General features: G+C 34.0%; 1 non-coding gene across 1 annotated transcript; it reads right to left on the reverse strand.

The window, feature by feature from the left end:
* Window positions 1-20,876: 20,876 nt before the first annotated feature.
* Window positions 20,877-20,950, reverse strand: TRNAS-GGA (transfer RNA serine (anticodon GGA)). Its single transcript has one exon. It is a non-coding gene; the product is annotated as a tRNA-Ser (tRNA).
* Between the last annotated feature and the right edge of the window lie 51,139 nt (window positions 20,951-72,089).

The following is a 72,089-nucleotide window of genomic DNA, read 5'->3' on the forward strand; positions in this document are numbered from 1 at the left end:
GAACTGCAGCTGTGTATGTGAAGATCATCAATACATCTATAATTCATACTTGGAGATTACGCTTGAACGACAACAATTCAATATTTCAAGCTGAGCTGGTGACAATACTTCGTTCTCAATGTTCGCACCGTAACGGTGTGAAACGACAATTGAATTGTTCCCCGCATAGCAGAAGATTATGTGCTGGAACCATTGATGTCCGTTTAAGCGGGGCCGACTATCATTGTAGAATCTCTCTTGGTAATGTAGAATTTTTGCCTTCAGCATTACTTTAATTGCTTTGAAACTTTGTTTATATCCCCATTATTAAATTTTATTGAATTCAAATCCAGTTGCACTTTCAAATCTCATATGCTGCGTATATTCTTCGTTGCTCGTTATTAAGGAAAACTGTCAGTTTTAAGAGGGCACGAGTATTAGTTTACAAACTGAGAGATTGTTCGCCGCCTACGGCTACGTAATTTGGAAGGAATGCGATTCCAACGACGGATACGTGACCAGTGAATCAACAGATTTAAATGAGGACCTGCAACGATCATCATGATCCTGGACGTCACGGAATTTCAAACGTAATGATATAGACACGGAATAACAATTATAATGTCTCGCTGGCGTTGAATCTGCGTTCCACAAATCAAATGGCTATCGCTGTTATTTAAATAAGGATCGAGAAGAGGAATGCCCATAGGGGTTATTTTTTATTTAAGGGGTCTCTCTCTCTCCTAGTTTTTTAACATGGTAAAAAATCTAGTGTGTTATACTCTAGAAATATCTCTATCTCTCTCTCATTAGAAATATTATTTACCCATTGATTTATTTAAAATTCGGTACACATATTTTTTATTGTACATGCTATCTTAATGTTTTTGTGAATTTTCAAAAAAAATGTAGTATTGACACCAATTTGCACGCATGGGGAAAAAATGCTATTACTACTACTACCAGGGGTCTTCAATCTTTCAGACACCGCGGAACAAACTGCAACTTCCACGAAGCCAGCGGGTTACCAACTCATGTAATTTAGTGACATTTGCATAGAAGATACAATGGGGGCCCGTCCAGTTGAACAGGGACAAAAATAATTGAAGACTTTTAGGTAGTATGAAATTATTTCTTATATTAATTATCAATTTCCATTAGTTTTGATATGATTTTTTTCACTAATCATAAAACATTTTTGATTAAATTAATTCAAAGAAAGAGAGAGAGAGACAATCAATTATTCTGATTAAATAAGTGAATTCTACGATAAATTTTAATCCGAAACCACTTTCAATGATTCTTTAATTATTTATTTCGGTAATTCTGAAATTATTTTCCCCTTCTCGATATATCTTGAAATAATTTCTTTCAATAATTACGCAATTATTCTTTCACTGATTGCGAAACAGTTTTTAACAGAAATTTCGAAATGATTTATGTTATTGGTAATGTAAGTTGTTTTTTTCAAAAATTAAAAAATTATTTCAAAAATTTAAAAATTATTTTTAAAAAATTATTTCTTCTAGTAATTCTGAGTTTTCATCAGTTCTGGAAATATTTCTTCCATTTATTATAGAATTATTTCTTTCATCAAAAAAATAAAAATCCGTAATTATTTCTTCGTATATTTCTGGAATTAATCGGTTTTCATGCAAGAAATACAGAAAACTAGATATTGTGTGAAGATGCTTATTTTTTGAGATGAGTTTTTCCCTTCCTTAAAAAAGGAAGGGAAAACCTCATCTCTGCCTCTCTACCAGGAGTCGAACCCGGACGAGTGCTCGCGATCCACTGAGCTACACAGGAGATAGAGATTTTCCTTGTTTGGAGCACATACATGCTTCCTCAGTAGTTTAGTGGTGCGAGCACCAGTCAGGTAAACGAGGGGTCCGACTCCCGGAGAAGACAGAGATGAGTTTTCTCCTTCCTTAAAAAAAATAAACATCTCAAAGACTAAACATCTTCACACAACATCCAGTTTTCTGTACATCTTTGAATAAACAAGTGGAGAGCGACATCATGTCATATAATTTGTATTCAACCATTTTCTCAAAATGAGAGATGGGCCACGAGAAAAAGCCCCAATGGCTTAAAGTGTCCCACAGGCCATGCGTTGAAGCCCTGTCGTACGCATTCCTCTCTGGAATTTCTAACGAATCAGTACATGCAAAAACTTATTGTGTGTGTGTATGTGTGGCTCTAACTTATTTATGTTGTCTGAAACCCCGTTAACATGGGAAATGGAAAAGGCAGGTTTAAAACCCGCTTCAAGAATTTCTACCAGTTCCTGCCCCCCCCCTCTCCCATTTCTTTCCTTTAAAAAGTTGCCAAAAGTGACTAGGTGCCAGAACTCCCAATGCTACCGCTATATTCCACGTGTAAACGGGGCTTTTGTTGTGCTTCCAACTCTTAATCCACTCTAAATGATCAGCGAAACGAAAAATAATTACTAGATATAATGTAGCAATTCAACGCACATCTAAGGAAGGAGGAGACAAGAACGGGCGACCACTACATCGGGAGATGATCGAAGATGCGATGACTTGAAGGACTACGAGGGGACTCCTCCGACCTCCCAGGAAGCGAAGGACTGGCGAAATGTGCTACCGGAGCCTGAGACGATCTGGTGCTCTTCCATTCCGGACTCGAGACCATCATTCAATGGCTCGTGATTCAGGACTATCATATCCAAAAGCATAAGATTACTTCTGTCAAGATCCAATGTATAATTAGAAGAACCCCCGTATCTCACACCTGAACTAATAAGTTGTTTTTACTTCGTCAGGACTGTAAAGGTAATATTTAAAATTAATTGAGATCTCAGGATGATGTCACTCTCCGCTATCCATACAAAGGATTTTAACAGCTGGCTGATGCGAAGATATATTTTTTTATAAAGAGAGAAAATTCAACTGCCCTGTGTGGGGAATCGAACCCACGCCCTAGACCACTAGACTACAGAGGCAACGAATATCTCGATCTTTCCTTGGAGCTCGTGTGCACTGAACGGGACCTACTTGGACGGTCGGACTTCTGACTTGATTTAATTGTGTTTTGAATGAGGTTTTTTTCTTTTTACTCAAATACGATCACGAGCGACCTAAGTGGAAGGCTTAACCTTCCATAACACTTGTTTTGTGTTACTGCTGGTGCTGCCATCTCTCTTCCACATTTTAAGTGAACATAGTCAAAAGCTAGAATTTGTATGTTATGTAAGTATCATGTTGAAGGACCGCCTGCTGTTTGCGAAGAAACAGGGTACCGGCACTCATTCGTGACTCAAAGTTGGAAAACCGCAGAAAACAGATTTTATCCTACCACCGCTGTGTCGTCAGCAGGGTTCGAACTTGACAATAAAATAGCATGACGTCAATATAGTTCAATATAAATTAGTTCACAAAAAGTGGAACTGTTCAGTAGATAAAACGACCAAAAAGTTCAGATCCATTCATATATCCTAAATCCTAAATATGACATAGTGGCCTGTGGGTTCCGACTGAAATTGGCAATCAGTGCATACCCCTGAGTCATTTCTTAGCCATCCTGGACTAGTAGTGCTATTTTCGCCATGGTTGTATATGTTTTATTTTTAAACTACTTAGAGTTTAATATTACCCATATTGGGTTATTAATCTAGGGGGAAAAGAAAGCTTAAGTAGGCTGGAGGAGAAATAGAAAGCAGAAAGCACTCAACAGGGCAGTGACAGAATGTCACTTCATCAGCCTGTTAGGACGTCATTAAGTTATAATTAATGCTATTCTTTTAACATTAATCATTCATCATAATGCATATATTACCTACTCTCATTTTTATGTTCAGCGTCAACTATAGATCATATTAATAAATGCGATTATATGTTATTAAATGCAGTTAATTATGATTATTTGATTAAATATATATTATCTACAAATTTGATATTTTGCAGTTGGTCTAATTATTTACACTATATATAGTTGCTTATATACATTTTTCACAATCCCGGTACCTCCGGTCTTTTCATAACCAGAAAGTTTTTGGGTCTGGAAAAAGCTGATATCTGATCTTTTGGGTAAGTGGATATTTCCCTAAGATGTTGGTATTCTGACTCTTCAAGAGTTTGGAAGAGATTATTAGCCAGCTTTTGAGCAAAGGCGTGTATGGTGGGCATTCCTATATCGTTTCTTATACTTCTATTCCTGATGAACCAATTGGCTCCCAGCATAGCTCTTATTGTTTTGTTTTGATATTGTTCTAATTTAACCATGTGTTGATTGCTCGAGTAGAGCCACACTGGTGCAGCATATAAAAGTATGGATCTGATAGCCATTTTGTATACATTTAATTTGTTCTTGATTGTCAATGTTGATCTGCTTGCAAGTATGCGTTTTAAAGTGTGTTTTGCTACGTCTGCTCTTCGTATTACATAATTGCGTTGTTGCACAAATGTCAATCGTTTGTCAATTATTATTCCCAGGTATTTAGTTCTTATAACAGGTTCAATGAATTTCCCCCCAACCACTATTCCGGCATCTGGGGGTAGATCTAGTTTTCCTGTGATCCACATAAATACTGTCTTGTCTGCATTAAGTTTAACTCTGCTGTTTTCGCACCATGATTCGACTTGATCAATTAATTCTTGTAAATTACTTAATGCCTTCTGTGGTTTTCTATCTGTACAAATTATCATTGAATCGTCTGCGTACAGCGCAGTAATACCCTTAATTGCCACTGGAAAATCATTCATGTGATAATTGTGGAGGCAAGGTCCTATAACACTGCCTTGCACTATAGATGATCTAATTCGTCTAGTTGTAGATATTGTGTCATTGATTTTTACATAAAAAGTTCTTGCTGCAAGATAATGACGTACAATTTTAATTATGCTAAAGGATAGGGCCATTCTAATCATTTTATAGAGCAACCCCTCGTGCCACACTTTGTCAAATGACTTACTTAAATCCAACAGTGCAACCGCAGCTGTATCATGATAAATTCTAGCTTCTTGGAGTGTTTCTATAACTCTTAATAATTGTGTGGTTGTAGAATGACCGTCTCTAAATCCATGTTGTTCGGGCCCAATTGTTGGATGAGACTTTTCGTAAGTGTTGATACGTGTTACCACAACTCTCTCGAATAACTTTCCAAAATTACTAAGCAATGAGATGGGTCCCCAATTGCTTGGAAAGTGCAAATCTTGGCCAGCTTTTGGTATAATTTTAACAATTGCTGTTTTCCAGTTAGATGGGAAATATTTGAGCTCCAGCAATCTATTAAAAATTTTGACAATATATTCTAAAATATTATTGGGCAAATTCTTCAGTGCCATATTTGAAATTAGGTCATGCCCAGATGCTTTCCGAATTTTCAAATGTTTTATTATTGTTTTTAATTCATTGATATCTGTTGGAGTGAGAGCTGTTTGTGTTTCAGGTGGAGGATTATCAAAATATTCATTAATAGTTCTAAGCACTCTCTCGACCTGAACATTTGAAGTATTAGTGTTTGGTGAGAATTGCAGTTCAAAGGTATCTGCAAATACTTCTACCTTATCTTCATCTGTATATACCAGTCCATGCGGGCCATGTATAGATGTAAGTCTTTGGCTACGGGGTTTTTGTGCTCTATAAATTTTATAGAACGACCCATCCTCACAATTAGCATCTTCTAGGAACCTTAGAAATCGTTCACTTGTAAATTCCCTGATTTCTCGACGTGTATTGTTTCGTAATGTTGTATATCTGAGCCTATGTGTAGCATCTCTGGTTCTTTGCCACCTTCTTCTAGCTCTATTCTTTTCTCTTATCATTTCCCTCAGATATCTGGGGAGTGCTAATGGGTTGTTTTCGTTTGACCTTTCCCGATTGGAATTATTAACAGTGTCCTGCAATTTTTGTGTTAATGAGTTTATTTCATTTTCTATATGTATGGTACACTCACTAGCATTATCTGGTGTTTCAATTCCTGTAAGCACTTGCCTATATAGTGGCCAGTTTGTAATTTTTTTGATTTTTTGTTGTATGGGAATTTCGAAATCAACATCAATAATTGTTGGAATGTGATCTGATGTAAGTGCAGATATTACCTCTACTGCTAAAGGAACACTGAGGTTTTTGACCAGTGTAATATCTAGGACGACTGGTGTTCGGTTGCTGTCATCCGGATAGTGTGTCGCAGCACTTGGCCCGTATGTAATAATATTTTTATTTCTGCAATACTGCTCTAATATACGTCCTGCTGCATTGTAATTATTTGAATTCCAAATTGGTGATTTAGAATTTAAATCACCGCTAAGAATTGTTGCATAATTGCAGTCAAATATATGATTTAACAGAGAGATATCAAATTGATTATTTGGTGGTTTGTATAAAACACAAATTCGGATTTTTCTAGTGCTAGTGAGGTGCAAATCCACTGCCAACGCTTCGCAATCTCGGGAATGTGGGAGGTGAACAATGTCATAATTTAAATGCCTTTTGATATATAAGGCTACTCCCCCTCCTCTTTCGTGCGTTCTATCTTTCCTTATACAATCATAATTTGCTATCTTAGCTGTATAACATGGTTTTAAAAATGTTTCGCAAATTAACATCAGATCAAAATCTTCATCTGCAACAATTTCTCTTAATTCTTGAAGATCACGAATAATACCTCTGGCGTTCCACGCCATGATCTTGAGATATTTTATTTGTTGTGAACTATTATTGAACATTGGTGAAGTTTACCGATAATAGTTTCATAGATATTTCAGTAAAGCTATCAATAAATACTGAGTATTTTTCTTGATATGTCTTAGCTTGTAATATGTTATTAAAACATTTTCTCATTAGACCCATTAACTCCTGTAAGGGGAATGATATCTCATTATTGCCGGTATTCACAATCTGGGACACCTCCCCATCTATCCTGTTGGGAGGGATCTTTGCGGTTACCTCATTATTTACACTTTCCCTACGTTCAACTGCAATAGTTGATGTGGGTATAATTTCTGGTACAGAGTATACATTATTGTTTGTTTCAGTCATGTTAACATCTTTTGATGTCATTGTGTTTTTGTTAGTTTCTATTTTGTTATTTTCCACCTCTTCGTGGACATTTGCAACTTTTGCATGTCTTATGCCTTCTTGTAGGTCTATTATTTACTTCTGTTGGTTTTTGCTGTTGAGGTAATTCCTCAGCTTCAATGTCTATTTTCTCAATTTCATCGTCACTTGAACTTGTGACGGAAAAAAGCCTGGGCTTTGGTGGTCTAAGTTTTTGTGACCCAGTAATTGCTTTAGGACCAGATTTTTTAAGGTTCCCCGGGTACCTTTTACATCCTCGGAAACTCGCCGGATGATTTAAGGAACAGTTTATACACACTGGTAAGTCCTTACCCTTTACCTTATCACACTGTGATGTGTGATGTTTTTCTGGACATTTGACACAGCGGGCTTCGTTATAACAATTTCGGGCTGTGTGCCCATTCCAGGCTTGACAGTTGTAGCACTGCGTGTACCCCTTCCTTCTTTTGTATGTTTCAACCCTTATCTTTAAGTAATTTAATGAAGATATTTGATATATTTCCTTGCTTTTATCTGTTCTTGGCAAATCAATGAGCCATAATGGTATTGGGACCATAATCTTTTCACCATCTTTATGACGGGGGCTCTTTAGCTGTACCACACTAATAATTGTGTAACCCAACTCCTCGAGAGATTCTTTGATCTCATCGCAAGATGTTGTTGTATCCAAATCCCTAATAACCACTCTTATGTTTTTGTCTGACTTTAGTGTGAATGTGCTAAAATTTACTCCCTCTTTTTCAAGCATTTTAGTCACAGCTCTATGATCATTTTCTGTTGTTACGTGTAATTGCAATGTTGTGCCAGTTTTTTTGGCATCAAAATTTGATTCGCAAACACCCCTAATTTTAACTGAGAGTTCTTTCCAGTTCTTGTATTTTGTCAGATTTAATGGGGGTATTCTGACTTTTTTCTTCTTTTTTTCAACCAACTGCCACTCATTTGTGTTAGAGGGATCTGGATCATTTGTATCCATTCATATATACTAGGTTATAAAAATATATGTATATATTTAGTTTAAAATTTAGTTTTAAATTTCAAGTTTTAAAACTTAAACTAAATTTTAAATTTGGTTTTTGTTTCAAGATTTATTTTAATTGTATTGAGTTAATTAAATCTCCGTTTTTTCACCGTTTTAAGAGCTAAATATTTTTCTTTATTTTTAATTAGCTTTTATTCAATTACGTTGATGTCATGATATTTTATCATAAGCCCTAAGTGCTAATAATGCATTTTTTCCGAAAATTTAAAAAAAAAAACAAGTATTGAAGATATGTAAAATTTCGTACCGGCGTAGGACAGCATATGCAATCAAATATACGTCCACTACATTTGAAATAAATCGTATATGTTATATAATATTTTTAATGATACTTCTACTAAAACTATACTATGCTATATCTCTCTCTACTATACTTCTACTTATAGACGAACATAGTTTTTCAACATGTTGAAAAGTAGGAGATCCCTTAACGACTTCACTGTCTATTGACATTGGCGTTGCAATTTTTATTTTACTATTAATTTTGAATGAACTTTTTTTTTCGAACTATTTAAATATACACAAAATTTTTCGAATCTTCAGAAAAAATTGAAACTCTTTTTGAATAATTTTTGTTTCTACTTTTAGAAGACTAATGACGCGTGAAATACAAAGTTCCGCTTGGAAATGAATTCTGAATTTTGCTATTTTTCTTGTATGTGACCAAGAGTAATAGAAGTCGGCATTTTTTTGTGGTATGTATATAAAGCCCGAGGAATTAAAACCATAATCGATTATATTAATATCAACTTGGGATCATGCAAAAAAAATTGTCTTTTGCTTTTTCTACGGTTTTTAGCAGTTTTTTTGGATGAAAAACCTCAATTTGAAAAAAAAATTGATGTTTCTTCAAAAATAATGCTAAATTACTAATTTACTACTAATTAAATAAAATGATGCTAAATTACTTGTCCTACCTAAACACCAATATATTATACAAATAGGAGGCCGCAACAGGCACAATGCCCAACGAGGTGGCTGAGGAAAAAGATATATCTAGATATACCCATAGCAAATATGGATGTCGTATTTCTAAAATACAGCAAACCAATTAAAATGCAATCATAAAAACTGTAAGCTATATATGCATGATATAATATATATTATACTAAAAATTCCCATAAAAAATACTTACACGTGTCTTATTGATACGTGCAATAAAAGTTTATTTATTTCACCTCTCTTAGTTATCATATTAAAAGATATACAAGAATATACTGTATTTCTCAAAGCTAAATCTCTCTATTTATATATGTTTCTGCCAAAACCACTTCGCGAATTGGCCGAGGTTTTTAGCCAAAGTTCGATTTTCAGAAATGATTTGGGCTTTGTCCGATCAATTAGAGAAGTGGCCGAAGATCCTTGGCCAAAGTTCGATGCGCTGTGAAAGACCGGTACAAATACAACCCACAACAGGCAAATTGCCCAACGAGGTGGCTGACTTAAGAACATCATGGATCCCCGTGGATTCTGTGCCCCACATTACTCTGGAATAGGTTCGTCACTGTGAAATCCATGGACAGGACGTCATAAATGATAGATTCGCTTATAAAAGTGACAGCAAAGTATTTAATTTTTAATAAATATATACTAAAATAGTTTATATTTATTTCAATACTGTATTATATATTCAATAATATTATTTACATACGTAGTTTGTCACAGAAATCATGGACGAGCATACCAAAATTACAAGCTTATTTGAAAAATCTAATTTTAAAAAAAATGAGAAGCAATTGAAATGCATCGTTTGCTGCATTGTGCTTGAGAAAAGAGCATATTTTCAGACAGACGAAATTTTGAAATTAGTTAAAATGTTCATCAAACTACGGCGCTGAAGTCTGAAAAATTCAATTTATGTAGATTATGTAGCCGTAGCTCAAAATTCATGGAACTCCGTGTAAATTTCTCAGGGCGGTATTCACCGACATGGTTTAAACTATAGTCACAATTTTTTTGATAAGAGATCGACACGGATTGGTTAAATTAAGGTTTTTAACCAATCTATGTTGATCTCTTATCCAAAAATTGTGACTACAGTTTAAACCATGTCGGTAAATACGGCCCTCAGCCGTAAATGCCCAGAATTGAATTCAGAATGAATTTGAAGATTAATTACAAAGTCCCTTAATAGATGACGCTGCAGAGGGAAAAACTGCGGAATGGTTACCGTGTATACCGGTGTATAAGCCGACCCTTCACTTCAGGACCACAAAAACCACTATAAATTGAAAACCCGTGTATAAGCCGACCCCCCTCCCCCCCCCAAAAAAAAAAAATCAGCGCATTTTAGAGGGAGGGAAAAAAATTGAATAGTTCCCATGCAATAAAAGTTGCAATGAAAAATGATCGAAACTTTCGAATCCATTCCTTCTTTTGATTCTCCGAGTTGTACATCGAAAAAAGCCAATTCATCATAAGGTGTGGAATCTTCGTTTTCACCTTTAACTGTGTTTGTTCTCACCATCGTCACTTTCAAAGAGGATGTCGTTCTCAGTTCCGTCCATTCCGTCATGAGCGGAGATACGGGGGCGTCAAAGGTGGAGTCGACTGATCTAATGTATATATGTATAAGTGAATTGACATCATCATCGTGTCGTCTTCGTCCCCTCAGACTTCCAAGTCTATTTCCGCCTATGCATTCCGTTACTCATACAACACTTTTTAAAGGATTTGATGATGATTTTGGTGGAAACAGAATTCCAGGGTTAGTGAAAACGCACTAGCGCACTCAAACGCCGGGTTTCTTAAAGGTACAGATTTTTGTTGTTTCTTTTATCTCTTCGGAACTTCAGAAATTCCTTAAATAATCTTTAGAAGGCTTGTTGATGCTAAAGGCTGTGAAATCGACGTTAGTCAATCGTGTATCAAAGCCAACGACGTTTTTTTTTCGTTTTTTTGTTTCATTTGGTTTTAACAGCATTGGTTCTTAGGGGATGTGTGGGTCTGAAAGCATTTCTGCTAAAAAAACATAGCTACAAAAATTACTATTAATTAGAGACGCCATCTAAAGTAGTTCAACGACGTCGCGGGTCTTCAAGCAATCCTTCCGTCCGTGCGGAGTTCATAAATTGTTCATAGAGGGACGATCGATATTTTCTCTTCAAAAACTGACCGTGTATAAGTCGCCCCCCCCCCCCCACAAAAAGAAATAATCAAGGAGCAAAATTTTCAACACAAAAATTCGGCTTATTCACGAGTATATACGGCGTTTTCCAAATACACTGTTTGCACTGGTCTTTACGAGTTTTACACGTGCTCCTCACACTGGCCGAATCACATACATACTGCTGACATGATTCGAAATATGTGTAAGATGTTTCACCTACTCTAGAAAAAACTAGTGAAGTTGGCCATTTTTGAAGCATATTGGCCAAACTGTGCTTACTTGAAAAATTCTTCTTGTTATTCCACTTTATATCCGCTTCAAAATACAGGGTATCCCGTAAATTCGTAAATATTTCAGAAATTCATATAAATTGTTTTATATCAACGGTTTGCATAAAAGTTATTCTCATGGGAGGTATTATTATTATTATTTTTTTTTTTTTTGAGAAAAAAGTAGTTCAAATTTTGGTCAATAGAAAGCGCTACAAAAAATCAAATCACTGGAAATATGCAAAATCAGATTCCTACAAAATGCAGGGTGTGTTTTTCCCTTGCACTTCTCCTGTTACTGGCACTTACTTAAGGTTACCATTGTGATATTGATATATTGATAGATAAAGCAATATTGGTGAATGTTTTTTTGGCCTCAGCCATGGAACGTGGCTGAACTATTTTCGAATTTATGGGACACCCCTTAAAAAGTTTTCTTTGAAATTTTAGATATTAGAAACAATTTGTACAACCATTTACGTTCGCATGGCCATTATTATTCATTTCTGATCAGCAATTATAATCAAACTTTCTTTTAATATTGCACTTATTGTGATTCAACGTCAAAAGAAGAGTTGAATCACTAAGAAAAATATGGGGATCTATAGATTTAAAATGAAAATGTTCATTCCTTTTTGTATATGAATATAGGTAAAAATCTGAAACAAAACGTTGATAAACGTGTTTGTATATAAGAAAAAAATATGGAAGTAAGGAGTTGACAATCCGTCTAATAAACAAAGAATCGATCGATCGGTGGAACGTTGATTTAATCTTGATATTGATCTTGTTAACTTATGCCAAAAAAAAACTTACTGATTCTAAGAAACTTTTATGGAAAAGAGTGATAAAAACCGAAAAACACAAAAGCTCTCCACTAATTAGTTCATCGGGTTTTATGCCAACATTTTAATTAAATTCCTTTTTTTTTCCTTATAATATTATCACCTTTTCCACCTTATATTAGGAGAGACAAAAACCAATAGACGTGAATATGTTAGAAACCTAATTAGAAACTTTTTTTGCTTTTATTGTATTCAAAGTTTTCTTTTAAAACATGACATAGTTTATTGTTTTTCATTATCTTTTTCATTGGAACGCGTTCAGTGAAGTGATACGTGTTATTTTGATATTTAATTTTTCATTATTTTTTTTTAAACTTCATTCTTTTATAGGTTTTGTTTGTTGCTTACATAATAAAAATGCATTTGCCGAGAATAGGGTTTGTTTCTTCAGTGTGTGTGTGTGGTAATATGGTAATACCATTGGTTATTTTAATTGTAAGTTTTAACATATTTTTCGGAAAAGGAATTAAATAATTGAGTTATTGGGGGAAAAAATTCTTCAATTCAAAAACTTGTTTGTTTTTCTGCTTCTTTATATTTTTTGGAAGAGAATTTTGTATTTTTCAAAAAAATTTCCACTTTTTAATTATTTTTTTTAATAAAATGGATTTTTAGATTTTATTTCCTGTTATTGAAGTTTTTCGAATTTCACAGTTTTTCTATTAAATTTCGCAAATTTAAAAATATTGTAACGCCTATATATTTCAATAAACTTCAATAAAAAAAGTAATATTTTAATTGCGAGTATCTTGATTTAAGAGAGGTTAAAACAAGATTGCAAGATTATAGATCAGTGTTCTTCAACCGCTTGTCTGTGATAATTTCCTGCCAGTCCGTGGGAACTTCCGATCTGTTCATACAGCCGCTACATAATTTTAGACTTATAATTAAATACTACATCTCTATTATTTGTTTTTATTTCTGTCCTTTCCGTCAGAATGTCTACTAGTCATTTTGCCATTTACGTTACATGTCGGCCTGTCAAGAATACTTCACCCATCCCCATCTTATTTCTTACCTCTACACAAATTGTTTTTCCTATTTATTTATTTTTTAACTTTTTTTGCCTTCCCTCAAATTATTTCTCATACTAATTTGCACAAATTAATGGCATGACTTTAAAACTTTATATCTTCAAACTATCTCACATAATAGAGAGAGAAATAGATGGCTTCTTCTCAGCCCAAGATATCAAGGAAACATTTATTTTCTGGATATTATGCTGAGGTGAACTCGGAAAGAAAAGTCATCTTGTCACCACCGGGACCCAGGTCCTCTCGAATACCGGGCAAACATTCTACCATCTACAACACTGGCGACACGACCCTGCCTTCCTTATTTCACGTGATGTGGTGTCAGGCGCTAAAGTAGAGGCATTAGTAGCCTCTCTTAAATTCAGGAAATGATATAGACGGCTTTTTCTTAGCCCAAGATATCAAGGAAACATTTATTTTCTGGATATTATCCTGTAGTGAACTCGGAAAGAAAAGTCATCTTGTCTCCGCCGGGACTCGAACCCAGGCCCTCTTGCATACCGGGTTATGGTATATATACCGTGCATATCGGAGCCAAGATGATTTTGCTTTCCCAGTTCATCTCAGCATAATATCCAGAAAATAAATGTTTCCTCTATATCTTGGGCTATGTGAGAAAAAGCCATCTATATCTCTATCTAAACCGTCCCACCTGGGGGTCATTTCCTGAAGTTGAGTACTAGTCTACTTCAGCGCTTCATGCCATAGTGCGTGAAATAAGGTAGGAAGGGTCGTGTCTCAGTGGTGTAGATGGTAGTGTGCTTGCACGGTATGCAAGAGGTATGCAAGAGGGCCTGGGTTTGAATCCTGGCGGAGACAAGATGGATTTTCTTTCCGAGTTCACCTCAGCATAATATCCAGAAAATAAATGTTTCCTTGATATTTGACATAATATTATCTGTGATACATAAAAATAAAGAAAAACTTCACTTAACACATAACTTCAACATCGCTTAATAGATGGCAGCACGTCCGTAGAACGCAGAGTCTGAAATTAAAAATGGTGACTGAAATGAAATTTTTTTTGTGTGTATTAAAATAGGTAAGGATAGTTTCTGTTACTTTTGTGCAGCGTGGATTTAGAAATTTGTAACTGAAAAAAAAATTAGTCACTTTCTGCGTTCTACGGAAGAGCTGCCTTCTATTAAGCGATGTTGAAAAAAAAATTTTTGAATGTTTTTCTTTATTTTTATGTACATAAGATTTATATTATGTGTAATAGTTTTGAAAATATAAATTTTGAAAATCTTGTCATTCATTTAAATACAAATAAATACAAAGGCCACAACAGACAAAATGCCCAACGAGGTGGCTGAAAAAAGTATGCGCGTAAAAAATATGGATGTCGAATAAATACCTAAACTATATCAAAAATACACCAATCCAATTTGTGCAAACCTTGCACCATTTCTCTTTATAAGTTTTGGTAGCGTATGTCGTTTAGCTCTTGGAGATGGCAGCATGTGAGTGAGATACTCGGGCATTCATTTCACCTAGGTCTTAGTATCAATCAAATTCCGAAATCTCGGTTTTTCAAACGCAACTGCGATTTCGTACGAAAATATGAGAAGCCATTTACGTAAAACGGAAAAAGGGGTAAAAAAAGTTACATTGAAGAGAGTTATGCAGAGTGAATCATGATCGCTGCCGAAACGACGAACTTTCGATATTACTTTTAAGAGTTTTTTCCACAGCATGTTTCGGTGATCAGTAGAGAAATAAAGTCAGAACGACGAGAGGAATAAAATAAGTCAATGGAGATCGAACCTCGTTAAACACTTGAAGTTTTCTAACATTACCTTCAAACGACGTCATTTGTTAAAAAAGAAAAAATAGGTGTGACTTGTGTACTCGAAATCCATCTGCTGAAGATTATGTCATGATCTTCAAGTTGGATTCCAATGCTCTCAAAAAAAATGACAGTTCTCTCCTTATGTGCTTGAAAATAAAGAACCAAGTATATATATTTTAAAAAAAATGTAGAGATGGCTATACAGTATTTATGAGGAAAAAGATATAGGAAATACACTCACGTTACAGTCTCGACAGTTTCGTTTCTTTTTTCTTATCAAATGGCAGTGTTTCTAATGCTTCGATGTTGGAATATGATGTCGTATAATCTAAATTTCATGAGGATACGTGTCTATCTTTTATTTTGATGTGACGTTTCAGGTCAATGTGTGAATGGAGTACATAGTGTTAGTGTATGTTTGGTATTATTTTTCCGAAAACATTTCTTATTCGCTGTTATCACAGAAATAACAAAATAAAATAAGAAAGTTTTTAGCTCATATATAAGAAATAATGCATGTGTGTGAATCTGTAAAATATTTATTTTTCTATAAAATTCCGAAAGTGTCCATTATGTCCATCTTATGTATGAACTGAAATAGGGCATGGAGAAACTCGAATACAAGACTTCTGGATCATCATACAGTGCGGGCCAGAAGCGTATGAAACATTTAGAAAATTCTATATAAAGTCAACCGATTGGCGTTCAATAGAGATGCTTGCTACAGTCTTGCTTGGCATAGTCAAGTAGACACATGCCCTATAGAATTAAAAAATTAATATTTTAGAATTTTCAACCATAGACAGAACATTTACACAAGATGCATGAACAACAGCAGCGAAAATCTTGATCCAAATAAAATAGAGATGAATCTAGTGTATATATCGGTAACTTTGCATAATCGCCGGTAATTATGCATAATCATTATCCGTCTGGCAAGCTTAATAAATTTTATTAAATTTAACCCTTGTTAACGGTGATTAAGCGTAATTCCCAAATGAAGTTGGTAAGTTTGATAAATATACAAAAATCATGAGGAAATATCAGTTTCACATTTAAAATATTACTCATTTCATTTCAGTCGTTTTTCATTTTGCTAATAGGTCATTGATTTTTGGCCCAACCTATATAGCCATCTATGTTAATTAGGACTAACTAAAAATGACGTAAAAAACTCGAAAACATCAAGAGAGAAAAATGCCATCAATATAACAAAATGAAGCTTTTAAAAAAACCGTTTATACGAAGGTTTTTAAGAGATGGCTGATGCGAAGATACTGCCCTTGCGGCCCCACAAGGGCGCCAAATTTCTCTGAAATGGAGAATTAACTTCCGTGGTTAAAAACCGCTTCTTTTGACTATGTAAAGGCATTTTGGTTTCTTCAACGTGAATAGCACAATTTTTTTCGAATAACAAGAATTACAAGAAATAAAGGAAAGAGACAACTGGGGATGGGGCAAAGCACCCGGGTTGCAAATTTTAAGGATGCAAAGTAAGGAAATTTTTACATAAAGGAAAAAAAAACTTTGTTGTGGAACTATTAATTTTTTCAAGGGGGAGTGCGCTGCCTGAACAAAAAGTTCTAGTTACGGCCCTGACAGCAAGACATCAAGATTTCAGAGAGGTATCGGGGGATCGTCTCAAAACGGTTGGGAACCCCTTGGGGTCATTGAGTGAATGTTCCTAATTCATGTAATTTTTGTGTTCCTTTTTCTGTATTTTTGTGCAAGTTAGTACCACTTGTCATGTTTTTGTTGTTATTGAATAAAATATCAAAAAACGTCATTCATCCGCATCCCGGCCGTGGTTATTAAAGATCCACGAACACATTCTGGAATTATAACCGAAAGTTCATATTCACCTATTAGACTAAAACTCAAGCATGCACTGCATTTACCGATCACATAGAGAGAATAAATACCCTTTCTCCATTCCTATTAGTTTCCCTCATTATCATGTCGGGACTAGCATTCTCTTTTATTTTGCCGATGACCAAAGGCGATCTGTTAGAATCCATCCCAATCTTGCTCGGTCTCCATTGCACTGATGCAAGATAATCTTTCAAGGGAAGAAAGACAAAAAAACGGGAGAAAAACTTTCCTTTCATGTTTTTTTTCCCCTAACCCTGGAAATCATCCTGATTACCCGTATCACAAGGGAACTACCCCGAACAAATGATCATCAGCTGTTTTTTGGTAAGCGGCTAATTTTCCGCTGAATTCCTCTTTTATCTTCTTTTCTTCGCTTCCATACAGGTGTACATTGGGATGTACAGTATCTTTCTCTTTGTTTCAATGTATATGTATCATCGTTTTTTCCCCCGATAACCTGAAGCGAATCCGTGGGTAGTTGAAATTAAAGGACAAGGGAAAGAGGGAAAAGAATAAATTTAGTTTTTTCTGGGATAAAATTCTGTTGATGGAATTTCATGGGAAGGCAGAGAGAGAGAGAGAGTTTATGGGCTTCAATGCTGATCTTTTCTTCAATGTCGAGCGATGCTGAAATTCCAAATTCCATCGCAGTGTTTTTTAACAAAAATATATATTTTTTTAAATAATATTCACCAGCAAGCAATGGTCGTTGTCCAACTATTTTTTAATGAAAAATAGCTATTTAAGGTATCCGACTACGTTCGAGAGCACTTTTCTATAAAATGGTACCGGAGTGAACTTTAATAGCATTTTTTTGTTATAGAAAGTGTCTCGAAATGGTGAAAGCAGTAACAGAATTTAGTCTAATTTTGTGATTTTCTATGAAAGTCATTTTTATGTCAAATTTCAGGCAAAATTCACGTATTATTCCAAACACGATTGCAAAACAATATGGCAATGAAATGTTTTGTGATTTTTACAGTACATTTAGCTAGTGATGTTGCAGGTTAAGAATCAAAATTAAAAAAAAAAACGCATGATATGGTCAAAAGTTACAAAACAAAAACGTTAATGTGTGTGTGAATTTTTTTGAAATTTCATCCTACATTTCGTCTATAAAGCACTGTTATTCAGAAAATATATGTGATAGAGCTTAGATTTTGGTTTATAACCTCACAAATATATAGCAAAATATTATATTAGAACTTCGTAAAGATACTATGAATATAGTTTTAGAAACCATGTCACAAACTCAAGCAAAATGTCAAAAATATCATTCTCCATAAAACACGTTTAAAAAATTTTATTCATGAATTACTTGTACGTACAAACGCAACACTAAAGTGGACGTAACTTTGGTTCTAAGCATCATATAAACAAAAAAGGTCTGTTTTGGAATAACAAAAATAAGGCATTCATAAGAAAATAAAAATCGATATTTTCTTCCGTTTTAAACGTATTCGGACACCTTAAGGTAGAAGCGAGGCTTCACGGGTATGGTTAGAATACAAAAACAAGGTATAAGACAACTTGGGTTGAGAATCAATTAAAAATTTTGAATCCAACGAATTCGAAAACTGACTCATTAATCAAAAATTTTGAATCCACTGACTATTCAAAAGTTTTGCATCTACTGATAGATCAAGAATTCTGAAATTTTTTTTATCCACTGATAGATAAAAAATTTCCCATCCACTCTGATAAATCAAAACTTTGAATCTACTGATTAATCAGAAATGTTGACTCGAGCATTTATAAACTTTATATCGGGTAACTATGTAGAAAAATATCAATATGAGCAATTGTCAGTCAAATGTAAACATATACAGGATGTCCCACAAATTCGTAAATAGTTTAAAATTTCTTGAAAATTGATCGAATTAATAGATTTGACGCCGGTTCGCAAAAAAGTTATTCTCCCGAAGGGATTTTTTTTTTTTTTTGTGATACAGAATAAAAAGTTGCTCAAATTTTCGTCGATAGAGAGCACTATGAAGAAAGAAAATCAATGGAAATATAGGAGAGAGAATCGGAGTCCAATAAAATGCAGTTTGTACGATTACCATATCATTTCTGAAATTTCCCGGCGCTTAAATACAATTTTTTTGTGTCACAATTGTCACATTGGGGGATTGGCACTATTGGTGAAGTTTACCTTAGCCACAAATCGACGGCTTAAGATTTACGAACGTTTCGGACACAGAAGGTATTGGAAAAAATTCTAGCTCCTATATTGTATTATTTGCTTTTATGCAGTGCCTTCTATCCACAAAAATCTAAACTAATATTTTTCTTTTTCCAAAAAAATTCCTTTCTGTGAGAATAATTTTCTCACAAACAGCATTCGTACAAACCAATTTCTTCAATTATATGAATTTTTAAACTACTTACGGATTCATATGGCATTTTGTACATTTATGTCAAAGTTATATAATTTCAAAGTTTCTCAATGTTTTTTAATGAAAAAATCAATAGCGTATCTAAAACAAATCGCTGGAGCTCTAACTTCCAGTATGAGTTTTGCAACCATATGACTCATATTTTACAGTGAAATTACGTATCATTTCCTAATCAACGTAACGTATTTGAATTTGTAACATTTACTAAAATCGGGAATGAAGAAAATTATCAAAACTTTTCTAAATTGAGTTTTGATAATTATTACCATAAATGAAAATATTCATCTCATATTCAATGCTTTGTTCCGTGAACCGCATTTCAATTCATTGAAGTTCATGGTAGATCTTCATTTCCCTCACATAAGTGACTTTTCAGCAATTTTTTTGAACTTGACGATTTATGGCTAACGTTTCTTGTGACAATTTGCGATTTCCAGTATTTTGAGGTATTCAAGATAATAATTCCCTGTACATGAAGAACAGGATCGGAACAGAGGAAAGGGAGCAGGAAGAAAAGAAAATGGTGCAGAATTTGTACGAGTAGCACCTGTGCTGAAAGAAGAAGTCCACAAGGCTATAAGATGTATGAAAAAAAGAAAATGCCCAGGTGAAAATGGGATTTGAATAGACATTACTAAAGAAGCAGGAGAAGAATTTGCCAGTATGCTAGCCGCCTTGTTCACAAAATCGGATGTGCCTGAAGATTGGAATAACGCAATGATGGTTCTTCTTTACAAAAAAGGTGAAAAATAGGATATCAAGAACTATCGGCCAATCAGTCTCCTATCAGTAATTTATAAAACCTTCACCAAAGTGCTGACATATAGGCTTGAATCCAAATTGGAAGAAGCTCAACCAAAAGAACAAGCAGGATTTCGAAGTGGATGGGTCACATCCAAACAGTCAGGGAACTCATAGACAGATACAAGGAATTGCCATTGTGTATGGGCTTCATTGATTTTGAGAAAGTGTTTGACTCTGCCTTTACATCTGCTGTTGTTAAAGCTCTGGATATAATTTGGGTAGACAAGAATTTCATCAATATCATCAAGAAAATATATGACAAAGCAACTGCAACGATTCGTTTGGATAAAGGACAAGCAAAGATTAAACGTGTCAGGGAGTTTAGACAGGGAGTCAGTTTGGAAAAAGGAGTCAGACAGGGTGATACTATCTCACAAAACTCTTTACCGCTGTTTTAGAAGAAGTATTCAGAAAACTGGATTGGGATAAGAGAAAGGATCAAAATAAATGGAGACTTTCTCAACCATTTGAGTTTTGCCGACGGCATTGTTGTTATCAGCTGTAATCCAGATGAACTAGAAGAAATGATACAAGAATTGGCGAAGGCAAGTATTCAGGTGGGCTTGAAAATAAATATGCAAAAGACTGAAGTTATGTTCAACCCATTTGCGTTGAAGAGGACAATCTTACGAACGTTTTTTAACTGGCTGTTGCGAAGATATATTTTGGAAAGAGAGAAAATTCAACTGCCCCTGCGGGGAATCGAACCCACGTCCTTTCACTTTCCGGGTGAACGCCCTAGACCACTAGACTACAGAGGCACCGAATCTCTCAATCTTTCCTTGGAACTCGTGTACACTGAAAGGAACCGTACATGGACGGCCGGACCAGACTTGTGCTAAGCTCACAACTGCTGACGCTGCCACCAGATGGCGACTTATACCAGGAGGACGTCACTCTCCGCTACCATGCGAAGGTTTTTTAAACAACTGGCTGTTGCGAAGATATATTTTGGAAAGAGGGAAAATTTAACTGCCACTGAACCCACAGCAGTTGTGCGCTTGGCCTGAGTCTGGTCCGGCCGTCCATGTACGGTCCCTTTCAGCGTATACGCACTCCAAGGAAAGATTGCGAGATTCGGTGCCTCTGTAGTCTAGTGGTCTAGGGCGTTTACCCGGAAAGTGAAATGACGTGGGTTCGATTCCCCGCAGGAACACAGTTGAATTTTCTCTCTTTCCAAAATGTATCTTTGTAACAGCCAGTTGTTAAAACCTTCGTATGGTAGCGGAGAGTGACGTCATCCTTGTAGAGGACAATCTTGCTCAAAGAGACAGAAGAAGTAGAAAGCTATGTATATACATGGGACAAGAAATTATTATGGGTATTGGAATCGATATCATAATCATTATCCGTTAACGGAATCATTAATGAAATAAACAGAGAAGGATCAGGATTGGATAGAGCACTTTTAGCAAAAACTGTGTATTTCTGGAGTCACATGCCACTATGCCTGAAAAGAAAAGTGTTAACCAGTGTGTGCTACCAGCACTGACTTATGGAACTAAAACATGGACACTCACAAGCAAGACGATACAAAGGCTACAGATAACACAAAGGACCGTGGAAAGATGCATGCTTGCACCACAAGGAGAGACAAAAAACGAATCACTTGGATAAGGAACCACACAAAGGTATATGATATCATGCACACACACACAAAGGATTAAACGTTCGAAATCGAAATGGGCTGGACATATTGCAAGAATACAGGACAACAGATGAACCACAAGTATTCTAGATTGGTACACCCCGTGGTGTTAAACGCCCAAGAAGAATCGTTGTTTAATTCGAATTCAATATGAATCCCCACGCAAGATAGATTGACGAGATCAGAAAAGTAGCTGTAGTCAACTGGAAGGCTAAAGCATGAGACAGAGCAAAATTAGAAAAATTTAGAGACCTTCATCTAGCAGCGGATTGAAAATGGTTGTTGTTGATGATGATTATTATGATAATTTCTCATGTTCGTGACAATACCGTGAATACCGTAGAAACAATAAAGAAGATTCAACAACCCATTTTCAGTCTTGTTTAGAAATAAATTTGATTTTAGTTTTTTTTTTCCCCTTCAAAACTTTCGTTATTGATTTGAACGATTCGAATTAACCAGGATTCTTTCTACGCCATGCATGCTCAACCGGTGCCTCGTTGACCAAATATTACTTTCGGAGTCATCTGATGTCACCCAATCACCAAATCACTCACAAATGGTGCGAGGCAGCATTTCCAAATAATTTAAGCTGCCAAGGGGGACATTCACGTATTACGTCCAGCATCACTGGGGGGGGGGGGGGAGAAGAGTCCGGATTTGCTGACTTTAGATGACAAGGTGGGGAAGGGTTTGAAGGATGCTTACGTCATCAATCACCCGTTATAAAAATATGAGAAGATGGCCACTTTAGTGATCTCTAAATGTTCCACGGTGAGTTCAAATAATGTTCGGGCCGCTCAAGTGCTCTAGAAATATGTCGCGGGCCGCTTAAAAGCTCTGGAACTGTGCCACGCGTCACTCAATTGATCCATAATTTTGCCGCGGAGATCACTCAAGTTATCTAGGAATTTGCCGCGGGTAACTTGAGTGATGTAGAACTGCACTGGGTCCGCTTAAGTGCTCTAAAACTGTTCCACATGTCAATCAAGGGTTCTCTAAATGTGCCACAGACGGCTTAAGTGTTCTGGAACTGTGTCGCGATTCACTTAAGTGATCTGTGAATGTTCCACGGGACTACTTGAATGATCTGAAAATATGCCCCGGACCACCTCAGTGTCCCGGAACTGTGTCTTAAGTGATCTGTGAATGTGCCACGGGCCTACTTGAGTGATCTAAAAATTTGCCACGGGCTGCCTTGATGCTCTGAAATTGTGCCACGCGTCACTTAAACAATCCATAAATGTGCCGCTTAATTCCTTTTTACAAAATTAGTTTTCTGGTGGTGGGCTCCATCTGATAACCCCGAGTGCCACATTTAGTTCGCGGGCCGTTAGTTTAACAAATATGGCTTTGAGGGTGGGTCGGAATGAATTTCTGAAAAAAAAAATTTCAGAATTCTTAACCTTCAAATATCATTGAAATTAACAGAAATTGATTATAATAACATACAGTCGAATCCCGTTTTAACGTATACCGTAATAGCGAAAATCCCGTTTTAAAGAACACTTTTCTAATCCTCCAGATAAGTTTACATAGGAACAATGCAAAAACCTGGATTTCCTTTATAACGAAAATTTCGTTATAACGAAGTGATCTCTTCGGTCTCTTGGAGTTTATTATAACGGGATTTTGATTTCTTTTAAATATTTTTCATAAAAAACGTTTTTTTTTATCATCTGGCGTCAGAGCTGACGAAATTTTGCTGAGAAGTGGGGACTTAAAAATAGCAAAAAATCTGCTGACGTAATACCTGAACGCCCCCCCCCCCAACAGCACAGTTTTAAATCACTTTATGGGTACTCGGCCAGATCACTCAAATATATATATATATAACCGGCGATACAATTTCAGATCACTAAAGTGACCCGTAGCACATTTTAAAATTACTTCATCGAGACAAGCCAACTTTTGTATTACTTTGATAAGTGCGAGTGATCATAAAAAATTATTTTTCTGATTAAATACATTCCTGCGCAGTAGCCCTGTATTTATTTCTCCGACCTCCAGAAGTTCCAGAAATATTTGGAAATTTTCCGCAAAAATTTCCAAGACGTTTTCCATATGAATGGATACTCATGTATATTTATAGAAAAGCGACGATACTTATCGAAACTAATGAGTTTGAGATCCTGAAGAAAATTTGGTCTTTAGTAAATTTTCAAGAAAAAATTCCATCGAGCCTTTAATCATTTCAACGCTCAGTTACGGGATTTCAAGAAAATCTAGAATTTTATTTATATAGTTTTAAAAGATAGAAAGTAATTCAAGTTGGGAATCCAATGGTTAAAAAGCAAAGATGAATTTTATTTTCTATTTTTAAGGCTTAATCTAATTAAATGACGGAATTTTATGTACGTAAAGTTGTTTTTTTCCTCAAAGACTTCATCGAAACTAATGGATTCAGAGCATATACAATTCCCTAATTGGTTATTTCTTCTATTAGAAATATTATGGAATAAAATATTCATTTGAATTAATGAATGGGACACATTTAATTAATGTTTAATTTTTTATATAATTTCGACTGTAGACTTAATGATCTTATGTATTTCACATACACGTACGTGACTTCCGTGAATAACGTAGAGACTGTAAAGAAGATTTGACAACTATCTTGTCCGTAAAGAAATGCAATTCCAGCTATTTTTCTATAAAATTTTCATTATTGATTTGAAAGATTCGGGTTAAATAATGTCTACGCCATACAGCTCAATCGATACATCGGAATAATCTGATATCACTCGATTGCTCAATCACTCAAGTAGGCCACAGATTACCCAACAGGGTGGCTGAAAAGAGATGCCCATAAAAAATATGGTTGTCAAATATAATCAAAATACAGCAACCCGGTATAAAATCATATACAGTTCAATCCCGTAATAATTAACCCCAAGTGACCGGAAAAATCACTTTATAAATTACGAAATTTCGTTATAAAGGAATTCCAAGTTTTTCCCATTGTAAACTTACCTGATGGGTTAGAAAATTGTTCGTTAAAACGGGATTTTCGCTATAGTGTTAGCAGTACATACACCTCGTCCATATTCCTCTACGGAACTTCCAACGAATTGGTGCATGTTGTCCGTGTTGTGAGCCTAACGTGAAGCTTGTTTATGTGTAATGCTTTTTATATTGTTATAGTGCTGCCATCTGCTGCGTATTTTTCGAACAATGAGTGAAGTGCCATGATTGAAGATTCACCGTTGTAGACCTGTTATATAAACCGGTGGGGGAAATCAGTGTGTAAAATCAATACCAAATGATTTCGAATGGTTTGACATACATTCATATGCCAATTTATACCTTTTTTCTCGTCAACAAGGCATAAAGACTCTAAATTGGTGAAACTTTAATAACTTAATACTAAACTTTAATAACACTAAATTGGTGGTGAAACTTTGTGGTCACAATCCACGAGCGATTTTCTCCGGTTTGAAAGAGGGAAAGAATATTTCTAATTTCTTCAATTATTTCTTAATTTCGTTTACACGTATACCAGGCATGGTATTCATTATCGTATTTCTGCATTTCTTAATTAATCAATATTTTAATCAAAAAGAAATTCAGTGTAAAAAGTAAATCAAAATTTTGTCGGGAAAAAAATACAAAAATTCTTATAAGAAAATTTTTGAATTCTCGAACGAAACTAGAAAGTAAAAGAAAAAAAAATAATTTAATTAATTTAATTAACTCACGCTCTGGTTGTAATGATGTTGCCAAAAAAGATAAATTAAATACAATTTTTTTTTCTCTCTGTTTTTCCCTTTAAACCTCAAAATGTTCAATCAGCGAACTATGCTAAATAGCTATTTCAGAAGGGAAAAAACTATAAAATAATGAAAGAGGGTTTGACCATGTGATTTTACACAGGGTATTCTATTATTAAAAAAATCATCTCATGGGAGAAAAAAATGAAAACTTGTTTTTCCTAATTAACAGATGAACGCTCTTCCTTATGTTTCCATATTCTGCAAATTAAGAGAAAAAAAAACGGAAAAAGACGCCATATTAAGAGATGTTTCCCTAATTATTTTGTTTCACCTCATTAACAGAGCAATAATTACGGTGAAAACATAATGAATTTCTTCATTTTTGGAAGTTATCTTTTTCATCTTAAAAAATTCAGAGGAGAAACTTCTGATTTTCTTAATATGGTGTGACCCACGTAACCCATATGTTTCGAAACAGCTTAGAAATGATGGGCTCATTTTTTATTATTATTTTTTTTATCGAAGAAGAACAAAAAAGTAAAAATGAATGTTCATATCTTTTAATTGTACATGTGGATAATATGAGTTCTACTACTACTACTCAACAGTACATGCAAACCACGGTGGCATTCCACTCTGAATCAGTGACGTCTGAGTTTGATACTCAGACGTCACTTTGATTCAATAGAACTCAGAAACAGAAGCGAATATCTGTGTAAGCAAACCGGTCAGATAACTGGGAAATAATGAAAGAAAGAAAAAACTAGAACATACGAATTACTTACCTCGGCCCGAAGAATATGATTCGCCATACGGGTGTTCCCCGGCGGAAACGTGTATTTCCTCAATGTCAACTAGAACACATATATACAGTAAACGTCACTTATATTGGAGAGTCATGGATAATGTTATCATTTGGGTAATGTTATCACTTTTTCGACGTACGAACGGACCGATACCACAATATGGGAAAAAATTTGTTTTTAAATGCCAGCAATTTTTTTTATGCAAAAAGCTTTTTTTGCGTATTGTGAAGCTCTCAGATTGAACCAGACGTATTTTTTCACTATAAGTTTATTTTTATCGACCTGAAAGTCCATAGGTTGTCAGAGAATGTGTAGACCCCTCCCTTCCCTTTATTTAGAAATATTTCTGTACTCAGTTCACAATGTCATAATTCGGTCGTAGTAGCCGCTATGATCCACGCACATATGCACTGCAGCTACCTTTGCAATGGGCTTTCTACAGTTTAAGCGACTGCAAGGTTTAAAAAAATCCCTCTTCCTCCAGTTCTTATTCAGTTCCTTTCATTTGACAAGATTCACAGTTACTCGACCTAAAGACTTTTTCAAGATGTCTATGGAACCAACTGCTCACTAAAAAACCATCGCTATTACACATTAGGTGGAGTTCACACTGCCGCGATACGGCAAACCATGTGGCATGCAACTACACGAGGATTGGTTAACAACCTGATTTTAAGTTTTTTAACCAGTTCGCGTCGAGTTGCATGATGCGATGCTTGCCGTATCGCACCAGTGTGCCGGGGTTCAAGCGCATTCCATACTGGAGCGATACCTTAAGCGATGCAGCATGTAACTCAACACGGATTGGTTAAAAACCTGAATTTGCATGAGTTGCATGTGGCATCATTTGCAGTATCGCGGTAAGGCGACTAGATAAGGACCCTTATTCTAGTGACTATATATCGCGGCAGTGTTCACTCCGCCTTTGTCAGATTCCGCACAATCTAACTCCTCACAATTCATGAATAATAACAAAATAATATACACTGAAGAACCAAAAAAACTGGTTCACCTGCCTAATATCGTATAGGGCCCCGCGAGCCCGCAGAAGTTCCGCAACACGACGTAGCATGGACTCGACTAATGTCTGAAGTAGTTCTGGAGGTAATTGACAGTATGAATCCTGCAGGGCTGTCCATAAATCCGTACTCTGATTGGTTCCATATCTCTTTATTTGCATACGCATGCCTGTACCAGTTTTTTTGGCTCTTCAGTTTATATAATAATAACAAAAAACCCCAGAATTCCAGCTTAAAAGGGAAAATACCTCGTTTTAGAACAATGGAAAAAAACTTGACGACTGCAACTAGTTATGGCGGAAAGGAAAAACATTGTCCTGTTTTCATATGACCTGTTCTAACAAACGGGACGTATAGTCATTACACTTGTTTCTGGGTCTCTTATGGGTATACTTATCAATCGATTGTTGTTATCAGAGACCCCAAGTCCCGGTGTGATCACATTTAGTGGCCTGCACTGCATTTAGTGCGCAACTTATACGTCAATTTAAAACCTTCATCTAAAAAACAATTTAAATCATCAGAGGATGATATTGAACAGGTTATTATGCTCATCATCTTTGGACGATGGACGCAGTCTAAAAGTCAAAGAAAACAGATATCGGGCAATCTTCTAAATAGTTTGATGTATATTTCCAAAACGGTAAACTAAAAAACAATTATTTTATTCAAACATTAAAGCACCAACGAACTTTAAATTTAGTTAATTTACAACACTTCATGCATCTAACTTTCAAGTTTGCTTCAATATATTAGGCAAATAAATCTTAAAGGTGCTGATGAGTCTGATCCCCGGATACCCAAATTTATTTGTTGCTCCTCAAAAATTTAGGGTATCGTGAGATCGCAAGGAATGCCGCTGAATACGAATTTAGTCATAAAATTACACTAAATCTAGTTATCAACTATTGTCAGTAATATGCTTCAGGATAGAGTAAAAGTCACGTTCTGTTCAAAATTCTAATCGCCTTCCCAGGGCACCAGTGTAACATCAGTGTGAAAAGGTTTAGGAATTCCTGTTTTAACCAATAGTAATGGATGTTCAAATTTTTGAACTTTCGAGTGTGCTGCATAGTTTGTGAAAGAGGTCAAAAATACTAATTTTGTTCATTAAAGCTCTTCCACTGAGTTACTGAAATCGCTCCTCAATGGCAATTATTATGTCGAAAGTATGGTGATATTATATCTGATGTTCTTCATCTAAGCTAATATTTTTGGAATCCTTCAGGGTATTGATAATCCAATTAAAACTTCCGATGGCTCTCGAGAGTGTTTCGTTCATTATGAGCAAAGACTAAACAAGATTATCGCAAATGACTTCCGACGCGGTTTCAGGCAGTTCAAAGCTGCGACGGATCGAGTGAATTTTGCAGCTCTTCTTCCGACTGGATTGAAAGCATTTGATCACATAATATACCCCAAGTACTTAACGCATACATCAATCTACCCTTCGGTATTTCAAATAGCTCTCTGGCAACTGATTACGTATGATTTCACGATGCATTTTACGGCGCAGTAATTTTAAAATACTTCGAAAAAGAGTTAAGAGCTCAGTTCATCATGTCGTCTTCATTACTTTCATTTTGGCAGTAATTACAGTTTAATTAGCATTCAAATTCACAACATCATGCTCTAGATATAATGGAAATGCCTTTTGAGCAGAGTGTAGAAGGATAATAATCCAACAATATTATATAGATCGCTGGAAATGAAAAATAATTAAACACCAGCAAGCTGTTTGAAGGCTAACGTAGCCCCTTCGTCAGTGGAAATAGACTGTTATAGCGCAAGTAACTCGCTGAAATAAAATCGCGTGCTGGTATCAAAAGCTGAGCGTAATAATAGTGATGATGATGGTCAGGAAAGAAATAGTGATAAAGATGAAATGATTACGATTAATAGACGAAGTGCATCGATGAAGGAGTGGCAAAAAGGGACAAGTATTGATAATATTGAAGAAATATGGAGTACAAACTCCATATACTCCCACTTGCGCTCCATATTCCTTCAATATATTCAGGCTCAATAAAAATATATCTCTTCCTCTGCCTTTATTACCGCAACGTGCTTTTTAATTTAGCGAGCGTCCTGCGCTATAACAGGTTTTTCCACTGACGAAGGGGCTATATCAGCTTTCAAACGAATGTCTGGTGTTTATTTTTTTATATTTTGAGTAAATGTCGTTCTATTTCATCTTTTTATCATGCTCTAGTTTTATTCGTTTGATTGTATTGAAGTATACAGGTTGATTCTCTCGTTTCATGAAGAGTGTGCGAAAAGAGTGGGAAATCTGTAGTTGATTCTAAAATTTAAAATATTTTTAAAAAAAATATCATTAAAACGAGCGAAAATGAGCTGCGATAATTTATATATATAATTTTTTAAATAACGTGATCTTCACGTATTCCCAAGGGATCAGCACATGATCCGTCCAGGGAATTTATTAGTGTTAGTAAATATCCATGCCCGAACCCAGACCTGCATAGTGAGAAGCTAGTTCCCTAACCACTCGACTGCCAGGCGGCAATAATTCAATCCGAAAATATAAGAGTTTAAGTTAGGAGGGTTTAATTAAATTTAGATATAGGGCCACCAATAAAAACGTATGGATAAATAAAATTAACTCCTCTCTTTACAATATGTATAAAAGTGAGAAAAAAAATTGAACTTTCTCATAACTGGAAATTCACCGATATATCGATAATAGAAATTTCCGGTTTTCGCCGTTTTCTTCGTGCTAAAAACTAAGAAATGAAATACGGAGATGGTCGTAGACTCTTCACACTTGAGCAAAAATTGACTGTTGAAAAAATCTTTAATTTGTGTGTATTGTATGTCAAAATGTATTTAAAAAAAATAAAAAAAAACTAATTATTTAATTTGGGTCAGTATCTTTCCTAGGACTATTTGAGGGGGTTGGGGTGCACGCAAAATTCTCAAATTTCCCAATTTTTTTCAAATACTAAGAAATTTTCTGCGTCTAACCGTATTCAAGTTTTTGTTCTTCCTGTATTAGAGAAATATTCTTAAAATATTTTAATATAAACTGCTGGCAGGCATTACATATGCTAATGTTTTCCCCTAAGTATTTTGTTAGATAAGGAGCTTTTCTTCGAACACTACTCATTCAAATGTCTTGAAACTTCGTGTGTGTCTCAAAACTATGGTGTGTTGCATACTTTAACACGAGTATTTTTTACTAAAGTTATTTTAAAAACTATGGCACAAAATATGGGTACATTTTGGTGATTTTTGAAACAGTTGCATGTTGTCAAAGTTAACATTTGAGAAAATAATAGCCAACGATTAAAATCCTAAATTCTCCTGCTGAATTGCATAAAAATATCCATAATATTTGAGGGAAAAAAATTGTCTAAAGTGAATAGAAAATTCTTAAAGGAAGGAGATTTTTCCCATAGAAAAGCATGGGAAACCAAAATCGTGCACCAACCCAGCACCTCCTGGAGATAGATCTATTTCTAGGAGGTGTTGACCAACCCCGTTGAGTTAGGTAAACGTATGTGTGTATCTAAGTTCTTAACTTGAAAAAAAAATCATTAAAAACCGTTAAAAATGAGTAGACCAAAGAGGATATAAAATTACAAACATACATGAAATTTATCATTGATAATGGAACACCGTTCTTCCACCGCTGGTCCTCAGACCAGTTCTATTCTATGGAAATTTCCCGCTGTCCGAGAAACATTTCGCCCATACAATTCATATAGCCGCTACATAATTTCAGATTTAATATATATTATACCGTCTCTATATATATATATTGGTTTTTTCTATTTCTCTCTTAGCCGTCAGAAGATCTGTCAATTATTTTCCCCTACTATTAATTTTTTGCAGGTCACAACATTTTTTATCCCATTTATTCTTTCTTTTTTTGCAGATCCTCAAACAGTTTCTCCTATATTTTGCCGGTCCGCAAATTATTTCCCCGTACTTAGTTTTGTCCGGTCCACAAATTATATTTCCTATTTACTTATTTTTTGGATGGCAGCAAATTACTCAAATGCAAATATAAACACAATAGGCAAATTTCCCAGCTAAGTGACTGAAAGAAGATGCTCATAAAAAAATATGAATGCCAGTTATAACTAAACTACAGCAACCCGGTATAAAAACATAATATCACCAAAGAAAAAAAAACTAATAACTGATACTAAATGGCACTATGCATAAAAAATTATTGTACTTCTTTTTAAACGTGTCAATTGTGTTAGAATTCCCCCCCCCCGGAAGTAAGCTATTCCATTTATTGACAACCCTAGTAGAGAAAAACTTCCTGCGACACTACAACCTGGAATTTTCCCTTACTAAACGCTACTGGTGTCTCCTTGTCGGAGCAATTGATTGACGGTGTGAATTCATAATTCATGGTCCATAATTCTACTCATGTCTGAAAATTTTAAGCACCTCGATCATATCCCCCGACACCGGCGTTCTTCCAATGTAAACGTATTCAAGACATCAAGTATCTCTTTATAGCTCAAGCCTTGCTCAAGCGCGCGTTGCTCTTCTCTGCACCCACTCAACAAAATCTATGCCTCTGTACGCATGGTTTCCGAAACAAAATTCCTTCTTCTTATTTATTTTTTTCAGACCCGCAAATTATTTAGCCACTTATTTTTTGCCGGTAAACAAATTATTCCACCATTAATTAATTTATTTATTGTAAATTCAAAAACTATACGAAACGAACACTTTCCTTCAGATTATGGAGCAACGTTTTCTTTATAATAGAGAGACACACATATTTTACTAATTTACGTATTTTTTTGGAGGATCGTATTTTATATTAACCCACAATTTTCATTTCACTGGAATGGAATGAGAACACTTTAATTATTTTCTTTCTAATTTTAAAAAGGAAAAACAGTTTGCCGAGAAAAATAAATAATTTGCGGAAAAATAATGTGTGTTGATTATTTTTTCATACTTCACTTTAATTTCAGATTTTATTTATAAATCATAAGGGAATAGTTTCTTCTCCGTTTTGATAACTTTCCGTGAAACACATTAACAGTATAATCAAAAGATAACATATATTTGGACTGATACAACTTCTTAAGTACTAATAGAAAATTAAGTTTCTATCTAATTTCGATAACTCAAATAATCATACTATGAAGAAAATTAACAATAAAAATAACTATAAATGTTTCTTAATATTTTTTTAACTAAGACAATAAATTTGCAATCGCTATTTATTATTATCCAAAGTTTTACTTTGAATAAAGCAAATTCCCATACAGAATTCATTTGTAAATTAATTGAGATAAATAAGATGGGTTCGTAAGCAGAAAAATACACATTCAAATGCATTAGCAGCTTTTACTTATTTATTTTTTAACTAGTATATTGAACAAGAAGAAATTCAATTTCTGAAATTGTTTTCAATGTAAATTTACATTTATGATCTAGATTTTCCGAAATGGAGTCTGATTATAATTCAGCAAACAAATCGTTGAATGTTTTCGATATGTAATGATAGCAAATAAACTTTCTTTGAATAGAAGTTAATAAATATTTGAGTTTATGTATGAATACTAATTCTAATTTCCTAATGAAATGAGTGCATTTTTGATGTTGCATAATGTGATTCCAATTGGAATTTCGAATTGAAATGTTTTCAGAAACTTATATATACGTATTATTCTATTGTATCTTTAGTTTTACAATTTCAAAATTCAAACACATTGAGGAAAATTTGTATTACAAAGTATGGAAATTATTTGTTCTTTGTTCCGGAGGTAATTTATTCCTCAAGAGATAATTTTTTCTTGTACATTTGGGAGAAGTAATTGAATAGAATCAATCGAAATACGAGGTGTCCAATAACTTCGTAAATAATTTAAAAATTTATCAAAATTGAAGGAATTGGAATATTTGAATGCGGATCTCAAAAAAGATTATTCTCACGAAATGGTTGTTGTTGGTTATTTTTTGTTTTTCTTCTGTACTTGAAAACTAATTTCAGTTTTAATTGATAGAGGGCGCTGCACAAAAGAAAATCATAGTTGATTGGACCTGAACCTTTCTTCGATCTCTTCTGTGTCTGGAACGGCTGTAAAGCTTCAGCCGGTAATTTGTGGCTGAGGTAAAGCAACTTTACTAATAGTGTTTTATCCATCTGTCAAAATCACAATGAAAACCTTATGTTTGCTTCGGAAACAGAAAAATTCAGAGAAATCAGCTGTTAATCGTACACCCTCCATTTCATAGAATTCTGATTTATATATTTCCAGTGATTTGATTTCGCACAGTCTATCGACAAAAATTAGAACTAAACTTTTTTCTGTATCACGGAAAATTTGATTAATTATTATATTATTTGATAATTTTTGTCGCGCCATGGTCATTTTCTGCACATGAGGACTAATTATTCCGGGAACTACAATTTATTGCCGATTCTGAACGGCAGACGTATATTTTATACTCATCGAGAGGTTGGTGCGCTATCCCCTCGATGAGGGAGACCTTGCAGTAGCAATTTCTTCTGCGGTCATGTCGCCGTTTTTGTTGTACCTCTGCGTCAGGAAAGTTTTCTGACAAGGACGAACCGGGTATCGAACGCCCGAAACCTCTAAACATCCTTTGGTACTTTAGGAGAGTATCTTATCGACCTCGGCAACCGCGCCCCACCCTTCGTGAGAATATCTTTCGCAAACCGCATTCAAATATATCAATTCCTTGAATTTTTATGATTTTTTTCAAACTATTTAAATATTTATGGGCCAACTGTACTGGTGCATTTTGTGTCTCAGCGACTCTGGACTGCGTGATATGAGAGTTCACACAACTAAATACACTTCCGCCAATCACAATGTGGTTCCTAAGAACTCGTAACAGTTCTGCGTGGTCAAAGTGGTTTCGTCGTAGCACCCGTGTAAGCTGTTTCTCTCTTCCTGAAAAATATCAGCGGACTTGTCATCATCTTTGGGCTGGTAACAGGGTAGCTGCTCCTAGTAATGGCTCAGAAATAAATGGATAGGGTACATCGATAATGCTGAGGTCAAACTTTGGTTCTAATATGGCACATAGGTCTTCCCAACGGGAAATAGTATCTTCACTTCTAGGAAAAAATGTTAACTATATCTTTTCTGGAAGTTTTCGGTTAAAAACCTGAGGACCCTAGCGGTCCTCTCACTTTGAAATAGACAAGGTGGTGTTATAAGGTTTCTTCAGGATCGGTATCTTCCTACATTTAAAACCATGAATTTTTTTTAAAGAATTCATACAAATTTGAATAAGTGCAGAAGTGTACCCCCAAGCTTATTTTTTGCCATGTTGGCTGTTCATTGCAAGTTTCTTCAGAATTTCAGAAGTTGAAGCAAATTCTTCATCTGGGAAAAAAAGTCACGTGATGATCATGGAAATAAACTGCTTGTGAAGAACGCGGGATGTGACGTTTTGCCATGTAAAATTTCTCAAGATCTAAATATGCAATCATCATTGCAAATTCTAATACTAAAAAATCAATAATATGACATCACTAGTACTAAGCAACACATGCACGCCCCTCGTGAGCATTCCTCTGAGGAACTTTAAGGAGTTGATTTTGCATGTTGGAGTGTGCCGTGCATGCGTTGTGTACCTCACGTGAGATTTGTTTCTGAGGAATGTTTCGAATGTGTCGAGGAGTACTGTCATCTGTCTCCGGAATTCGAAAGCGAAGAAATCGTGGTTTATTTTTGTCTGTTCGTATTATACGTGAATTAGACGGTAGCACTGGAAGGTTTCGGTTATATTTATATATGAATGTACAAACCCTGTGATATCCATAAACGATTAATTGCTATAAAACGGAATAGTATGTCAGCACCATGAATATGAAGTATGTCAGCGTGAAAAATGCTCTTGTCACAATTACCGATTGGTGAATGTGCTTTTTCGAGGAGCATCTCGTGGACTCCTCTTTAATGAATTCACCATAGAAGTCCATACTTAAATTTTACAGAGCATTGGAGGAATTGTGGAGAAATACGTGATACACGCACATAATCCAACACCGAAGACCCTTTCTGAATTATGGATAGCTGCAGCTGATGTTTGGCAATCAATACCACCGGCACATTTCCACACGCTAAGCTGGTTGGATCCATGCCTCGTCGTATCACAGCAATAACATCTTATGTTATCTATAACCAAAAAATAATCATTTGTAAATACTTTACACAATACAAACTGCATTTCACCCCAATAAAAAAAAGACAACGAATAACACACATGACAATATTCAAATGTATTAATTTGTTTTCAATTATTTTTTTACTTGATTCAGACATAATGTGATTTGCCCGCAAAAAAAACAAATACAATTTCATTGTGTGCATCAGTCTTAAATAATAATACACAAAATAAAATATTCTCATTAACGTTTTTCATTGACCTGTATTAGAGCATATCTAGGGAGATATAAGAACAAAAAAAAAGATGAATTTGTGTAAAACATTCCCGGAATGTGGTTCAGTTTTTCTTTACTGAACTCGTTTAACGGGAAAACAACGATTTTAATAAAACACAAATGGTTAAAAAAAAATGTTTTCTGTTTGTATTTCCGTGAAATTAGAAAAAAAATTTTAACACTTTGTCGTAGGATGTTTTCTTATTTTTAATTCAGTAAAATTTTTGATGTTTTTTCCTCTTTGTTTAAAATTGCACCAATCTATTATCTATTTATTCCATGTTTTTATTCGATTTATATATTAATTCTATTACATTGAATTTATTCAAAACGAAATATACGGACATTGAACATCAAAGGTACTTGAAACGATTTTCTTTCAATAGTTTATCCAAAATTATAATAATTTGAGACAAAACATTATACTTGAAATTCAAGGGGCATTGTTCAATATCTGATGATATTGCATGAGGGATTCGTATTTTGTTTCGAAATTAATAATTATGTTTGCTTAATAATTATAATTGTTACTTTGAAGTATTTCTCAATTTTTACATTTATCGATGAAAAATGTGTCTATAACCTCATTGGCTTGCTTAATGCCCTTTCGTTATGTGTCTAATCTCTAGAAAAGATAATTTTTGGTTTCGAGAGTAGGGGAAAGGGTGTTCTTAACTCAATCCAATGTTTTATATTATTATTTATTAATTTTTATTTGTATTATCCATTGTTTTCAAATAAATAATTGACGATTCAACAAAAGTGTTTTAGCAGAAATTTTATGTTGTAACTAAAATGAAAAATAACAATAGTACAAAAATAACAATGTTATTAAATTATCTAAAAAGTGTTTGTTCCCTGGTAAGCCTGTACAAAAATCTTCTGAGATGTTTAAGTCTAAATCAAAAACGTCTGCGATGTGATAAACCAAATACCCTTCTGTGATTGTTGATAAATCTACGACGTGATAAAACCTGAACATAAACTTCTGTAATTTTGTGTACACGTAAGAAGCTTTCTTTGATGCAAGTTAAACAAAAGGTTCTGTGATTTCGCAAGCCTAAAAAAAACTGTGACGTTGTAAGCTTACCAAACAACAAAAACATCCATGGATATGATAATCCTAAATACTAAAAACATCTGTGATATGATGACTTTCAATATTTGGGGATCTTGCAACACTTGAAAATTATATGATGTGGTAAGCCTGAACAACAACATATGGGTTTTGATATTCCCTAATTCTCAATTATTCCCCAAATGACGGATAGATTATTAATTAATCATCAATTATTATAAATTCTTAATTATTTAAATTTTTAACACTTCATTATCATCAATTATTACTTCCCTTAATTATGCTATGAAAAAAAATTATATTACGATTATTTCTTTTTAACCGTACATGCACCTCGCACAAATTTCTCTGCTGGATTTCTAACGAATGGGTACATGCCGGAATGTGTGTTCTAGAGTGTATATGTGTTGTTCTTTACATATTAATGTTGTAAAAGTTGTGCTTCTTTCGTGTTCTTGCTGGTGCTGCCATCTGCTTCCATGTTTCGAAGTGACGATAAATGCTTAAATTTTATGTTATGTAAGTATTGTGTTGAAGTTCTCACTGCTCTTTGCTGAGAGACGTGTTCAAATGGGAGTCCGGATCTCATTCACGCCTCGAAGTTCGAAAAATACAGAAAACTAGCTTCAGCCCACCACCACCGTGCCACCAACGTGGTTCGCACCTGCATCCTTGGGACGAGAGCCCAGCACGATGCCCACACGACCACACAGCAACCTATTACCGATACTGATAAATATTATCTTTACATGAGTTGATCAAAAAACAAAAGAAACTTATTCATCGTATGTTGCGTCGCGACATTCTTCCAGATAGCTGTTGTGACGCGCGCACCCTCTCCGGCTCTAGAGTCGTCTCACGCGCTCAGGTTTCTGTCCGATATTCTCATGTATTGTACACCCACGCTGAGATGGCCTCTGGCTACGTAATGGCCTCTGGCTACGTCACGCGATGGGCGATTCCATTTATCTTCTTTCGATAAATGGAATCGCCCATCGGTTCAGGGAAAAGGAGCATGTTGGTATTTCTCGTTGGCATCTTTTGCGCTATTTTAGTAAGTTTTTTCCCTTTTACCCCCCCCCCCCCTTCGTTTTCCTTCCTTGGAAAATGAACCCTCCCTTCGCGCGTCAAGGTCAGAGGCCAACTCAGTAGTGGCATACCATACCTGTATAATATTCCAGAATCTGTTTGCTGTTTTTGTAACAGTCGGACACTTACAATTTCGCTCTCAAGTTAATTCAAGTTAACTTAATAAAATGTTAATTATTTTTCAACTTTGCGCACATTATTTTATGTCACTGATTAATCAAAGACGCCGACGAACCAAAAGTAATTATAATTAATCGCGTTTACATAAAAACCATTAAAACTGATTCAATACGTTTTTTTCTACTATTCGATGGGACTTACATGCCATAGCACAAAGTGTATATTGAAAGTCTTACCCGGAAAAAGCCAAAAAGTCGAAAACGATTAACAGTTTCAGAACTTTTGATAGAAATTCCAAAAATACCGTATTTTATCTATATTTTACTGTACTTATTACTTGTAGGAATGCCATGTGTCTTTTTTTCCCACTATTGTTAGTGATGGATACACTATCGGATTCCTTTACATTTCTTGCCTTTTCTTTTCTGTTTCTTCCTAATCAGTGAAAGAAGCCAGTGTTAAAGTAAAAAGAAATATCCAAAAAACAACATGGTGGATACGATTGATGTTATCTTATTGGTGTTTTTTCACTCTTTTCTTTCCGTTGATTTAATAGGGTTTGTAGTCTGGAGGGAAAAGATAAAGTTTCTATTCGTGGGGATAGTTCTTCCAATTAATCTCTGGAAACAGTAGACGAAAAAAAGTATAGGATTGCTTTCCATGTCTGGGTATTTTTACTGAAAACAAAAACCAATATTAAGTTGATCTCTCGTTTGAAGAATCTATACCTCACGAGAAAAATGTTTATATCGATATCGACTTGAAGTTATTATTTTTCCATTCAATGCTATTGAAAAATATTGTTTATTTTCCAGAAACATCCTACATAGATTTATAGTGAGCAGAAACGATTGAATGGAAAAGACTGGGAGAGACCAGCATCACCTTGGCATTGGTAAATCCTAATAAATCCTATACAAGATCTGCATAATCCTAATAAATCTTATACACGATCTACATAATCCTAATAAATCTTATACATGATCTACGCAATCCTAATAAATCTTATACACGATCTACGCAATCCTAATAAATCTTATACAAGATCTACGCAATCCTAATAATCCTATACAAGGGTGAATAGAATTTCAAATAAATAGCACAATTCAAATCTCAATTGAAACTTTTATCTCTGGCGAGCAAAGCTTGAGAAAACATATCTGGCATGTCGTAAGCCTCCGAAAATTTCTGTGATGTTGTAAGTTTATTGAATATATAAAAAGTACTGTCAAACCAGAGAGAGAGAGAGAGAGAGAGAGATTATGGATGTACGTTACGGTAAATGTGATAAATGAAGTTGTTATTATCCATAATCGCCGAGAATTTGGGTAAGTTTGATAAATTTTCCTAAATTTATCATTTTTTCCGGCGATTATGCATAGTACTACAAGCGTCGTTGTTAGATTTGATAAATTTCTCCAAAACTAATCACTTTTACCGGCGATTATGCATAGTACCCAAGTGTCGTTGGTGAATTTAATAAGTACTAAAGAATTATCACTTTCACCGGCAATTGTGCACAATACCCAAGCGTCACGTCGTTGGTAGACATGATAAATCGTACTAAATGATATGCTAAGCATGATAATTCATACATGTATTGTATCATTATATCGGGGTACGACCGCGAAATTTGTTATCATTATATCGGGGTCCGATTATATTCCTCGCACATGGCCTATTACACTCATTTGGAATTTTTTTCATATTTATCAAATTCACCAATCACACTAGTGTATTATGCATAATCACAGACAATGGCGATAAAAATTTCAAGTAATTACCAAATTCAGCAATGACATTTTGTTATTATGCCTGATATCCGGTAAAAGTGACAATTTTTTTAGTATTCATCAAATTTACCAACGATGCTTGGGTATTTTGCATATTCGCCGGCAAAAGTGATAAATTTATCAAACTTACCAAGACGATCCGGTTATTATGTATAATTACCGAGCGCGCGCGATTTATTTACCACACTTACCCTAACATGTATATTATGCCGAAGTGAACTTGCAAAATGGAAAGTTTGTTGTCTCCACCGGGAATGGAACCCTGGACCTCTTGGGGTTTGTGCAAGCGCACTGACTAGTATATTAGAGACACGTGACTTTCTTCCCTGTCCGGATCGCAAGAGTTCTTGGGTTCGTTAACGGTGTAGACGAAAAATCTTTCCTTCCTCAAGTTCACTTCGGCAATAATATTCAAAGAATTTCTTGATTTGATGTATTATGGCCGGAAAATAATCCATCAAAAACGATTATGATTTTGTAATTTTTACTAAACAAATATTTTTGTGATTTTAAGCTTACTAAACAACAAAAACATCCAAGGACATGACAATCCTAAATTAAAAACATCTAGGATATGATGACCTCAAAAATGCTTTTGCGATTTTGTAAGTCTTAAGAAATTATTTGATGTGGTAAGCGAGAACAAATAAGTGAAGTTTCGAAAGCCTAAAAAACAAAAATGACTGAAATCATTTTCTTGACTTAAATTGCCATGATAAATATGCCGATAATTCCTGAATATAATCATCTGTAATTGTATAAGGTAGTGATACCGTAAGCTAAAACAATAGGTTCTGAGATGTGCTAATTCTAAATAAAAAAAGTGTCGAATGTAACAAATTTACAAATCCGTCGGTGGTTTTGCAAACCTACTTCTACATATTGATACGACTTCTACGTATGATTTGGTAAGCCTGCACAAAAGCATATATGATGTCGTAAGCCTGAAAAACATCTTTGATATTTTGAGTTTAATAAACAAAAACTTCTGTGATGTTTTGTGTCTAATAAACAAAAACTTCTGTGATATGTTTTGAGTTTAATAAACAAAAACTTCTGTGATGTTTTGTGTCTAATAAACAAAAACTTCTGTGATATGTTTTGAGTTTAATAAACAAAAACTTCTGTGACGTTTTCAAAATTTATGAATCAGTGGCATGGTAAATCAAAAACAAAATCATCTATAATTTTGTAAGCTCAAGAAGCCTTCTGTGTGTGATATCATAAACTTACAAAAAGACTTCTACGATGTCGGAAGATTAAATAAAAATATTTGTGATGTCATTTGTTTCAAAAAAACATCTGTGATGTCATAAGTTTCAAATAAAATATATTTGGATATCGAAAGCATAAAATGAAAAACTTCTGTATGAGAGTCTTAACAAAAACGTCTCGGATATGGCAAACCTAAACCTCATCAGTGATGTTTTGTAAACATAATCAGCATCTATGATGTGGTAAGCTTGAACAAGAAGATGCAGTTTTGGAAAGCTCGAACAGAAAGTAATTTTGGTATCCTAAATACATATATGAGATATGACTTTGCAAGGCTAACGAAAGTATTTGGAATGAAAGAGTTTTAAGAAAATTTTTAAAGTCACATTACAATTAGAAAGTAAATTCAAGAAAAAGTATATTATAGAACGAGTAAAAATTGAAAGAAAATATTAGACTTACTTATAAGAAAAGTAATCGAAATAAGTAAATTAATAATAATCCGAACTATGTATATAAATGATCCATTATGGATTTTCGATATGTTCCTACTTTGAGGTGTGAATTTGAACTCCAAAGAAAGCTGAAACCTCCATATTCACAATAGCAATATACCGTGATCGTTGACAATCAGGAAATAAAATTATTTGAATTTTTTTAAATCAGAAACATACCATTTAAAAGCTTTATATTTATTATAAATTTCGTATTTAAGGTTAAATAAGAAGCGAGTGAAAAAAGAATCCTAATAATAGAATTCTGAGTAAATTTAAAGAATATTTCTTCCATTTTCTGAAACAATAAAACTTTTTTTTTTCAAAAATACAATTCAAAGATGTCCGAAAAGCATTATATCTTTGGAAACATTCGAACAATAGAGATTTAACGAGATGAATTTTCCCCTGAATAGTAAACTGAAATAGCTCGCTTTTCTTGGAATAATACGCATAATGCGTGCGCCATTACGGTATAATGAGCTTATGTGGAAACCTCCCCTTCATTACTCGGTTATTCATCAAGATACGATGCAGTGAAACCTCATTTTCTTATATTGAAATGGAATTTCTCCGAGAAATTTTTAATGAAGGATCGAGATGAAGGAGAAGTAGAGTATTAAGTATATTCAGATTTTGGTAAATATTTCTCTAATCCGATGTTTCTAGGAAAATAATAAATTTGAATCCATTGTAATGAATTGAAAATGATGAAAAGAGTTTTTTTTATTTGAAATAGATTTTTTTGATTATTTATCTTTTAAATTTTTTATTTGAAAGTATTTTATTTAAATACACTGAGTGCATAGGAAGTCATTTCATCTTGGAATAACTCACGAACGGTTGATCCTAGAAGCATACTTCCAACTAGAAAAAGCATCCAAATAGCATGTAGACCTCAGATACGTGATTCATATTTGCAAAAACCCCAATTGGAGAAAGTTCAGTTTCGCTTGAGCTCAACCACAAAATTCTATGTTTTCAAATGCAATATTTAAAGAGATATTTAACTTCAAAATTGCTGAAAATGAAAGAAAGAACAGCATATGAAGCGTAAAATGCGCTTGTTCGTTAGTTTATGCTGTTCAGTTCTTCATTTCCAGCGATTTTTTAATTAAAATATCTAGTACAATTACGAATCCTTACATCAGGCAAAAACGTGGTGGCTACAAAAAGATGTCCATAAAAAATATGGATGTCGAATATACAGAGTGTCCCAGCACCACGTTGCTACTCAACCGTATATGCACCTCGTACACAACCCTCTACCGAATTTCTGAGGAACTGGTTTCATGCCGAGATGTATGTGTACGTGTTGTAAACCTAACGTGAAGTTTGTTTCTGTGTAATTATTTTTATGTATAGCGTGCTGCCACCTGCCGTAAATTTTTATAACCATGAGTGAAGTGTAATAATTGTTTAATTGCACCGTTGTTGGCCTTTTTAAACGAGGAGATCGGCTCGCAGTTGGGAACCACACTTTCGTTAGAAATTTCGCAGAGGAATATGGACGAGGTGCATGTCTGGTTTAGTAGTTTGGAACACAGAACAACCGACCACCACTGTGGCGACGATGGGGTTTGAACCCGGGTCACGTCTTTCACTATGAACACTCGACCAATACAGCGACAACCTAGTATGACTGTAAATACCGTCATACATCAAGTCGACCTCTTCGAGTACAAGCTGTTGGCTATAAATTTGAGTGATCTGCAGTAGACTTATGTCACAAAAAATATGTTAGCATGAAAAATAAATTTCAAATCGGCAAAAAATCATAAATACGATGCATAATTTATAGATCTGCAAAAAACAATAAACAAATAGAAAAAATTATTTACGGAATGCCAACAAAATTCATAAACAAGAATTACTTTGCAAACCGGCAAAAAAATTAAATAGGGGAAATAATTAACAGACCGGTAAAAAATCAAGAAACTATTTTCAGCCAACTCATTGAGCATTTTGTCTGTTGTGGTATTTGTATTTGTATTTGCAGACCGAGAGAAATCAAATAAATAGAAAGTATTTGCAAGCCGTCAAAAAAATGAATTAAATAAAATAGGACAAAAATAACTAATGGATCGACGAAAAATACATAAATAGGAGAAATAATTTGAGACCTAGAAAACAATGAAGAAAATAAATTATTTGCAGACCGGCAAAAAAAACACAAATAATTTCCACAACGACAGAGAGACGTATATGAATAAGAAAATCTAATTTGCAGACTGAGAGACAAATACGTAAAAAAATAGAAATTATTTACGGAAATAATTGCGGACCATCAAAAAGATAAATGAAGGAGAAATAACTAATGGTACCGACGAAAACTGATAACTAATGGATCAAAGAAAAATACATAAATAAAAGAGAAATAATTTGTAGACGGAGAAAAAAAAATAAACAAAGGAAACAATTTGCAGACTGGCATAAAACACACAAATAGGAGAAATAATATCCGGATCGACAGAGAGAAATAAGATGCAGAGACCTTCTGACAGAAATAAAAACTAATATATGGATTATTATTATTATTATTATTTTATTAAATCTGAAATTATGTATCGGTTACATGAATCGGACGAAATATTCTGCTGACCGATACCAATCCTATTGACTTTTGTTCTTTATAATTTCTGTTATTCGTTTTTAAAATAATGTTTGTTCAAATTGTGTCAAACTTTTATGTTTGTTTTTCTTTACATTATCTAAATCAAAATGTTTCTTTCGTATTTTTTCTATGATAATTTGTTTCTTTTCCGAACACAAATCCCGAGAGAGTAAGTAGTGGAAGAAAAAAATAAAACTTCCTATTTTAAATTTCGTGCAGTTTCCCCAATTCCCAGAAGCCGACTTCTGAATATGTTTTATTTTTAAGTAAAAAAAAAAGTCATTTTGCTCTTCCACTGAAAAGAAAAAAGCAAAAAATAATTTTTGTCTTAAATAGGGAAAAATAAGTTTCAAGCCAAATAATGTTAATGTGTCGTACGCAAACATTATTTTTTCTGTCCTTTAATTCTAAATTGAGGGTTTTTTTGTTATTTTTATTCGAAAAGAAATTTAAAAATATTTTTAATCACGGGAACATCTTTTTCTCAGGTTATTTTTGTATTTTTTTTATGATTACAGTACATTTTGTTTCGATGTTAAGATTACATTGTATGTTTCAACGGAAATCATGTAATCTAAATTATTTTCATCGAATATATTTCTCATTATTTTATAGAAGTACTCGCAATAACGATGTTGTTTCAAGTTTTCTTGTTTCATTCAGATATCAAAGAAACCAATTCTATGTTATAGCAAGTTATGCGATAATATATCTTGTGAAAAGTATCGTATGTGATTATATTATAGTTCATTGATTATTCATAAGAAATAAATGGTGATCATAGTATTTTATGCAATATATCATGTCAAACATAACTTCTAATTATGATGTTTTCGTTCATCTTTAGAGATTCTAGAAATGTTTCAAAACAAAATATTGCAAACAAATACTTTTGCCGGTTCTTATTCTGCCTGGTTTATAATTTCTCTTTGTTCCCCTCGCATTGCCGGGTTGTGATACTTAACTCCTCAACGTCGAGCGACGTACTCTCTATGTCGGGCCTGCACTTCACTGCCGTCGGCCAACTCTATGTCTTATAATCCAGCCATATTTTGGCCTTTTCCAGCATTAATGCATATAAATGCATAAAATCAAAAAATTTCAGAATAATTGCATATTTGTGAAGGTATACTAAGCTCAATAACTTTTCCAGTCTTTCAAATGAAAATTACACATAATATTTTCATAACATCGGGATTTCTTCCCGCAGGGGTAGGATTGTTTTTGTTTTTTTTTTCCAAATACATCAACTGTTTCAGCGTTAGCGTCAAAAATTTCAATTCTTCTAGAAATAGCCTCGAAATTCTTTTTTACTGGTATTTCGTTACTGAACAGCCACGACTAACTAGAAATTGAAAATGCTTAAATAAATATATTTAGAAATTATTTGTGCATATGCAGTATATGTATATGTGAGGATATTTTTTCCTAAATGAATATGCACTAACAAATAGAAAATATGCCTTTTAAAAACGTATCTGTTTTTTTTTTTTGGATTTTTTTTGCATAGTGATTTTTAACGCATTTTTGGTCCATATTTTAGAATTTTTAACTTTTTTCAGGATTTTTCACATACAAACACAAAGGTCACAACAGGCAAATTGCCTAACGAAGTGGTTGAAAAAGATGCCCATAAAAAGATATGGATGTGTATAAAAACAGTAAATATTTTAGTCTTTTAAGTGCATATTTTAGCCTTTTTAAGTGCATATTTTAGCCTTTTTAAGTGCATATTTTAGCCTTTTTAAGTGCATATTTTAGCCTTTTTAAGTGCATATTTTCATATTTTTGGAGCATATTTTGCCACTTTTTAAGTGCATATGATCCGGGCTTTACTTATAATTCTTTAATCCATTATATAATTTTACTATCCCTGCATGTTTGATATCATTCGAAAGAGGAATAATGTGGCTTTTCATATAATCATAATTCTTGTTATTTTCATTCATTATATTTTATTGTGAGTGATGAACGTTTGCTGCTTAACACAAGTGGGGATCCAAATTATCATTATTGATAACGAGCATGTTATAGCCCGTTGAGTTAAAACACCCTGTGTAATTATTACTGAGAAGAGCTTGTTTAAGTCCCTTTGAGCTAAAATGCTCAGTATAATTGAGTCAATAGTTCTTTGTCATAACAACGAGGCTGAGTTATAAATCCAATTTTTGGGCCGTGGTAGAAGACAAGGAAAAAAAACATTTTTACCGGAAATAAAATAGAAAAACTATTTAGGTAATACACGTGATGCTACATAATGTTATAGACAAGATGTTATTTCGTAAATATGATAAATTTGAAATTAATTGAATGGTTAGTTTAAAAGTTATAATTTTTTAACTAAACATCTGCAAAAACCAGTGATTCCATTTTAATCATCTTTGACCTACGAGATGAGATTCATTTAAACCTCCTCCGGGTTTGAGAGGTTAAGCAATATTACGAACGGCAATATTAGAAGAGTGTTTTTTTTTACTTATACTTCACATGAAAAACTACGAGATGTTGTTTCAGCGAAAAAACGGTTTTTTGACCCAGTTAGGATGCAAAAACCTTGATATCAATAGTGCCAGAGTGCTGCTACTTTGGTTGATTTTTAAGAGAAACACTATATAAAAATATTAAACATAGGACACTTCCTTGAAGAACACATCTTATGACGTCCGTTCATGCGGAGGATCATAAGATTGTTTATTTACTTTCTAATAATTTTCGAATAATAAGAAGAAAATAATTATTTCTCTATAATTGACTATGGAAATGAACAGAAGTTGAGGTTGGTCGGAATAAAAAAGTCGGAAAATTCCCCGTTTTCCCCCGTATAATCGCAAGCTAGTAGATTAAATATATCATCATATCACGAGCTAGTAGATTATATATTTCAGTATAAAAATCAGTATGCGACGTAAATGCAAATTAAAAGGTAAAAAAATGTACTACATGTTATTATTAAATTGGCAGTGCAACTCAGAAACTCAAAATGCGTATTCATTTAGAAATAGAATGAGTTTTTCCTAACTTCAACATGTATTGCCTTCGAGAAATCTGTGAGAAAACTTAACACTGTCTTCTCCCAAGCTATCTTCAATATTTGATTGCGGACAAGAAGATTTTTGGGATTCGTTTCATGGGTCAAGAGGAAAACCATACTCTCTGATATCATCTTACAAAGAAGATTGTTTCTTTAGTCTTCATGAAACAGAATTTCTAAATCAAAGAACATCATTTAACATCCTCTAGGAGACACGCGGAAATAATATATCTCGATTTTTCTGTGGCAGTATATCCACATTATATCCCGGGTACTAGGTGGAAAAAAAAAGGAGAGGAACAGAGAAAAGATACGATACCCTGGAGGTAATGTATATTTGATCAATAACATCTCCGCGAACAGTGACGCCGTGGCCCGTTCATGAAAACTTGGGGAAGAAGCAGTAGCTGGGCCAAATGTAATTTATTTATTTGCCACCGAAATACGTACTATAAAAGCCGGCGTGAAGGCAAGAATCGCCATTTTTATTTTCCGTGACTTTCTCCCATGTTGCAATCGCATTCAATCTATTTGAAACGCTGTGAATTACAGCAGTGAGGAATTCAATATCTGCGAATATACGCGTTTGTTTCAAAATAAAGAAACGTCCCAAAAATTTACAATTCTAGTTTTTGAATGCTAGAAAGTCCAAATTTACAGTGTGACTGTAATTTGCATTTCAATTTTCTAAAAGGTTCTTCTTGAGCATATCGTTGGCAAAGAATTTGTATCAAGTACCGTGTTGCCCCCCCCCCCTAAAATGAGACTAAACCAAAAAAATAAGGCATAGTATGATTTCTCAGGATGTTCCTATATAACCCCTAATTAAAATCGTCAGCCAGATATACGCATTTTGTAACCACATTTCTGCACATCAAAAATGTATTTGAACTATAAATGGCAACGCTACTATATATTCTATTATTTGGTCACTATCTGGTTTTTTTCGGTGTTATTATCCTTAAGTGTCCAAACGGCACTAGTCCAAGTGTCAGGGGTACAAATGTCCTACTCCGACCGAGGGCATTATATATTATTATGTCAATAATACGATTGATGATGTTACATGGAATTAAAGGCAATACAAGTTAAGCAATTACTGTATTTGTGAATTCAAAAAAGGAGTGAGTGTGCCTTAGACGAGAGGTAAACGCCTCCAGAGAGACAGTATTCAGGCAAGAATGACTGCCTATCTCAAGACTCTTGATATTATAGGACTAATAAACAAGATATGCAACGCAGGGTTGTCTTAAAGCATGGGACCTAGTGCAGGGGTTTCCAACGTAAAGTTCAGCGTGGCACGCTTGAGAGTAATAAGGCTGTACCGCGGAACTCTTGATTCTGAGAATGTTCTACGTAACACAAACAAATATTTAAATATTTATCTAAAAAAAAAAAATAATAATAATAATAACAATGTCCCTACTGCTGTCTCAAAAAGGCAAAATGAAAGAAGGCTTATCACCACCTGCAATAAAACATATTTATTGCCCCTATATAATAAGGTCCTCGCATGGCCCTCATAAGGGGCGAGTTTCTGACAGGGCTCCAGCCTGTAAGCACGAGCTTAGTGTTAAACATAATCTTAGTTGAATATGTGAAATAGTTTATGACCAAAACTTAATAAATTAGAGTTTGGAAAAAAATTAACGTTTTCCTGATTTTACTGTCCGCTAACGGGGCGTGAAATACATTAAAGTTTGCATTCCACGAGACCGGTGATCAGAAAAAAAAGCCGGTAACGATAAGTGCCCGTAAGGGGAGGTTCTACTGCATTAGCTGAAGTTCAACCTAGCAAGAAGTCAACGAAACTTTTCGAAAATATGGCAGCAGGTTCTTTGAGACATTCCGTTTTTTGGGCTAGATCTTTAACCACATTCTCTTCAGTGTCCCCTTTTCAAGATTAATTTTACTTTTCAGTGGAGCGTTGGTTCCACTTGTCTCTTCGAGGGGACAAGTGGAACCTGATGTTGACTGTAAAATCTGACTTTAAAATCATTCATGAAATGATTATTCATGAATTAGAAAAGTTTAAAAAAAGGAACAAATTCATTTAAAAAATATAAAAATACTATTTTATTTTGTTATAGAAAGCTGATTTACAACTTTAGTATTCCGAAAGCTCACAATGTTAATTGATAATTTTGTAATGCGCAGAAAACTCATAATGTACAAATAATCTCCCTCCCGTAAATATTATCCGACATTATGCGAGGCAAATGAGAAGAGAAATGCGAAATTCGCGGAAAAGGTTGAAGATACCTCTTGTAAATGTATTGGGATGGGTTCCATTTGTCTCAACACAGTGGAAACGTGAGGAAAGTAGGTAAAGTAGTAATTAAAAGAGGTTTACAGAGATTTATCATAACTATATGTCTATAACAACTAACACTGTCAGAAATAGTTGAAATGTAAAGTACACAATAAATAGTGACTTGACAACAAAACTAACTTCTCTACATGAAAGTTTCCTGTAACCTTGTAATGCGCAGGTATCGTACCAATTGCATTTTTACTGAAAAATACAGTAAGTATATGAAAGAGAAATTTCGGAGAGACCGTTCCAGAAGCTAATTGAATTTTACAAATCATATGGGGTTTCACCCCTGCCTCAGTTTGCCTTATTTAATTTAATTATAAAAGCCATCGGTATCACACAACATATCAAAGACCACGAGCGAATGAAACGAACCCGTTTTCAAAATATTCCCAAGAGTGGACATCCTATAGAATCCAATTCGAAACAGCCGGGCACGAACAAGTTCCGTCGTCGTCGACCTTATGAAATCAACTGAATATATGAAAAGAGATGCATATAATAGAGAAAGCAAATCGCTATGAGAGCATATCCAAAACTCTCTCGAAAGCTCAAATATTTACCCTCGCACGTATCGGAATACGTATTTACCCGGTCTTTGCCGTGAGGGGAAACTCCTGTTACATACTCATCATTTCAACACGCATGCATGTTTCATGCTTGCTCAGAGATCCATGCTACTATAGTATTCGCTATAACACAATGACGTTCAATTGGAAGCCATACGGTCATGTATCCGCGAAGAATTATTTATGCCATTTCGGATATCAGCTTTAAATGTATGGCTTCCGTATTAGTTTAATATAGGGAAATCTCTATATATATTCAGCTCATTAAAAATATTTCTACACCAATGTTCTTCAAACTTTTCACAACTGTGGAATTGTGAAAATAATTGAAAAATTTCGCTGACTCTTTAAAAATGGGAGAAAAAGTTTGCGGACCGGGGGAGGGTGAAATAAATATGAGAAGAAACTTCTGGAACGGTATAAGTAAATAAATTCGAGGAATAACTTGCGGACCAGCAGAAAAATAGATAAATGAATAAAATACAACAGGTGAAATAACTTATGGACCGACAGAAAATACATAAATAAAAGAAACAATTTGCAGAGCGGCAAAAAAAATGCCTAAACAGGAGAAATAATTTGCAGATCCAGAAAACAACAAGAAAGAAAGAAATAATTTGTGGACCAGTGAAAAATACATGAATTGGATAAATTATCTGCGGACCGTCGAAAAAATCAAACTAGGATGAACAGGTTGCAGACCACGAAAAAAATGAACAGGAGTGGATTAAATTATTACCTAGAAAAATATCATAAAAACAGGAGAAATAACCTCGATCGTCACAAAAATAGATGAATAAGGAGAGTTATTTGCGGAACGGAAAAAATGCATTAGAGAGATAATTTGACGACCTGAAAAAAAGGTATTGGAGAAATAATTTAAAGACCAGCAAAAAAAGATACATATGAGCATGAAAAATTAATTTTCAAATCTGCAAAAAATCATAAATACCATGCATAATTTACCGATCTGCAAAAAAAAATAAACAAATATGAGAAATAATTTACGGAATGCCAGAAAAATTCATAAATAAGGGAATTACTTTGCAAACCGGCAAAAAAATAAAATAGGGGAAATAATTAACAGACCGGTAACAAATGCATAATAGAAATTATTTTCAGCCACCTCGTTGGGCATTTTGTATTGTATGTTGTGGTATTTGTATTTGTATTTGCAGACCGCGAGAAATCAAATAAATAGAAAGTATTTGCAGGCCGCCAAAAAAATGAATTAAATAAAATTGGACAAAAATAACTAATGGATGGACGAAAAATACATAAATAGGAGAAATAATTTGAGACCTAGAAAACAACGAAGAAAAGAAATTATTTGCATACCGGCAAAAAACACACAAATAATTTCCAGAACGACAGAGATGTACATGAATAGGAGAAATAATTTGCAGACTGAGTGACACACAAATACGTAAATAGAAATCATTTTTACAACAAAGGATAATAATGAATGAAAGAGAAATAACTAATGGCACCAACGAAAAATAGGAGGAATAACTAATGAATCAAAGAAAAATATATAAATGGAGAAATAATTTGTAGACGGAGATAAAAAGGAACAATGAAAATTTGCAGACTGGCAAAAAACACACAAATAGGAGGAATATGCAGAGACCTTCTGACAGAAATAACAACCATAATATAGGGAATTTTTTTTTGTTAAATCTGAAATTATGTAGCGGTTATATGAATTGTACGAAATATTTTTCTGACCGATACCGGTCCGCTAACCAACAATTGAAGTAACACTGTTCTACACCACATAATTTCAAGTTTCTTATTTACAAGATACTATATAAAATTGAAATTTCCTCTAACGGACCTCGATAATGACCATAAATCGATTATTTGTTTCCATATAAATTGGTATTTAAATCACCAAAGATTTTATTTTTCATGGAAATCTTTTTAATATATAATAATAAATCGTTAAGAAGTCATTAGCATTTTTTTTTCACAGGAAAAAAAAAAACTTTTAAAGATGTGTGAATAGATTTTTTTGGAATTTAAAATGAGTTCCTAGAAAGATATTCGGTGATACTTTCTAATGAGAATAGCCGTTGAAAGTTATCAGTGAAGCCATTGATATGGATATTAAGGGACGGGAAAGAAAAGGGTGATACTCTAATATCCTAACTATCGATTTTTATCTGAATGATTGCCAGGTTTTACCTAATGTGCTTCTCTTTTTTATTCTCTATTTATTTAGAATTATCCTTTCAAATTTTTATTCAAAGAGTCTATTAATGAAATTACATTCCACCGAAATACAGTCAAACTCGAAAATAACGAAATTGAAGATTCTGCAAGTTTTTGTCATTGTAACGCATTGAAAAATACATAAATGGGAGAAATAATTTGCAGACCAGCAAAATAAAAAATGAAATAAAATAAGAGAAATAGATAAATAAGAGTAATAATTTGCAAACCGAATTTAAAAATCATGGGAGAAGTAGTTTCCGAACTACAAAAAATACTGAAATAGCGGAAATAATTTGAGGAACAGCCAAAAAATGCATAAATAGGAGATATAACTTGCGAATTGGCAGAAAAATACACAAACAAAATACAATAGGAGAAATAACTTACGGACTGACAGGAAATACATAAATAGGAGAAATAATTTGCTGACCAAGAGAGAAAAACAAGAACGAAAGAATCATCTGCAGGATAATCTGCAGACCAGCAAAAACAAAACATACGTAGGAGAAATAATTTTAGGACGACAAAAATATATAAATAGGGAAAATTATTTCCGGATGAGTAAAAATGCATTAGAGATATAATTCGTGGACCGGCAAAAACTGCATCAGAGAAATAATTTAAAGACTAGCAAAAAATATATAGGCATGAAAAATAATTTCCAGATCAGCAAAAAATCATAAATTTGATACATAATTTACAGAGCGGCAAAAAATACACAAATAGGAGGAATAATTTACAGAACGCTAGAAAAACGCATAAATAAGAAAAATAATTTGCAGACCGACAAAAAAGAAATTAGGAGAAATAACTAACACACCTGCAAAAAATACATTGAAAAAATATTTGCGGACCGTCCAAAAGAATTAATGAAGTAAAATAAGAGAAATATCTGATGAAATATTTGCAGACCAAGAAAAAATTAACAAAGGGGATGATTTGCAGACCAAGAAAAAAATGAACGAAGGAAATGATTTGCAGACCAAGAAAAAAATGAACGAAGGAAATGATTTGCAGACCAAGAAAAAAAAACAACAGAGTAAATGATTTGTGCAGACCGAGAAAAAATGAAGAAAGGAAATATGATTTGCAGACCGGCAGAAACACACAAGTAGGAGAAATGATTTCCGCAACGACAGAGAAATATACATGAATGAGACAAATAATTTGCAGACCGAGAGACAAATACGCAAATGGAAATTATTTGCGGGCCATCAAAAAAATAAAAATAAAATAGGAGAAATAACTAACGGGCACCGACGAAAAATAAATAAATAGGAGGAATAATTTGAGAACCGACAAGAATACATAAACTAGAGAACTGAAGCTGACCTTCTAACAGAAATGAAATTATATGGACTCTATTTTTTTTAATAAAACTGTAATTATGTAGCGGCTATATGAATCGACTAAATGTTTCGTGAACAGATAAGAAATTTCCTCGGACCGGCACCGGTCCGCGTACCAGTGGTTGAACACCGTTGTACATCAAAAGTGCTACCAATTGTATGTTAAATCACCAAATATTGCTCATAAACAACTCTTGGAGAGAAATATAGTGACACAGAAAATCTGCAGTGATATGTAACGTATTTCACGGGAAAAATTGTAAATGGCGTAAAAGTGAAATAATTTTAAAAATTGTCATATTCATTATAGCAGAATTTATAAATCTTGCGAGAATCACCTTCATCCCCGATTCTAGTAAATATTGTATGCCGGAATGCGTGTTATAAGTGTATATGTAGCCCACAACAAAATTACTTATATTGTCAGAGTGGTGCTTCTTCCGTTTTCTTGCTGGTGCTGCTATCTAACTTTCGCATTTTGAAGTGAAAATGATAAGATGCCTGAATTTTTATGTTATGTAAATATCCCGCTGAATGCCCACAAAACGTATCAGCATTCATGAGGAAATGTGCGGCTGTATATAAATGTATGACGAAATTCAGAAATATTGCTTTGTAAGCTTCTGGGGTTCCAAGCCATAATGTTCAGATTTTTAATTCGAAAATCAGACATTACTACTGAGCAAGGATATCCGATAAAGCGTTGCCGACTTTTCAATTCAAAGTAGAAAATAACGGAGAGCCTATCGCGCTATAACTAGCGTCATGGTTATTTTTAACATCGTGCGATGGTGCCAACACTACCAATAAATGCCGATTTTTTTTAACCCTGGTATTGACTTCTCGAACTAATTTTTATTTAATTCTTCTTCCCAGCTCAGAAATTGCATTTAAAAACCAATTCGAAACTTGGAACTTCCTTGAATAGTGAAATTTATTTTATTGGGGAAGGGGGGGGGGGTGTACTCATTATCACTCAGTATTCTTTCAAAATTCAATTCCATTGAATTTTAATTTAAACATTTATATTTATTTTGTAGGAAACTCGTTCTTAAAATAAAATTGAAGAAAATTCAGAAAAAAAAAAGATTTATAGGAGACCGAAAATTCTTTCGGTCTCCTATAAATGACAGCGTGAAATACTTATTTATATATTTTTTTTTCTTACAGAAATTCCCAATTTTTTTGTATTATATGCCTTCATTTCCTACTCGGTCACGTCCATCAGTATGGGATTCCATCTTGGAAGGGAAAAAAATTTTTTATTCTTTTATTTTTCTCAAGAGGTTCCTTGGTCTCCGTGCTATGCATTAAACGGAATTGAACGCTGACGCAGCCGGAAATTCAGCCGACAGTTTTTATATTTATTTTTAGCTTGCTGCTATTCCTTTTCCTGTACGATATATTCGTATACAATATAGCGGAAGTACACACACACACACAAAGCACGCACGAGAAGATTATAACAGCACGTATTTAATAGAAATCTCGCAGGAAAAAGTCATATTTTAAAATTTTGTTTTCAAATTAGAAATCCCGCAATAGAAATTTTGTGTTTATTTCTCTACATATACGAATAAATGAAAAAGAATAGAAATATTCCTTTCCAATTAATGTATGTTTGAAATATTGTTAGGAAATCAAATTTATTTAAGACATTTTTTTTTTGTTATATAAAAAGACAAAAATGAAATTTAATTTTTAAATTCAAAAGCAAAAAATTTAATTTTCAAATTCAAAAATTAAATTTAATTTTTAAATTTAAAAATAAAATGTATTTTTTTCAATTCAAAAATAAAAGTTAATTTTTAACAAAAAATAAAATTTTATTCTTAAATTTTAATTTCAATTCAAAAAGTAGTCGAAGAACTAAAAATATATTTTAACATACTGGATAGTGAAATGCTGGAAAGCAAATGCTTTTTGAGCAATGTTTTAGACAGAATGATGATAGATTTAAAGTATACAACTTGTATATACAGAGTTGCATATAATTACTAGTACTAAACCACACACATACATTTAGTCTGTATTCTCTGCGGAACTTCTAACGAATTGGAACATGCTGGAATGTGCGTGTACGTGTCGTGAATCTACTGTGAAGTTTGTTTCTGTGTAATGCTTGTTTTGGATAGTGCTGCCATCTGTCATCGATTTCTCTAACTATGAGTAAAGTGTAATGATAATATTTGTAGCAGTGTAGGGTTGTTTCTCTCTGTGGCGAGACTTTTTAATATAATTACTAAATTTCATCGGATTTTACTAAATCCAAAAATGATTTCTAGATATCCAAATACAATTTTAAAGACCCAAATGAGGTTTCTGACAGCGGAATATCATTTTCTAGATCTGAAGATGAGTTTTTGGATTGAAATATGATTTTGTGTAGATCTGAAGTTTTCTTGAATCCACACATGATTTCTACACTACGAAATATAATTTTGTAGATCCATATTTTAGATCTGAATATTATTTTGTAGATCCAAAAATTATTTTATACATTAAAATTTTATTTTTGTTGACCCAAAATATGTATCGGAATACGATTTTGTAAATCAAAATACAGTTTTGTAGATCTTGTGGATCGAAATATTCTTTTTTAGAACGAAATATATTTATAGATTGTTCTAGTTCAAAAAATACTTTTTGTAGCTCCAGAAATGATATTATATAACTGAAGGTAATTAGGTAATATTTTTTAGATCTAAAAATACATCAAAATATGATTTTCCTAAATCCAGAAACGATTTTCTAGTTCTAGAGATGATTTTCTATGTGATGTTCGATGATGACCGAGAAAGAAATATGATTTTCTACTTCCAAATATAATTTTGTAGATCTAAAGATAGTTTTTTATACATTCGAAATGTTTTGTTGACTCAAATATGATTCTTCTCTATTCACGTACTTTTTTTTAGATCCAATTGCTCACTGTATTTCAAAGTGCGTTTAAATTGGGACTACCAGCTGCTTCAGTACCGAACTCAACTGTAGACAAAACAACCGCACCAGCGCAGCATACGTTGCAATAGGCCTGTGTTTTTTATATCTTATGTCCAAAATTATGTCACACTTCGAGACCGGTTACTCAACGGAAAGGCCAAACATCGGACTTCGTTCGGGACAAGTATATTATAAATCGATGAACACATACGACATACTGTATGTGTACATGTAGACAATATTTCTTTGTCTATCCGCTGTGATGCTTACGTTTTTAAAGACGTAATTTTGGGAAAATTTTGTGCTTATGTAAATCTTTATTTTGAACAGAAAAAAACCTTCAAGAAATTATTTTAAATTATTATTATTATTAATATTATATTATTATTAAATTTAACATTCAAGTAATTACCGTATTTGAACGTGTATAATGAACCGCCTTTTGGCCAAAAAATCGGGACACAAAAATATATAAGTATGTGGTTTCATTTACATTGATAGATTTAAATATATATATATATATATATATATATATATATTCAACTTTTTTCCAAATTGTAATCCCAAAAAAAATATCAAGGGGTGGGGTTCCTTATATATACACATAAAAATTACGTTAAATAGTATTAAATCTTTCGGGATCAGCAGTTCTGAGCATTAGCAAATATTCTCTAACGAATATTTATCTTTAGAATTCTAAGAATCAGCGATTACATTAAAATTAAATTTCATAGTGGAAACAGCAATTTTTTTATCCGATGATTTCCTTGCTGATTGTGAAGCTTCCATTATATTATCGCATATCCTTCATTGAATATTTTATCATTATTATCACATATTTATTATTACAGATTCAAACTGTAATTGGGTTTCCTGTAGTTGTGTATACTCAATAAATGAAAAATACCCATTATTATGTTTTTTCTGACAATTCAACTAAATAACTGAACGAGAGAACCTAGAAAGTGATGTAAATCTAGACGCTAATTAAACTCTAATTACTGGCAAGTTGAAAGTAACGAAAGCGTCACGATGAACTGAACTCGTAACACTTTCCGACACATTTAAGCATTATTCCGCTGCAAAATGCAACGTGAAATCATCCGGAAACGTTTACCACCAAATTTACTTGCAATATCGAAGTACAGAATCGGGTTTAAATACTTCGCGCTTGAAGCTTTTCAATCCTGTTAAAATAGAGGTTACGAAAATTCGCTCGGTAGAGCAATCAACGAATCGCAGCTCTGATTTGTCTCTGTTGTAGAAGTTATTTGCGATAATCTTGTTCCGTCTTTGCTTATAATGAACCGAATGAATTCGAGAGTTTCGGTTGGATTAGTAAATATCAATACCCCTTAAGATAACGAAAATATTTCCTGATAACCATACCGTAAGGCATCTTTGTGTTTGAGCAAAACTAGATTAAAAATTCCATTCTTATACAGAAATTCTCAAGGTAGCATAAACATAATATGTTAATATGCAAATATCATACGTTATTTTATTTTCAGTCATACGTAATTGCATTTCATCGTCGAATATAATTGCATTGCATTACATATTTTTGTTGCTTTTTTTTTTTCATTCGCTTTAGGGCATTTATATTTTGATTTTTAAGTTATTGCTTATATTTTCGAAATTTTCGATATAATAATTGTTTTTGAATTCTCTTCTATTTCTTTTGTATGTGATTTTGCATTACTTAATAATTCTGTGAAATTTATATACGGCCAACTCGATTATAATGGCATCGCAAAATTATCTCTCTGGTATTTTTTTGCGTTATAACCGGGCTATTGTTGCAACCGAGGTTTCCATTTTCGAGACCTTTTGACGAAAAATGTAATCAGATGCAATCCAATGCTGTTCAAGAATGTGTTGTGCAATGCTGTTATTTCATTTCTGATCGAGAGAAAACGTGAAATCCCCGATTCTCGCCAGAAAATACTATCAACTGTCACAGAAATCGCCAAATATGATTAACCCTTGGCGTGAAATGCAGTACTAGAAAATATGTAGTGATTTAAAATGCATTTCACTGGAGAAAAAATTTTAAAACATGGCAAAAGTGAGATGAATATTCATAGTCATATTCGTTTTTGCACAATTTATAAATTGTATAAAATGCCTTCATCTCTGATTCCAGTAGAGATTAATGATTAAAATTAATTTTTCGTTCACAAAAAAAACGTATTTTTTTAAATATATTTGAAAAAATACGTTTTTGGGCATTTTTTATTTTGCAAAAAACCGTGAGACATTTTTGTAATGGAAAAAGTTAGGGAAGATGAAATCACAGGAAAAATACAGTAATGTCCGACGAGCACGTAATTTTCTTAAAAATAATTTTTTCCATCGTAAGGGTTTGAATACGCCATAACACGACGATAAATTTGTCGTTATATTTGTATTCACGAATTTGGATTCGTGCCATTTTCATCGACGTTATAAACCAGGTTCAGTTACATTATTCTCTATAGGATCGGCCCAGACCACCAATTATTGACTATTTTTTTACCGAGCTGTCGTTACAACCGAGGTAACCGAGTTTGACTGCATATGCATTTACAGTATTTTATTGGTGTTTTTCCGCCTTTTTATTCCTTTATTATAAATTTCATGTGTACACACTCCTCAAATTTATTCAGATGGACTCCCGTATCTAACAAATACATGATTCACGCAGGGAGTAAAGGTTTGTGTCACCCAATGGCATATTTGATGGTATTTTCGAAATAAAAAAACGTTTCTCAGAACTGAATCTTAAAGAGGAAAAAGGGAGCTCGTCGAAAAAGGAGAAATGCATTATTTTTTCGCCATGATTGTTCCTGTGTTAATGAGGTGAAGCAAAATAATTAGAGAGAGAAACATCTCTTATAAAGATATATATAAGTATAATATGGCTTCTTCATTACTGTGTTTTCGTTTCTTCTTTTTTTCTTACTCAATTTCCAAAATATTCAAATATACGGAAAAATATTCTAATTACAAAACACCGGGTTCTCCCACCTTTTTTTCTTTCCACGTTGAGTTGGAAATATTTGCAATGAAACAATAAGAGAAACAACCATATACACACTAAGATTAAGGACGAAATTTTCTTTTGAATGATCATGTTTCATGCTTTTTTCCCTTTTAAATAGCTTTTCCACTAACTTCTTGAAGTTCAAAGGCACAAAACAGTTTTTTTTATCGTAGTTTTAAAGCATTTTTCTTGCTTCCTTTTTTTGACAGCATAATTACAACCAAAAAGGGTGAATAATTGATTTTCTTTTGCATCGCTATATTTATTTTCCTCTGAATCTTCGGAGATTCACAGTCACAAATTTCGACTTGATACTCACATTACATGGCTACCATTACCCTATTTTTTGCGTTGTTGGAAAAAGATATATGTGTTTTCATACTACGTTTTCATTTCTCAAAGAATGTACGTTCACTGACCATACCATGGCATAGGATAGGAAATACCGACCACGGATCAGGATCAGAAGCTCTGTGCATTATGAAGTACTATATTGCTAAGACCGGCATTACACTATAAAAGTTTTAGAAAAAAAGTTCTTTTATGAAAGTTGAAATAATGCAACCAATAAACGTATCGGTTACATTCGAGCAAATGTACCCAATAGGCTTATTAACTTTTTCAAGTTTTGTAAAAATCTTTTATCAAACTTTTAGAGCATAATTCCGGCCTTTGAGTAATTTGATACGTTAGGTAATACAAGGCTGGCTATATTTCACTGAGACGGAAGAGGAACATTCAGACAATTTTATATTCAATTATTTTATAATCAGAGCGAAATCGCTCCAAGAAAATTGTCACCTCGGATCATTATGAGCTGGATTATTTTTTTCCTTTCAAAATTCCCTGCTTATTCTCGTATCACACTGCGTCGTACAATATTACACTCCGAATTATAATAAAATTTAAGCTTTCAGAACCTGGGGCCACGTGGCTCTTTTGCTGTACGTGGTATGCTACGGGACACTATGGGTAAAAATCAAATGGAAGGGGAGCCATGACATGAGAGCTGCGAGAGAGAGCTGCGAAAAAAATAAATGAAGCTTTTTAGGTGAAATATGGTGTATTTCCCCAACTCAATGAACCTTCAGATAAACTTTTGAGCCACAGAACACCACTTTCTTGGGGCTATCGGGATAGGACAGCCCAGCTCCCACAAGCTCGGTCTAGAGCCCAACAGATAACTTTAGCACAGGGATCCAGAGAAATTCACCTTATTTATAATTTTTTTCTTCACTGTAAATTCACTCAAACTTTGGTTCAAAAAGAGACCTTTGGCGAAAAAAACGAGAAACACTCAGGTACACCTACATGAATTACTCTCAATCATTAAAATAAATGAAGAAAAAAACTGTCATTTTTAAAAAAATACCGTACGGACACACACACTTGATGCAACTTAACTAAAAATTCCAGGTGAACGTTGTGAGAATTCAGAAAGATATACGCGATACCGTGAGCTGTAATTCAAGTTACTGATTGAGAGTAACTGTAAGACCAGTCCTGGACCACAGGCGTTGTCCCATGAGGGATATAAGCCTTTTACCCCATGGGATTGGACCACGCTGGAGAGAGAGTAACTGTACGATAAGGAATTTTCCTCAAATTTGTATTTCGATAATTTTATGTTATTTTATGTTATTTGTTTATTTAAAAAATGAGCTCATAGCTTCATCCAAATGAGCGAAGACACGTGTCTGATGCTATACAAGAGAAATGCTCGAAATGGAGAAATTAAACGAAATAATAAGACAAAATAATCGGAATATCAATTTGTGGGAAAAAATCCCTTGCCATCCAGGAGCTCTCGAAACGTAAATTATAGCTCACGATATCGCGTGAATGTCGTTAATTTTCACGACATTCTCTACTGGAATTTTTATTTAAGTTGCATTATATATTTTCCATCCAAGTTATGAAAAAATGAAATAGGTATCTCTTGCGCATGCGCATATAAAAATTATTTAGTAAAAATACCCATATCTCATTGAATAAGAAATTACCTAATTTTTATGCATGGTATGTTACTTATAGTGCCAGATTTTCTGTGAATTTCATAAAAATTGGTTGAAAACTCCCGTGTAATAACCAAAATAAACCATGCGGTGAGAACTGGAATCTTTATAGAAAACATTTATATGTTCGTGAATATACGTGCTATTCTCACGAAAATGCAAACGATTATTGCACAGTGTTAGTACAATAGTTTGGAAAAGTTTAAAATTATTTGCTGTTTCTCATCATATACAGGGTTGATCAAAAATTTTTTGCCAGTCCCCTAAGTGCACTCTGGACTAAATTTTCACTGGAAAGTGAGTACGAGCATAGAGTTCACGTCATAAAATTTTAAAACGATTCGCCCAGCATTTTTCTAGGAATTCGAGAAAATGTTTAAACCTCGAAAAGGCCACATGAGTAATAGTCATTTGGAAAATTATGAAAAAAGTTATTGAGCGGCGATAAACCTTCAAAAATAAGCACTTATTCTGAAAATTCTTTGATTTTATGCATTTATATACATAAAATCATATCACTGATGCTGGAAAAAAGTTAGTTACTGAGTTATTGAAAAACAAAGAAATTGAAGATTAAGTATCACATCTTTTAGCTCTGTGACGAGAATACAGTGAAACCTCTCTCTTTTTTTTGCGGACACCGACGGGACAAAAAACATCGTCCGTAAAAGAGATGGTGACCGTTAATCAAATGTCTTAAATGCATACTTTTATTATACACGGGAAAGTTGTTATTTTTCTGTAAAAGAAGAGGTGACTGCATCTAAGGGGTGTCCGTTACAAGAGGTTTTACTAAACTATTATTAAAAAAACATATTGTTTTGAAGTTATTTTTTAATGATCATTTTTTGGAACCGTTGTTATTTAGTCATAACACGGCAGATAACGCTTCAAAATGTTATCTTTCACCGATACCTTATTGATGAAAAGTATTGTTTCCGATTCTTTTCATTATAGCTAATGAAAATTTCATCCATATCTTTTCTATTAATAGCGTATTTCCCTGGTAAAATTAATTTGCAATTTCCACGTTCAAAATTACAGTTGAACCCTTCTTAACAGACACCCACCCCCTCTCTCTCTCCCTAGATGCGGACGGCCCTGTTTTACGGCCAAATAATAATTTCCCCTGGAACAATAGAAGTATGCATTTCATGCACTTGATTAACGGTCCTCTTTTACAGCAAATTTCTTTTGTCCCGCCGATGTCCGCAAAAGAGAGGTTTTACTGTATTGTTTTCTAATGGAAAACAATGTAGTAAAACCTCTCTTTTATTTTATTTCTCTCAATTTCTCTTAATTTCTGATGGAAAACAAATTCGACAATTGAAAATTGAAACTACAATTGAAATCGTTGTAAATAATGTCATTGAAACTGTTAAAAGAGCCATGTGTTTGAAATTGTTGAAATTGTTAAAAATGATCCTTCATACGATTATTAAAGATAATATAGTGCAGACAATATACCTGTGCAAAATACCGACGTCTGGTATAAGCTAGTTCGCTACCAAAACTGAAATTATTTTTCTAAGCTATTATAAATCTCCCTGAATAAGTTAATGAATAGCTTGACATTAATAATCCCCACTTATTAACAAAAAAAATGAAAATTGATGAAAGAAATATTTTAAAACGCTGGTAACAAAAGGTTTATATTAATCTGGCAGAAGAAAAAGAAAATGAAAGGAATTTCAATAAAATGAAAATAAATGGCTGCCAGCTATTTCACACAGACGAAGGAGAATAATTTTTTAAGCTTCCTGGTTTGGAGTTTCATTAATATGTTCATTATGTAAATTTCACGGACACGAGATATCTTTTAATGTATTACGATCTCGCTGTGAACTCGATGAGTTTTAATACCGTTTTTCTCAGTTGGGGATTTTCTCGTTATCTTTTCACTTCACAGCGGGATGCACCATTTTACTATATATACACTGCAAATGAAAAATACACTTTTTTTCTGTTAAAATGAAAATTTCACTCTTTTTCCATTATTTGCTTCTGGAACGTGTTTAATCGATCTTTTATGATCTTTTTTTAAAGATTTTGTAAGACGAACAAGAGAATGCAATAATCGCCATGTTTATCGGTTATTATACATATTCGCTTTGAACATACTTATCAAAGTTTCTTTTGTTTTGTCTTTTTTTGGCTCGTAAAATATCGATGTGTCATTCCTTTGTTATTCGATGGGTTGTAATCGATATTTCTTCGATTGAAAAATTAAAAATCGACACGCATTTTTTTTGACCCGCTATCGTACACAAAAATAAAGAAACGGTTAACTTTGCTACACAATGAAATAGGCGTGACATGGAAAGCAATTACTCATAGGATTAAACTTTATTTTACATTAATTCATTTGAAATGAATGAAATTTTGAACAAAACTTGAGGATAGGAGGGGGGCGTCTCGTATCTTTTAACATGGACAAACAGCCTCAAATAACCATGCTTTACGAAGGTTTTAACAACTGGCTGTTGCGAAGATATATTTTGGAAAGAGAGAAAATTCAACTGCCCTTGGGGGGAATTGAACCCATGTTCTATGCACTTTCCGAGTGAACGCCCTAGACCACGACTAGACTACAGAGGCACCGAATCACTCAATCTTTCCTTGGAGCTCGTGTACACTGAAAGGGACCGTACATGGACGGCCGGACCAGACTCAGGCCAAGCTCACAACTGCTGACGATGCCACCAGATGGCGACTTATACAAGGATGACGTCACTCTCCGCTACCATACGAAGGTTTTAAGCATATAAAAAAAATATATCTTCGCAACAGCCAGTTGTTAAAACCTTCATATGGTAGCGGAGAGTGAAGTCATCCTTGTATAACTATGCTTTAGTCTACTTGAAATGCCATAAAAAATATTATTTTCTTCATTGATTTTTATTTCACATTCGATGCACATATTTAGGATTGCTTATGCTATTCCAAGAAAATGTTTTACATACCAATAATATTTATTTTATTACAAATTATGAAAAAAAAAAAGTTATATACCCAGGTTGATTCAAAACTTAACGTACAAACTTTTAGGGGAGGTAGAAAACAAAAACAATACAGAATAACAAAAAAACTGTGGATGGTAAGAACTTTGAGCACTTGTGGGGTGAAACCACGTGTACTGTACACGTACTGTCCTCGGGTAAAGTGTCGCTGAATAAAAAGTTCTCCCACCCATGATTGGCTTGTCATTTCTGCATCTTCGTTTATGCTCCAGCTGATTAGGTTGGGGTTTCTGGTCACGCCTTAATATGTGATTCTGTTTTGTTTTTGTGTTTTCTACCTCCTGATCGATAGCCGATAGCTCTCCTGATCATCCATCAACACGCCACGTGCACGACGTCACAACGACAAAAAAAGAAGTATTTTTATACTTTTATACTACCCATACATAAATTTTGTTTTTTATTGCAGATATAATTACAGGCAACAATTACTCTTACTGTAAATCTGCCAAATCGGAAATACCGGTTTTGGTGTTAACCTTTAACATTAATTTAAAAAAGTAATCTGATCTTCTATGTAATTTCTATAGGGCCTGGAACATATAAGATAATGTTCGTGGGATCTGTATAACTGTGTGTGTGCCAGTAACGACTATGAAATATTGTTCTTAAGTCGACCGGCATATATTAAACATTTCACCAATAAAACAACCAGTAGTTAACAAACTAATTTAATTAGATCATTTATCATCCACAATGGAAACAATAAGACTACCTACTAAAGCAAACTTCTATCAAGACTGTAAGATGTAACCACTAAGCTCTGTAAACAAATTTTTGCAATATTTTCATGAATTCTTAAAACACAAGTTATGATAAATGTAGACGGGATAATTATAAGATATTTTGGCACCATTTTTAATCATGGAGGCTCACTCTAGCGACTAGACTTGTAATCACCCCTCTATTTCAATTACAGTGGCTATGATGTCATCTAAATTAAGAAATTAGTGTATGTACCCAAGTCACCCCAATTTACGGTAATGAAAATTAGTTACTTCTTATTCAGTTACAAAGTTTCCAATGCTAAATAATCAGAAATGCTTTTCTTTCAGACCAAACATAAAAAGTACTTTTTCGTTTACGAATTCTCTCTCATGTTTTCATCAAGATCACGTATAGTAAGTGTATATAAGATCACACTGTAAAGAATGATTTGAAAAAAAAATTGTACTAATTCTTTCTATAAGACCCAAAACAGTAATTAAATTCGCAAACCTCATTTATTCACATAAAAATATTTTCTAAATACAGCATCTGCTATCCCAAATGATGTAAGCAATCAATTTAGGAATTATAAATGTAAGGATTCCATTAGTTTTGTAAAAGAGTCTGGAAGCAAAAAAAACTTTACATGCACAAAACCTCGTCATTTAATTTAGCCAAGGCTTTCATACGAAAATAAAATTTCCCCTTCTTTGCTTTCAGACCATTCAATTCTTCAATTTGAATTCCCTGATTTTGTCCGTATTCACTTTTTTTTTTTTTTTTTTAAATTTGGAGAAGAAATTCCAGAATTTCTCAGACTCCCGTAACGAAACGTTAAGATGATTAAAGACTCGAAGGAACTTTTTTTTGGAAATTTTACTGAAGATCAATCTCCTTTTCACAGAAGGTCTCAAACTCATTAGTTTCGGTGAATATCTTCATATAGACAGTCCTCATTAAGATAGAAAACATTTTAAAGGGGAAAAACTCAATTTCGGAACAAATTTTCTTTCAGAATTCATGCCTTATTTCAAATGGAAAAAGCATGGACTCCTTTCTAAATATTTCGCATTGCCAATATTTCAAAAATATTCATTAATTAATGTTAACGAAAATTTCCATTCTATCGCAAATGGAAGAATTGCAAATAAACGAGAGGGGGGGGGGCTCCTTTTAATTCTCGTCAATTCATTTTATTCACGTTAAATTATATTTATTTTATTCAAATAAAATATAAAACGAATTCTCTCTAAAAATTCAAATGATGCCGTATTATTTTAAGATCGAATACAGGGTGGGCAGAAAGTCAGTAGAAACTTTAAAAATGAATAAAAACCGGAAAAATAAAGAACGGTTTGTATAGGGTTAGCATCGCTAGGTCACGGGAATATTTTTTTGAGGAAGGAAAAAAAAAACCTCAAAAAACAGCCGATAGATAGCGCTGGTACGAGCGACTTCGTTGGAAATATGCAAATGAGGTTGTTATAAGAACTTACGCTCATTTCACCGTTGTAAAACCTGTACGTGGACCTGCTGCACTCTGGCGTTGCTGGATTTGTGACTCGCCTGCGAATGTGTTGTGGTGGTCATGTGGAACACATACTCCTGTGATAAACGATTTGGAGGCATTCTTTCGTTATTTACGTATTTCTTCTTTGATTTGTGTTCGTCAGTGTCGCCTATCGGCTGTTCACGTGAAAAAAATTCCCGTGACCTATCGATGTTAAGGGGCCGTTCAAGTATTACGTCATCATCGATGGGGAAGGGGGGGGGGGTTTCCGATTTGCTGACTTTTAATGACAAGGGGGGGAGGGGGGGTTTGGATAATGCTTACGTCATCAACCACCCTTTATGAAAGTATGAGTAAGGATTCAGAGGGGAGGAGCTGATGACGAAATTTTGCTGACAAGGGGGAGGGGGGGGGGTCAAAATGGCTAAAAATTTGCTTACGCAATACTTGAACGGCCCCTAACCATGCAAATGAGATTAGGGTGGGCAAAAAGTCAATGCAAATTACCATGCAAATTGTTTTTTATTTCGGTTATTCTTCCGGTTCTTACTCATATTTAAAGTTTCTACGGACTTTTTGCCCCCCCCCCGTATATAAATTCTAATTAATGTAAATGTTTTTAGTAAAATTTATAAACTTTATTAGAATTTTGTTTATTTTTTAATTTGAACCTACATAAATCATTAATTTTACCTATGTAGGTTCGTATTATTTTCAATTATTTACGATAGTAATGTAACTGCCGATAATATATTAAAAAATTTTATCAAATTCAATTTTTTAAATAAAAAGTGATAAATTTATAATACATATGAAATTGAATTTTTAAAAAATTAAATTTTAATTAAAAAATTAAATTTTAATAAAAAAATTAAATTTTAAATTTATTCAATTAAAATTACATATTTTTACAAAAAATATGGCCTATATGATATTCTTAAATAGTTTAAAATTCATTACAAAAAATTGAAGTGATTGGTATATTCTATTTGGTACAGAAAAACAAGTTTGGATCTAATTGTTTTCGATAGAGAGTGCTGCACAAAAGTAAATCAGTACCTGTAGGTTTTTCAATTCTGTGTACAGTCAAACCTCGTTAATGAGTCACTCTTGGGAGAGCAAAAATATGACTTGATAAGCGGAGTGACTCGTTAAACGGAGTAAGCCATAGCTGTGCCAATTCCTGACTGAGGATAATTGGGACTTCCAAAAAGTGATCCGGTAAACGGACCGGGTGACGCACCAACGAGGTTTGACTGTATATCTGAAGAAGCTTTCTTCAATCTCTTCTGTGTCCGAAACGTGCTTAAAACTACAGCCAGTGATTCTTGACTGAGGTAAAACAGCTTCAGTAATGCTGCTTTATTCACCAATGTCGACACCTCAATGAAAACCTTATGTAAGCGCCAGCAACATTAAAATTCAGAAATGAGCTGTTAATGTACACCCTGCATTTCAAAGGACTCGAATTTGCATAGTTTCAGTGATTTTCTTTCGTCGATTTGAGCTACATTTTTTCTACACCAAAAAGAACGTCCCTCTTCGTGTGGGAGAAACTATTTCGCAAACCTCTTCCTTATCATCCTCATCCTATGAATTTTTTATGTCATTTATGTGAATTTATGAAACACGCGCCCTAAAATAAGATGCGTACGAGAAAAAAAATACAGTAAAACCTCGTTAAGTCGTCACCCTGATAAGTCGTCACTCCGGTTAAGTCGTCATTTTTCTTCAGACCCTTCCACCTCTCATAGACAACAATGTTATTAAACTCTCGTTTACTCGTCTCTAATTTCGGTTAAGTCGTCACTATGAAAAAGTTTGAGAAAGAGAAACAGACTATTTTTATGGCCCCCATTAAAAAAAGAGCTTATTGACAGCATTGACATGTGCTTCAAAGTCACCATAAAATCCTATATACCCAAACGGAACAGTTTAAGTACCGAAAGTTACACTGGGGAAGTTCATTTGCCGACTAAGGTTTTTTTTGGAACGTTGGGGACTGTTCTGGCTAGATCTCATTTCTGCCTAAGCTCCATTGGAGAAACTGGACAAACCGCGAGACACCCAAGCTCTGTCGCAAGAAGCAACGTAAGCACTTCGCCGCCCCCCTCCCCCGGGGGGCGCAGGGCATCTCCGGCAAAACCAAAATTTATTGATATGTCAAAGATTACATATAGTGCAAGGAAATCTTAAAGGTAAAAGAGTGCTGTTATTTTTTCTTTTGAAATCTATTAATTTTATTAATATTGTTATTTTGATTCGTACTTTAATAAATGTCATATTACTTTAAATTTATACGATTTTCATAACATCACACATTCAAACTGACGGAACTCCGCTTATGCCGTCATAATTTTTCGATAACTTGAGGTGACGACTTATCGAGGTTTTACTTTATTTATTTTGAATCGTATCCGATGCAGTTCCAAAGTTCAGGTATCAGAAGGTTCAATGGTGAGAGCTATTTTAATTGATACTGTATAACAGGGGCGGGGACTTATTTCTGTTCAAGGGCCAACATAATGTTCAGTTGCAGCGTCGCAAGCCACACCAATAGGGACACTCCGGCGTATAAGCCACGGCAGTAAAATGATCCAGAAAACTCGCAGAACTTCAAATGTGCATTCGGAAACACGCTACAACACACAATTTTCCCAACAAGGTGGCAAAAATGACAATATCAAACTTTGAAAGCAGTTTGTGTTCTTCGAGAAGGTGGTATGGTATGCGTGAGTGTGTAGTCGCACTTGAAATAATGAACGGGTCTAGTGTGGTGTGTGTTAATCAGGAAGTCTGCTGTTGGAACAAAAATCTCAAATAATTATCGACTACCCAAACAATTCAATTTGATACACGTCATTTTTACCTCGGGCTAACTGTTGGCCACCACTGCTCTATAGATTGAATCAACTAAAATTCTATTTTTGATAAGAACGCGTCAAGTATCTTTCTACGTTGAAGACAACAAACGAAAAACTTATCCTTTACTGTCTGCGCCTGTCATTTGACATACTCATGTATAACATAATGTCTAAAAGAAAATGCCTTTGAAGTGCACTTCATTCACACACTGACCGAAATGGCCATCAAAACAAAAATAAAAAATGAAGGAAATGTATCCTCATGAAATTTAGATTACACGGCAAAGCACTCTAACATCCTAATACTAGAATCACCTCCATTTTCTAAAAGAACGTGTCAAAAATGTAACTCGAACGTATTTTTCCTTTATTCCTCATAAATACTGTATATATATCTCTGGTTTTTTCCTCAAAAATATAAAAATGATCAGACTAGATCCTCGTTTCCAAGTACATAAGAGAGGGAAAAGTGTCATTTTATGAGAGCATTGGAATCATACTTGTGTGATGACGATGTCATAATCTTTAGCAGATAGTTTTTGAGCAGAAAACACATAAATCTCTTCCATTTTTTCCGAACAAATGATGTCTTTTAAAAGTTATATTGGAAGACTTTTAACTGTAACGAGGTGCGATTTTCGATGGCTTCTTTTATATTTTCCGCCATTTTATCACCCTATGATCACTGAAACATTCTGTGGAGCCTTCAGAAATGATGTCGGACCGTTTTTCGTGGATCCGTTTTGAATGTAAATCTTGGTAATATTTTCTCATTTCACTTGTAGAACTAGCGTTTTTTGAATGATCTTCCAAGCAAAAGATTTTTTTTTGTATATATATACCTATAATAATTCAGTCAGACCTCTATATGTCAGGATTAAGCAGTTAAATGGATGGATCTTTTTGTAGTTCCTTTCAGGATTCCAGAGAAAATTTAGATAAGTGGATACTGTTTTCATGGATAATAAATATCACTCAACCGAATGCTTATATTCGGTATAAAACATTCATGTACTGGATGAATAACAACCTCTTAAGGTTACCGATTACCTTTCTTAGCACTTTTCTATAAAATGGTGCTGGGTTGAACAGCAATAACATTTTTTTAATAGAAAATGTCTCATAATGGTCAAAAAATAATAAATATGTGGGTATAGCCTATGTGGGTAAAACTTTTTTATGTCAAATTTTAAGCTAAATTCATGTCCCAAACACGATTACAAAATATTCTATGAACGAAATTCCGTTCATTTCACTGTATATTTAGCTAATAATGATGCAGGATTGGTACAGAAATCCAAAAGATTGTATGTAGGGTAGCTCATAAAATAATTAAGGCATACTTTGCATATTTTTTTTTTTATAATTTAGCGAATTTTACTATTTTTACGCATTAGAGCATTTTTTCATGATTTTCAGTAATTTTGAAGAATTTTTCTCATGATTTTCAACAAAGTAACAGTATAGAATATTCAAAGTTTTGACATTATTATATAAGTTTAGATATTGAAGAAAACTTGCGTCATTACCAGACGTTTAGAATATATACCTATAATTTTATTCAAAATCCTTCATAACCACACATTATGTCATTTAATCATTAATTGCAAAATGTCGTTTATTCATTGTGCGCAGATGCAATGGTAGCGACGCAATTATGATTGTTATTCCGTGCCTGAATCATTAAGTTTCAAAATGCCATGTCGGCGTGATCGTGGCAAGTCCTCATTTAAATCCGTTGTTTCACTGGTCACGTATCCGTCGCCGAAATCACATTCCTTCCCAATTACGTAGCCGTAGGCAGTGAACAATCTCTCTCTCTCTCTTGGCTGGTAAACTAATATTATCACCACTTTAAACTGACAGGCATCAGTTGGCCTTAATCGAGAATATACAGGGTGTCCCAGGACTCTAGCACTTTTGAAATAAGAAATATCGCGCGAATGACGTTTTTATCTTATATTTAACGCCATTTAAACCACTAGTGCTAAAAGTGGGAGAAGAAAGTACATGAAGAATACATACTCAACCCACGGCCCGGGGGCCGAATGTGGCCCCTCAGAGTCAGTTGATGTGGCTTGTGATTACAAACATAATTTTGTAAAAATTTATCAAGTGGCACATTTCCAGTGACGCGCGGTGCAGTTCCACATCACTTGAGTGGCCCATGATATATTCTCAGATCATTTAAGTGGCACGCACCACATTTACATATCACTCAAGCGGCTCATGGCACATTTCCATATCACATAAGTGTCCCGCGACATATTTACAGATTACCACCTCTTCAGTTCCAAAGCAATTAACCCATTCACATCACTTAAGTG

Source organism: Pholcus phalangioides, unplaced genomic scaffold (genome assembly GCF_987345545.1).
Source record: "Pholcus phalangioides strain wild (caught in Gottingen) unplaced genomic scaffold, Ppha-v1.0 ptg000042l_1, whole genome shotgun sequence".
NCBI classification, from domain to species: Eukaryota; Metazoa; Arthropoda; class Arachnida; order Araneae; family Pholcidae; genus Pholcus; species Pholcus phalangioides.